The sequence below is a fragment of the Eleutherodactylus coqui genome, chromosome 1 (genome assembly GCF_035609145.1).
Source record: "Eleutherodactylus coqui strain aEleCoq1 chromosome 1, aEleCoq1.hap1, whole genome shotgun sequence".
Taxonomy (NCBI): Eukaryota; Metazoa; Chordata; class Amphibia; order Anura; family Eleutherodactylidae; genus Eleutherodactylus; species Eleutherodactylus coqui.
This window is the reverse complement of record NC_089837.1, coordinates 314,008,126-314,068,529: the sequence shown is the minus strand read 5'-3', so window position 1 is coordinate 314,068,529 and position 60,404 is coordinate 314,008,126. Positions and strand designations below refer to the sequence as shown.

At 44.9% G+C, this 60,404-nt stretch overlaps 1 protein-coding gene across 1 annotated transcript; it reads right to left on the bottom strand.

The window, feature by feature from the left end:
• Nucleotides 1-12,833: 12,833 nt before the first annotated feature.
• On the bottom strand, nt 12,834-38,171 carry PSMB2 (proteasome 20S subunit beta 2). Its single transcript, XM_066574994.1, has 6 exons — nt 37,982-38,171; nt 27,179-27,301; nt 24,307-24,377; nt 17,363-17,525; nt 14,153-14,202; nt 12,834-13,035 (listed from the first exon to the last, which is right to left on the bottom strand). Exons 1-6 carry the CDS (start codon nt 38,070-38,072, stop codon nt 12,934-12,936), a joined length of 600 nt encoding a protein of 199 aa, XP_066431091.1. The 5' UTR covers nt 38,073-38,171; the 3' UTR covers nt 12,834-12,933.
• Nucleotides 38,172-60,404: the final 22,233 nt, after the last annotated feature.

Genomic DNA, 60,404 nt, shown 5'->3' with positions numbered 1-60,404 from the left:
CGAGATAGGACCACGGCTCTGCGCAGGCAAAAGGAAAACCAAGCTTCAGTCTCTCGCTGACATTTCATCCACCATCGCCTACATCTCTGCACACTCCTCTCTCTCTCTCTAGACTCCGCCCCCCCAACTACTCCTAAACTCCTACAAGACCACACACAACACACAAGTTAGGTAAGACAAGAGTTGCCACAACACAGCTTCTTAGCACTTACACAGAACGCAAGTACACACAAGACAGTTACAAAACAAACTTACAGCTACTCCAAAGACATCCCTACTCTGGACCACGACACAGGCAAAGCCTACCTAAAAGACAGACAGTCCGGCCCACCCACAGGACCGTGCTTCCTAATATACATGGTGCTCAGGAGCATTTTAAACAGCGATTAGACTGGCTTTGTAAATAGACACGGGACAATGGGTTTTCTAAATGGGCAAAAGTGACTATTCTAGTGTTGTGCTTGCTTTACTGTCTTAAAGAGTACTTTCATAAAACATTTGACATGTCAAAAGTATTGATCACTGGGGGTCCCGCTGCTGAGATTCCCTGCTGATCACTAGAATGACGTGGCTGCAGCTCTCACCCTCAGCTATGTTCACTAATTTTCAGCTGCTTCCGCCATTAGAAGACGGCCCCATAGAGGTGTATAGGAAGCTCCCTCTGATGAAGGGGCTGTGTCTCCGAAATGCGTCAAATGCGGTGGTTGTTGATAAAGAAGAATCTGGTTAATTCCCTTGCCTTAATGAGCCTTCTGTTCTAAGGGCTACACCTACAACCCATTATTTTCTGTTTCCTACAGTTTGCACCATTACGCCCCATCACACGGTAGCGACTTTTGGGCTGGCAGCACCTTTCTAGCCTTTCCAATCTATTTTCTACCATTTGGACCACATTCCTGGTAGTTGCTCTACTTCATAAGAATAATGTACCCTGCCATACTGCAAACATTGTTCACAAATGGTTTGAGGAATATGACAGTTTACTGTTGATTTGGCTTCTGAATTAACCAAATCTCAACCTGATAAAACTATGCCAAGATGTGCTGAAAAAAAAAACAACAAGTTGAGCCATTGAGGCTTCAGCTTGCAACTTACAAGACCAGTCATGTCGTCATGTTTGCAGGGCCATCTGTATAGTTTTGCAGCTGCAGTCCCGCTGACTTCAAAAGTATTTCCTTTAATAGCTACATGAAAGGATGGAGACTAAAATGTAATAAAAATAGATTAATAAATATTATCGAGGACAATTCAAAAATATGTGCAACATCAGTAATGGATATTCTCTGATACACATGTAAAATATTAACCCATGTATAGTGATTGTTACATACTTGGCACTTATGCACTGGGACCTTTAAGACTACATTAAGATGTTTGTTGGTTATCACAATTACCATCTGTTCTGAAGCATGTTATTGTTATAGATTTGTATCAGGTCTCATTTATGGACTTGCATCTTATATGTAAGCGAGTGAGATGGAGCCCCATTATTGCTGCATGATTGTCCTAGATATTAATAAAAGTATTCTGTTTTTATTATATTTTGTTTGGCCTCCTTTAGTGTAGGTATTCTTGGTTGTTCTTTGGTGCAGTTGAACAATGCTATGTGCTAATGCATAGGGGCACAGTTCTCCATTTTTGTATATTTTTTGGCTTTTTCCTTTTGGTTAGGCCGCCTGCACACAACCAGGTCAGATCCCGTAGCGGAATCCAACCCTGTGGCCGGCCGGTGACTCCCGCATACCTGTCCGGATTCTTCTATTCTGTGCTGTGGATGTGCCAGCGCAGTATAGAGAAGGCCGCACCCTCGCTAGGAGATGACGCAGATCCTGCGGCCTTTCCGCAATGATAATTGCAGAAGGGCTGCGGGTTGGACAGCTTCCATTGACTTACATGGAAGCAATCTGCACGGAATCCGCCTCCAAATAGAGCATGCTGTGATTCTTTCCCCCGCGAGCGGAAAATCGCAAATGATTTCCGGTCGTGGGCAGAAAAAAAATGCTTTTCCATAGCATGCTACTGTTGGTATTTGCTGCGGAATCCGGAGGCGGATGCCTGCTCCAAATTCCGCACTGCAAATCCGACCGTGTGCAGGCGGCCTTAATCTGATGTCTTTTATTTAGACAACCGCCAGTTGAGGGCAAGGGGGATGGGGGTACTCGGATACTTTAATACAAAAGAAAGACATCATTGAAGTCAGCAGGGCCACCGCTGTAAAGCTATACTGCAAGTCCCAGTATTATGAGTACATGACAGGTTCTTTTCAACAGATCTCTGGTTACCATCAGGACACTTTCAGAGGTCTTGTGAAATCCATGCTTTATTGGGTTAAAGTATTTTAATTCAAGGGATTTATCAGAAATATTGTATTAAATGGTTTAGGAAAAAAATTATATGCATATAGTCCCTGTATTGCCACTGGCATAAATGGAACCTGTCACTGGGTTCATGCTGCCCGAACTACAAGAGCAGGCATCCGGGACAGGTATGTGTACTGCACCCATGTATGTCTTATTGTGAAATGCTGCAACAAATAAACACTTTGAATTCTGATTCCACATGGCACGTCAGTGGGGGTGTTATCGTGTCGGCCTCTTGTGCCGTCATCATCTATAGCAGTTTTTCCCAAACTTTAGTCCTCACAACAGGTCATTGAGGATATCCTATAGAAAGAACACCTGCGGTAATGCCTGTGGCAGTGATAAGAATTACATCACCTGTTTAATACTATGGAAATCTTGAAAACCGGACGTGTTGGTTGTTGTGTGGACTGGTATGGCACCACTCAAAGCACCTTTCAGAATCAGAAAACTGTTCTTTTTGTTAATCACTGTAAAATCCCTTTCTCGTCACGTTCATTGGGGACACAGCACCCACCCAGTTTATTTACTGGGCACTGACGTTTTGTCAAACAACTGGGTGGGTGCTGCGTCCTCCAATGAACGTGACGAGAAAGGGATTTTACAGTAACAAAAATACTGTTTTCTTGTCCGTGTAATTGGGTGACACAGAAGACCTTGGGACGTTCCAGAGCAGTAACTTAAGGGGTGGGTCAAGAAAAAGATTTTGTTTTTATTGTTCCCAATGATAAGCGACAGATTCATGGGCGGTTATTAAGTAATGCTTGCTATCGTTGTAGGACATAAAGAGAATGAAGGCTGAAACGGTCCCTGTAAAAGGAGGGAAGAAAATGCTGATAGTCTATAAAACACTTGCAAATGGGTAGGGGAGAGAGGCTCGACCCCTACAAGAACTAAAGAAGAAATTCAAGATGAAACTACTGTGCTTTGTAGTTTACTACCGCCAAATGAAAAGCTACTGTCCTGAGTAAGATGGCGAAGAGAAAACAAGTTATGCAATGAATCGCTCTACATAAGAGGACTCGTGGTCTGGTCTGAGATGTTCTTGCCAACTGATACTGGCGCTCCATGTGGATGCTGTTGGATGCAAAAACTAAGAGGGATGTAGGAGAGATTAAGCTCGGCCCCACATGGTGCGAGTGGCCTATAGTAGAGGACAAATGAAGAAGGTCTAGTGTTTGAAAGACAAAAGAACCAAGATGATAATTCAAAGTCAGAATTCTTGTGGTAACTGCCACGGAACCCTAGAAGCAAGAGTGCCCTGGAGGCAGAGCCATGCCGGAGAAGGAAGAGGTACGGGATGCTAGTAGTTTGTGCACTAATTGTTCTAACTAGTTGGAATGCCTCCTAGAAGAATGGCATTGTCTGAAGGCTGAATGACTCCGATTCACCTACCACATGAACAATTACAGTTTTTTTTGTTTTGTTTAATTGATTCTTGTAAAGGAGGATATAGAGCATTGTCACTCCCCACGCTGCAAGCATTAATACTGTACGGATGAAAATCCGACCCCATGTTTGTAGAAGAAAGGAATACGGAGAAATGTATTCATTAGATCTAGTAGCTCTAAAATTACTACTAATAATGGACTAATAAACTCTTTCTATATAGCTAAAGCTGGAACAGACCACCTAAGTCCTCTTTCACACGACTGTATGCGTTTTTACAGTCACCCGTACGCGCCCTGTTAAATTGCATGAATGAGGAATTTCCATGATCTTAGCCCGAACTTGAGTCGTGTATTTTCGGCCGTTCATATGGGCGACTGCTGCGTATCGGCAAAAAATACACTGCAGCACGGAAATCCCATGATCTTCTTTTCTCAGCATTGGACACAGCTAAACTTTCTTCCCTACCTTTTTTTCCCCACTTCCATTGAAGTCAATAGGACCTTCCTGCGTATCTTGGCAAAAGATAGAGCAAGACCTATCTTGACGCGGCGTATAAAATCGGCGACTGAAACTGATCACAGATGTACTATATTTCCAGCCACTTTTTATATGTGCCCAAAAATTGTTCATGTGAATGAATACATTGGAATTCAATACTTCACATGATGGTGGCATGATCAAGCACGCAGCTTTGCTTAAGCATGTCGGAGAAAGAAAAACTGAGCAGTGCTACCATTCTTAGCCTATAGAAGACAATGAGGTTCCCTTACCATTGCGTGTATGACAATAATGCCAGATACTGAAAAGCCATGTATCACCTCAGACACGGAGTCTATTAGCACAATATTTGCACCTCAGGAGGGGATAAAGGATCTGCCTCACACTACCATGCATTGCATGAAAAGCAAAGAAGTTATGTTTTGTTTTTTTTTCTTTTTCTGAAAAGACAATAAGATGCCGGCCGATCATGGCCAACCGCCCAGTTTACATTCTATAACTCTGCCCCAGAAAATAATTAATGAATGGACTAGAGATCTGCCATAAGTATATATGATTGAGATAGCATTGCACAGCACCGCCATAATGTCTCCTAGTAAAGAGGAATAATGCAGTAGCTGCTGTTCTTCATGAAAGTATAGACATGAGTGTCATCGGACTAAGGCAGAAATAAAATGACCTCACCTAGATGGGAGTAATGAGGAGAATAATGGTTGTAACTTTAGGTAGTCATGAGGTCTACAATGTCTTACAGAAATACCATCACTTCCCCATACAAGGGTTGCATAAGTTGGATGACCTTCATAGCCATGGCCACAAAGGGACTGAGACTCCCGCCCCAACCATTCCTAGGTAATGAGATTGACAATGCTCCAAGACCTAGACATGAGAGACACAGAGCCACACGGCACTAAAATTACTCCTCCATGGAAGGATGGAATGTGAGGGATGATGGTAGTCATGAATGACTAGTTAAAGGGGTCCTAAAAATCACGGTCCTACCATTAGTTCTCAATACGAGAGGTGGATTAGACCTGTGCGATACCAATATAGTCGCAAAGCTTACTATTACTCCTCCTATGTAAGGTGGTAATGTGCTGAATGACAGTAGTCATCATTAAGCAATCATACAGAATACCGAGACCCACAGTCCTACCGGTACTCCTCCTGTAAAAGGGGATAAGGAAATAAGAGGATGGTTGCCATGGTTGACTGGTAATTACTTCTCCCCTGAAGTAGTGGAAGATATGATTGTTGCCATAATTGCGTAGTCATGAAGGATCTGGAGTTTCACCGTAAGCCAATTACTTCTCCTATGGAGGAGAATAACGAGGCGGATTGATGCTTGCCGTAATAATGCATTCCTGTTCTGCGTTTACAGGCTGTACAACTATTACTCCGATTAGTAAAGAGGGTAAAGTCTATGTGTAGTAGTCCACGCCAATTACAGTGTACAGGGACACCTTCCTGCCAGGCCATGGGCTTGTGTGACAATTAGTGATGAGTGAGCATACTCGCTAAGGGCAATTGCTCGAGCGAGCATTGCCCTTAGCGAGTACCTGCCTGCTCGAGAGAAAAGGTTCGGCTGCCGGTGGCGGGCAGGGATCGGCGGGGGAGAGCAGGGAGGAACGGAGGGGAGATCTGTCTCTCCCTCTCTCCCCCCCCGCTCACTGCCGCAACTCACCTGTCACGCACGCCGGCAGCCGAACCTTTTCTCTCGAGCGGGCAGGTACTCGCTAAGGGCAATGCTCGCTCGAGCAATTGCCCTTAGCTAGTATGCTCGCTTATCACTAGTGACGATGCTTCGTCTTCAATTGACCAAACCAAGAGAGGACTGTTGCATCACTTGGGGTACAAGCGCTAGTCCTGTGCTTCAGCATCTTGGATAGATGTGTGCAGTAATTAGAGGAGCCCGACCTCTGCTGACAAAGGTTGGCTGGAAAAGCGGCAGGTTCGCTCTACGATCGTCCACTAGAGCGACTAACGTGCTGCCACTTGAAATGAGGAATCTTGCTTGTTCCCCCATGAAGCTGCCATCACTTTCACAGGAGGTACCTGTAACTGTTGGAAGTCACGGACTGCATAGTCAGCCTATATCTAAGGGCGTCTACCCACTAGCGATATGTATTCTTGCGATGCGAGAGCAAGTGAAAGCGTAAGCCTCGCAGCGCTAAGAAAACTCTGCGATATCACTCATAATTCAATGAATGGCTGAGCGCTGCCTGCAATTGGCTGAGCGCTGTAACCAATCACAGGCAGCGCTCAGGTGTGCGTTCAATGGCTGAGCGCTGCCTGCGATTCACTGAGCGCTCAGCCAAATCAGACCAGCGCTTTTTGGGGGTGGGGATTTTCAATCCCCGGCCTCCAGAAGACGACTGACCGAGCCAGAGAGAAGAGCCGGATGGCTCTTCTACACAAGTAAAAAATTGTTTTTACATTTTTTTTCAGCTAGGGATGATTTTCAGGGAAGAGCTCATATTTCAAGCCCTTCCCCAAAAGTCATCGCTGCATGGGTTGCCTGCAACCCACTGCTTTCAATGGGACGCCGGCTCCATTGAAAGCAATGGGATAGCATTGCGGATTTCTGCCACAGCTGTGACAACTATGGCAGAAGTCCGCGATGTACTCTCTAGGTTTTCAATGGGGCTAGTGCTGCTGCCACTGGCCTTATTGAGAATAATGAGTGATATCACAGATTTTTCTCTGCGCTGCGAGGCTCGAGTGTAAAAATCGCAAAGGAGGATGAAACCATTGAAAATCATTGCACTCACTCTCGCATCGTAAGAAAACATATTGCTAGTGGGTAGGTACCCTAAGGCTGATTCAAGGAGGCGAACTGGATTACGGCACCCCGACTACCTACGTGTTGGGTGTGGTTTATAGACTCCGTGGCCTATAAAAATATTGTGCAGGGAAGGAGGGAATGTCCTGACTGCGCAACAGGAAGTCCCACCTCCAGTCACAGTCTATACAGGTGTAGACATTGGGGGCTTAGAGGGCAGCCTGGCCGGAGGCTTAAATGTAAGCGACCGCGTGGGAGGAAGGCCAGCGCAAGGAGCCATAAGAACGACTTATGGACACTAAGCTAAAACATATTTAGCTCAGTGCCTGCATGAGGGATATAGCTGGTAGGAGGGACAAACTTTTTATTTGCTTAGTGTTGCTTCCTAGTGGCAGCAGCTATACCTAAGGTCTTCTGTGCCCCTTAAAAGATCCAGACGAGAAATTCAAAAGTATGTTTTATTTTTTTATTTCTGAAATGCTGCAGCGTTTCAGAAATAGTTATATGGGTGCAGTGTACATATCTGTTCCCGGTTCATGCTGCCCTTGGCAGTAAAGGCCTATCAAACAATCTCAAAGGAGGAAACTCAGGGGACAGATTTATGATGACTGCCTAAAATAAATAGTCTTTTTGCCCAGAGCTACTTATACCGCAGCTTTAATTTCGTATTCTGCCTCTAAAGGAATAAAAGCTGCTCTGTGATTGGTTGCGATGGGTAGTATCAAATCTGTCCCATTTTTTCTGATGTCCATGTGTTCAAAATTTTAGGCAGTCATTGACTGCCCAGTATTTGCTTTTAAAAATAATCCTTACTAATTGCATTAGTTGGCCAATTACTTTTGAGCCTATGAAGGAAACACATAAAAAATGGCTGCAATTCCTCCCAAAAATCTCAGTAAGGGTGCCTACCCACTGGCGTTTTTTTTTCCCTGCGAAATTCGCAGCATTTTTTTTCTGCAGGGGTCTATGGGACTTGTAATGTTAAAATCGCGATCACGCAAAATCGCGATTTTGCGCGATCGCGATTTTAACATTACAAGTCCCATAGACCCCTGTAGAAAAAAATGCTGCGAATTTCGCAGGGAAAAAAAACGCCAGTGGGTAGGCACCCTTACTCTGTTAATTATAGAACTTTTTCCTTTTCTTAGGTTTCTGTATTGTTCCTTGCACAGTTTGATTAGTGAGCTTCTACCTGGTGTGATGTGTGCCGTTATTTGATGTAACATGGTATGTTAGATTGAACTATTATGGAGATTTTTGAGTCTATTACCCCCCCACCCCACAATGTTGATCCTGAGGAAGGCAAAAAAAAAAAAACCTAATGGAGGTAGAGACCAATTTTCCTCATTTAAAAAGGAAAAAAATTCCTTCCCAGCTACAAGTTTGGCAATCGGAATTACCCCTGGAGCAACACCCTTCTGAAGTAATTAGTAACTATAACCTGTAATATTTTAACGCTCAAGAAAGGCGCCCAGGCCCCTCAAACTGTTAATTACTCTACTTAGCTTTGTATCATCTGCAGATAAATATTTTTCTGTGCAATCCTTCTACCAGGTCATTAATAAATATATTAAAAAGAATCAGGCCCAAAACTGACCCCTGTGGTACCCCAGTAGTAACGGTGATCCAAACAGAGTATGTACCATTTATAACCCCCCTATGCTTTCTATCACTGAGCCAGTTACTTACCCACTTACACACACATTCTCACCCAGACCAAGTATTCTCATTTTATTTACAAACCTTTTATGCAGCACAGTATTAAGGCTGGTTTCACACAGGGCGGATTCCCGTCGGAAATCTCGCGGTTTGGCCGCAGCAAAAAACGCAAGATTTCCGCTGGGAGAACCGCCGCGGTTTAAGCCGCGGCGGCTTTGAGTGGCTCGGCCGCATGCTTTTCCGTTGCGGACGGTGCTCCCATAGAGGAGAGCGCGGCAGCGACGTAAATAAACAAAACAAAAAGTCAAAACAGACATGCTGCTTCTTTTGAAACCACGGCTGCGGCAGCCACAGCCGCGGTTTCAGACGGATTTACCGCAGCGGATTAGCCGTCCCGTGTGGACGAGGTTTTTTTGAGAAATCTCGTCCACATGGCTGGCTAATCCCGAGATTAGTGGCCGCAGGCGGATCTGCCGTGGCAAATCCGCCCTGTGTGAACCCAGCCTAAATGTTTTGGAAAAGTCCAGATAGACAAGATCCAATGATTCTCCCCGGTCCAGTTTAGAAGCTGATCAAGTTGGTTTGACATGAGCGACCCCTCATAAGCCCATGTTGATATGGAGTTACACAGCTATTTTCCTTGAGCTACTCCAGGATAGCATTACTTGGAAACCCTTCATTTTACCCACAATAGAAGTAAGATTTACCAGTCTTTAGTTTCCAGGTTTACTTTTTCACCCCTTTTTGAATATTGTCACCATACTGGCTATGTGCCAATCCAGTGGAACAGACCCTGTCACTATAGAACCCTTAAATATAAGGAACAACTGTCTGATGACCTCATTGTTTAATTCCCTTAGAACCCGGGGGTGTATGCCATTGGGGCCTGGCAATTTCTCCATTATCTTTTTAAGGTGGTTCTGCACTTCTTCCTCGGTTAACTAGTGACATTTAGTGGAGTTTACTTTAGCACTCTGCATCTCATCTCACATTTCCTTTTCCTCTGTGACTACACTGGAGAAAAACTATTTAATAAATTTGCTTTCATCTAAATCACCCTCTAAAATCTTTCCTACATTATTTATTAGTTTTAGTCTTCTTGGTAATTAATGTCTCTGTCTCCAACTTTGCTGATTTTATCTGCTTTGTACACAATTTATTTTTTTGCTTACAGGTTTTTAGTACTTCTTCCCCGCCTTCATGTTTTCATAGTTTTAGGCCCCCTGTCCACGGCCGGCGAATCACACCGTCTGAAGCTTTCCATAGCATTGCTATGGAAAGAGTCGGTCCCTGCCCATGAGCGGAGAATCATTGCGATTCTCAGCTCGCAGACAGCCTATCAGATTAGGCTGACTGGCGGAGATTCGTCTGCGGCTCCTGCTCTCGGGCGGCGGCTCCCACGGCGGAGCTCCACCGCGGGATACCGCAATGCCCGTGGACAGGGGGCCTAAATGCTTTCTTTTTGCTGTTTATTATCCAATTCACTTCTTTATTGAGCCACATTGTTTTTCTCCTATTCCTAACCCTTTTATTCCTGTAAGGAATTTTTTTTTAATTTCCCATTTATTCTCTGTACTCCTATTTTTGAAGACATTGTCCAAGTCAATAAAGGTAAGGGCCTCTCTGGGCTGATCAAACTTTGCTTTCCTAAAGTTTAATATTTCCGAAGCTCCCCAATAAAAACCCAATTTTGAAAGACAAGTGTTAAAGGGGTTGTCCCGCGCCGAAACGTTTTTTTTTTTTTTTTTAACCCCCCCCGTTCGGCGCGAGACAACCCCGATGCAGGGGTTAAAAAAACAAACCGGAGAGTGCTTACCTGAATCCCGGCGGTCCAGCGTCTTCATACTCACCTGCTGAAGATGGCCGCCGGGGTCTGCTCCCTCCGTGGACCGCAGCTCTTCTGTGCGGTCCATTGCCGATTCCAGCCTCCTGATTGGCTGGAATCGGCACGTGACGGGGCGGAGCTACACGGAGACGGCATTCTGCACGAGCGGCCCCATTGAAGACAGCAGAAGACCCGGACTGCGCAAGCGCGGCTAATTTGGCCATTAGAGGCCGAAAATTAGTCGGCACCATGGAGACGAGGACGCTAGCAACGGAGCAGGTAAGTATAAAACTTTTGATATGGCTGTATGGCTCATAATTAATGCACAATGTACATTACAAAGTGCATTAATATGGCCATACAGAAGTGTATAGACCCACTTGCTGCCGCGGGACAACCCCTTTAATTATATTATGGTCACCATTTTCCAGGTTCCCCTCAACTTGCACCCCTATTATTCTGTCAGGATTGTTGGTTAATACGAGGGCTGTACAGAAAGTAATGCAAAAGTGGTCATAACTTCTTTATTAACCGATGTAGATTGTTCAAATTGCACATGTAGTTGGAGTGACTCTTCCTCTATACGGGTGTTTCAGAATCTTTTTCTTTCTTGCTGGTGAATAATAGATTCCAAGCAGAAGCAACATGCTGTCATTGAGTTCCTGAGGAAGAAGAGGTGTATGCTGTCCGACAACCAGAGAAGGCTACAGAATGTGTACAGAGATGAAACCATTGACAAGAGCAATGTTCACAGGTTAATGAAGATGTTTACAGAAGGGGAAACCAGCTTGGAAGACAAACCACGCAGTGGGAGACCATCAATGACACGAATCGTCAGCGAGTGGACGAGTTGATTCGCGCGGACAGACGTGAGCTTGTTAAACAACTGAGCTGTGATCACAATTCCATACGGAAGATGGTGAAAAGCTTGGGGTATCGGAAAGTTTGTGCAAAGTGGGTACCTCGGCAGTTGACACCCGATTTGAAGAAGAGAAGGGTGAAGTCTGCTCTGATCTGTTGAAAGCCAATGAAAATATGTTTTTTTCCGATCTGGTGACAAGGGATGAAACTTGGGCGTATTTTTATGATCCGGAAACAAAGAATCAGTCCATGCAATGGCGGAACACCTCTTCTCCTGCCCTACGAAATTCAAGAGCCAGCGACCAGCACAGAAAGTCACGGTGACTGGTTTTTGGGATAATAAGAGCGTCGTTCTCCTTGACTTTCTGAAACAAGGCCATACCATCAAAAGTGAGCGGTATACAGAGACACTCTAGGAGCTTAAAGAAGCCATTAAGAAGAAGAGACAGCACAAGAATCTGAAAGCGATCCACTTTCACCGTGACAATTTGGCAACAAATCAGGTGGTCGGCAAATTGGGCTGGTCCATGGTCACCCATCCACCATACAGCCCGGATCTGGCGCCCTCCGACTTCTACCTCTTCAGTCCTATGAAGGGCAGTCTTTGGGGACAACAATTTGATGACAACGACGAGGTGGCTGTAAAGAAATGGATACGACAGTGCACACCTGACTTTTTTCAAAGAGGATTCGATAGCTGGATTCAATGATAGCGCAAATGCATTACTTTTAATGGAGACTATATTGATTAATCTAGAGAAAGAGCCACTCCAACTACATGTGCAATTTGAACGATCTACATCAGTTAAGAAGTTATGATTACTTTAGCATTACTTTCAGAATGACCCCCGTATTAAGTCCCTTTCCCTGTAACCACATATCATATAGCACTGTGCACAGCCCAACCCAGGTGATTGCTTTACGCAATTTTAATAGAAGGCTACTGCACTCTGAAGTCATGCAAAAAGTCAGGTATTTTTTGTCTTACAGGGGTAGAATACAAGCTCACAGCAGTATGTCCTCAATAACAGAAAAGGTCCTGCTAGTTTTTTTCTGGGTGTCTGGATGATTGCAGGCTAACAGCCAAACGGTGTTCACTACGCTCATGTGACACTTTTTATGGACATTACGCATTAATAAATAAGAAGCTTTATGAGGATTTAACGGATTTCATTCTTCACTTTTTCAAGATAGGAAAAAAAAATAAAAGTCTGATAGTCATGATTATGGAAAAAATGAATTTCTCTAACTCCCATAGAAGTGAACAGGAATCATGGAAACACAGCTCACTAGGATACAAAGTTCCACAACTCCTATTCACTTTTATGAGAGTTACGGAAACAGCATAGAACAGTCAGTACAACAGTTTCTGCAATCCTGGCCACCGGTGGCTGCGGCATACAAATGTGTATTCTCATCTTAGCCACAATAGGCTTTAAGCATAACACTCACAACATTTTTGTTGCAGTCCCGTAATTTATTGCGAAACTTTCATACTATTTTCAAAAGTGAAAAAATTCAAAGTAAAATTTAAAAGGACATGGGAAAATGGATTATTATACACATGATGCAGGAATGGACTCTAAGTCATGGATCCCATCCTTGTCAATGACCCTCACAGTGAACGAAGGAAGACTCAGAATAAACCGCTTTTGGATCTGAAAGACAATAAAAAAAAGGTGTGCATAAGCAAGCTGCTCCTTCTAAAACGTGTGAATGCCTGCATGTAAATGAGTCAGAAACTGGGTTATAGGCTAAAATAGGCAGATTGTTAACATCGAATTATGCAGGTAAACACAAATATTATGACTAGGCAAAAAAAACTGAACTTATAAGAAAAGCTTTCAGGAGAGTAGGTGTCGTGCCCCTTAAACACAAAAGATATAGTATATATTGGTTTTTACGACTGGTTAATAAGGAGAAAAGAGAACAGTATATATGGTTGTCCTAGACTAGCAGCACTACAACATAGCCAACATTTACAATTTGAATCCCAGCCATGGGCAAACAATCTATCAAAAACATTGGATTTATTATTGGCCAGCAGCTGGTTGTGATGTTTACTTTAAGACCAGCCAATGAGAAACTAAAGTGCACCGGCAGCATATTTTCATTTTTGTACTGAACGATCTTTAGGTTTTATATGGTTTATAACGCTATTGGACAAAGTAGATTAAGATAATCAGTCCATTGTCCATCTGATGGCAAATTTCCAAATCATCTCCAAGGGATGCTACAGGAATTCTCATCAAGTTTCCTAACTTTACTATCCCCCCACTCCTCCAGCTCTTGTTGTACGAGCCCCTGCCCCTCATTTTCATATGACTAGCACTGTAGTAAACTTAGAAAAACACTATACAAATGTAGACGACCTGTTTTGCTCTTATTTCATGGGGTCGGCAGTATAGCTTTCCAATTGTGGCCCTCTGAATACAGCCTCTCTTTTCCCTCCACTTCCTCCTGTTTCCACATAAGACATCTTAGTTTCAGTTCTCAGAGCTGTGAATGTGTCAGGTGGGTGGTACCCACTGTCCACTACTAATGGGTGATGTCAGACTTGATTACCAGTGAGTTGTGGGGACCGCCCACCTGACACATTCACACCAAAACTAAGAGGAGCCTGTATGAGGGAACAGGGAGCCGGGAGACATCATTGATGACAGCAGGGTTACAGCTGGCCCCATTGACATGAGGACTAGACAAGTCCTCGAACAGATTCTGACCGGCTAGAAAATACAAAAACCATCTCCTACAGATTTCAAGCAGTTTGCTTACCTCTGCAATACATTTCTTTAGAAGCTCTACTGCCTCTTCCCGTGTAAGATCTAGAATGAAAAATAAACCAGACTGTCAAAGGAAAGAAGATGTGGGCTTGCGAGAAGAAACAAGGTGCCAACAACACAAAGCTGAAGCAAAAAATCATATACAATTGTATAACAGATAATTGACTAGGCCGAGTTAAGTCTCTTATGTGGATACACCACAAATGATGAAGATACCCAATTTTGCACTCTTAGCAAACACACATATATAATGTAAAAAAAAAAAAAAATATTACACATTTTATATACACACACACACACACACACAACATGTGCGCTGATTATATTTTCTGAAAGGAGAGACAATACATTTTGTAATGTTGAGCATCAGGTTACAGTCATGGGGGCCTTCCTTGGAAAAATTTGCACCATGGCGTAATGTTTTAGTATTGTTTTTTTTTAAACATATACCAATTCAGGTTGACCTAAATCAGAGTCAGAGGCCCAAAACTTCCTAAAAATAAAAGTACAAGTTATACATGCCATGTCTATGTGCACATATAATCACATCTCTAGAACTAAATACACCAAAAAGTCTCAGCAATCCAGACACAAAGAATTAGCAATCATCCCGAGTGAGTGCAGTCGGTGATTAGATGTGTAAATGGTCATCTTCTCAAAACTGTCCTCCCTAAATCAGACAAAGGGCACATACAAGCTTGGCAGTGTAAGGCTAAAAGAAAGCTTATTAAGGGTGGCTTCACATCTGGGTTGGAACCTTCAGTCAGCTGCAAATACTGGAAGAAAAAGTGCTAGTGTAGTTTTACTTTCATCCCAAAACTAGGCAGCCGGGTGGAAAGCGGGTAAACACCATTATAGTCAATGGGGTCTGACCACTGCTGTCTAGAGAAGGAGCTGTCCGACTACGGGGCTTCACCTTTCCTGCAGGAAAACGGAATCTTCAGCGCAGATGTGAAACCTTCATAATTTGTTAAAAAAAGAGGAAGTTAACAAAAAGAAAAGATAATGGTGGTTTAAATCCAGCCAAGTTGCAGTGATTTTTCGCCCTTCAATATGTAGTAGTCTACAATTTTAGAAGTGAGATTTAAAAGTAATGTACTTAACTGCAGACCTCAACCGTGATAGAACACCGCTCCTTCCAGGGGTGCAGACAATGCACCTCCTCGTCCTGTCCCTATTACTAGGCTCAACACGTCTAAATGGTCAGCGTCTCCTGGAGGAAATGTCAGATTATATGCTTTTTTTTCTGTAAAGAGTATATTGGTACCTACAGCTTTCATGTGCCCCGCTATATCAAAAAAAGAGCTGAAAAGAGAAGCTATCAATTCCTAATCTGGACCCATTATTCCCGTAGGATAACAGGATAAGAGTCTATGGTAACGAAAATTTAAGAGAAAGCAATTGCTTCCCTAAGTAGCAGGAACAGTCTGGGGGATTATTTTACAAAAAAAAAAAAAATGAATAACTCTTTCATAGGAAACCGCAGGTTTGTCCCCATAATGAAGAGCACACGTTTGGAACGAAAGCCATAAACTTGTTCCCCCCTCCCTCTAACTTTTATGAGAAAGAAACATGTTCCGCATGTGACAAATGCTGCCAACAAGCTACAAGCTAATGGGTTATGCTGGTGGGGAAAACATGACACTCGGCTCTAAAAAAATGAAGGTACACAATGGCAGAAGGTACAAATATATAGAACAGGGTAATACGTAACTTCAATCATCCAATGGGTGGCTGTCATTCATTACTCCTCTACATTAATAAGCTGCGCCATTTAGGCCAGTGCAGGACAATGCACCATTGACATGTAAGCGTATAAGCACAGCATCCAGCATTTAAAGGGTGCTGAAAACAAGCAATGACTGGTAGCATGACAGAGAAAGAGACCTGAGGGAGGGTGTAGGTGATGCCAAGGTCCCACCAGGGGGTACTCTGCACGCTGCGCCCCAGCAAGGTGAGGGTGTTATCACACTAACTTCTCAGCACTGCGGTAACATGTTTGGAGGGTTGCATAGCAAAGCAACTTCTCTAAACCGACTCCTCTCCACTACCTCACTAGTGATAAAGGGGAAGACAAGGAGCTTCAGAACGCAGTCAGAAGTCACTTTGAAATCATGACTCTATAACTGCACTAGAGAAGTACAAGATGTTTTGTTTAAAACAGATTTATCAACGTATTTACATCAGATTTCTGGCATTATTAAAAAATACGCCTCCCGGGCCAATCATCATAGTGGTGAAGCCCCTCTGCCGCTGTTTACAACACCGCTAATTGTGTCAGGAAAAGGCTGGCCAACGTTTCTGATTAGAAAAAACAAACCACAAGACGTTGCAGGTGCCGTCACATGTGCCGTGTTCATGAACATGGTGCCTGCTACACTGCAGGGGAGACTGAGTTTATCCATTTGTATTACAGGAACCACCCTCTTGTATTCAACCCCTTTTAGGCTGGGTTCACACAGGGGCGGAATTGCCGTGCGTAAAGTCCGCACTGCGATTCTGCCCGCAGGTCCTAATCCTGGGAATAGCCAGCAAAGTGGGCGAGATTTTGCAAAAATCTCATCCACACGGTGCGGCCAAGCCGCACGAAAACAGACATGCGGTGCGGAATTCAATTCCGTAGCATGTCAATTCTTTTATCGTTTCCATAGCGGCCTCTCTCCTCTCTATCGGGGAGAGAATGCCACACTGGAATGCCGACGGCGAAAGCACTCCAAAACCCGCGGCCCTTAGCTGCATTTTACCCACGGCTGCACTTTTCCAGCGGAATTCTCATGGTTTTTTTGGTGTGGCCATTCTGCGAGAATTCCGCCCCCTGTGACCCCAACCTTAGGGCTCCTTCCCACAGACGGATTTCCGCCTCATAATACAGCGGAAGATAGTGTGAAACCGCTTCCCCGCCTACCGCAGCCGCGGTATATGACGCGGCCGGCGCGTCATGTGACACTGTGGACGTGTCACATGACACGGCCAACGCGTCACACGCTCTATTGCGCATGCGCGCCGAAGCGTCGTACGGGACGTAGGACGCGGGATCCGGAGGTAAGTATTGGGGTCTCTGGGGTCTCTCTAGTGAAGCCGGCCTTAGAGTTAACTTATTGTGTTACAAGCTTCCATCGCCAGCAGGTGTTGGCGATCAAGATCATTTGAGGCCCGTTCTACAATCCCCCTCCGCAAGTTCAAAGCTCATTGCTCATCCTACCTGGCTTGTAGTAGCGGTCCAGGATGCTGAGAGTGAGGTAGGCTCCATAGCCGTGAGCTGCAAAAGGTGCCTTTGCCAGAGCTGCTAGATAATCCATGTAATACAGGGAAGGTCCATCATGTTCGTCGTATCCAGCCAGCAGCAAGTTAACATGGTAAGGGGTCTGCAAAGAAACGGACTCACATTAGAACATGCTATTTAGACTACTATAAATGCATCGTAAATTTATATCTCCGTTTCCAGGGCCAAGCTTTGCCATGGACGGTGGCTCGCCCTGTTCTGGAAACCACCCGCGTGCCTGTAAACTAGCAACATTGAATATTTCTGATAACGCTTGGTATACGCTTGGCTTCACAGTCTGGGTGGAGCAGTTTACACACACTTTCACTTTCAAAAAAGAATGGCAATGTTACCCATCAGATGGGTCATAGTAATAATCTTCATATAACGTCGGTATACCCCGCAGCACTTTCCAAATCAAAGGGAGAATGAACAGACAAGATCAGACATTACATACAGTAGTAAATCAACTAATAATCTGAATAGGATTGAGTGCCTGGTTTGCAAGAGCTTACAATCTACAAGGAAATAGGGGAGACATAAGAGGTACAAGTGCTTGTTCTGCACAATGCTCTATCCATCTTTTATAGAAGGTAGTATAAATAATGTATGTACAAATATGAGGTGCCTGGAGTGTGGGGGATACAGTAGAATGAAGAGGGGCAGGTTCGAAGAAAGTAGAAAAGAGACAGAAGAATTAGATTAGCGGATGTCTTTTTAGAGCACGGATAATACTGTGGATATTGGAAATTATCCAATCATATGGGGTGCAGCTTGGAAGAGTCAGAGATGGGAGATTTGGATTATGGAGGAACTTAAGACCCTTTAATACAGAACAATTATCGTTCAAAAAAAATCATTGGATCATGTGAATTTGAAAGAGAATAGTTCAGTTCAGCACGAACACAGCCGATTGAACAATGAATGAGAATTCACTATCTGCTCCTTTTGTTCATTTTATGCCGGCATAAAACTAATTGTTCGCACGTTGCTGTATGTGAAGAGCGATCGTTTAGTTGTTCACATTCACCAGTACTGTGAAGGAGACATAGGGCGGTGCGTCAGTGTGGAGGGCCGTATGGATGAGGGGGAGGAATTCAAATTGTATTTTATAGTGGATAGCAACCAATGCAGTGACAATAATACTAACACCGACACCCACAGACATAGAGAAGAATTAGATTAGGGAGCCCATCTACCTCTCTTCTACATTCTCTATTGGATCCCGAGCCCCTCACCGCACAGCATCCCCTACACCTTACATTTGTACATATATAGATACCAGGTGGTGACCAACTCATTCAGCTTTATGTATAGTACCCAATCTAAACGAAGACTGGTCCATTGTACAGGACAAGCACGTGAGCCTCTGGTGTCAGCCCTCGTTCCTCAGACTGTAAGCTCCTGTGACGAAAGGTGCTTTTACACAGAATCATCATCACTAAAAAAGATAAACACATCACAGGACCGTGCGAATCTAAGCAATCGTTCAGTATAAACACTGCCAATGATTGAATGAGGAATGATAATTCACTCGTCTATCATTTGTTCATTTCATGCAAACCTGAAAATCATGGTTCGCTCGTTCGCTAATTGTTTAAATATGGATTGTTCAGTCCTTCTCGTTCACTGGTATGGTGAACGAACAACTTCCGACCAATTTATCTGCCTGTATAAACAGACTGCACGAGCAATCTGTCATCATTTGCCTGTGCGAATGATAAATCGTTCCATTAAAGATACCCCAAGGCCCTCCTCCCTATTATTTAAATCATCTATTGGTCCAATACTGTAGGTTACACCTTATTTTGTCTGTTCATGCCCCGGTCAGACTTGTAAAGTGCTGCGGATATATGTTGGTGCCATATAAGCTATTCTAATAATATAAATGAATGGTCATCCATGTAATAGAAGTGGGCGTTTGTACCGCGCACACAAGGACGTCTTGGTATATAAATTAAATCTATGTCAAATTAAAAAAAGGGGGGGGGTTTAATGTACATATCACGGGGCCTTTCCCCATTACACATAGCTAATACACTATGGATCAACTTGGCAATCAAGCCATTAGTTTAAGTTTGTTAGCTAAAAGAATAAATGTGAAAAAAAACAAGCAACCAAGAAGATCTGCATTTGAGAAGGAAATAACAGCACATGGCTGCGGGTGTTAGTAGAAAATGCCCGCGACAGCCAGGCCGGCCGTGGATTGTGCACTGGGCAGAAGATGTTGCAGTTCTAGCCACCGCTCCCCAGATACTTTAATTTAATTAGCCGCTCTAACATTTATTTATGCCTACACATCCGAGACGCAGTCACAATTAACAGGAGGAGGAATGGGGAGGGGGGGATCTCAGTGTTTAAAGAGCGGCGCAGGAGATGTCTCGCTAAAGGTTTGTGCGACTCTCGAGATGCCAGCTTTCTGCATGTGTGAGAAGCTCAGGCATAAATAAAAGGGTGTGAGGCAGTTTTAATTAAACCAATACATCTGTGCCAGTTACCCTGTCAGATTTCCTCTTGACACACAAGGGATGAACGGTCGGAGTTTTACCCATTCAAAACCGGAAACAGCGGAGTGATACTGACCGCATACGGTTCTGCATCTAACTACAGACGCACGATCAACACTCCAGTCTCCTCCTACATTATAGAAGAACTCACAAATGGAAACCTTCCCATTTTCTTTATCAATTTCTTTCTAACTTACTGGGAAAGCTGGGTGACTGGCAAGATTTCCATTACAGCTCCTCCAACAGTGGTCACACAAGACACCTGAATGGTAAACCTAGCTACTGATGCATTCTGGGTGGTCCATACAGAACTACACCTAGGCAGGTTAACTAATATGGGCCCTGTAATCACGGTCGTACCGGGGGCTTCCCAGCTTTCCGAAAACTAGATCGATCTCACTGCCATTTGCAGACTTTGCAAAACCTGACACAAGAACATCATTTCATTGCACTGATAAGGCCAATAATGGTTTGTAAATACATCGACGGTGAAGAATAGGTAGTTCGCACACACTCGGCCCCCCCAACTAAACAAGAGATATGTCTGGTACCAACAGGTCGCATTTAACAGGCCGATGGAAAGCTCTATGAGACAAAAAGAAAATGTGCTATTTATATAGAATCTAACCTAAAACAAGCTTCTGCATCCCATTATTTGCTCTACAGCACTAAAGTGCGTTTCTGATTTAGCAAAGCGTGAAATTCCAGCGACTTCTCAGTTCCAGGGGTGTGGTGGTGACAAAAGACAAGCCGTACGGCGAGACGGCATCGGGGTGGTGACTGACAGCGGTGAGACATCTGGCGGAAGGCAAAATAACAGTAACAAACGTGGGGAAAGAGAGAACAGGAAGGAGACAACACAGCAGGAAGCCAGGGCAAGTGCCACACACAAGGGCGGGGGCACAATGTTATTCAACCTAGGTCAAAAGTTGGCACATCCCTGCCTCATTGCTAATACAATGTAAAATGCATGGCGTTTCAGGGCGCTCGCTACATATGCAGATAGGGAAGAGGCAATAAACAAAAAGGGCGCATATCATTACTACAAAGGAGAAGGTTACTTTCAATACATTCATTTTACCAAGTTTCAGAAATTAGGAGACATTAATAAGTACTATATCCAGCAAAGGTGTTAAGAGTAAAAAAGAATGATGAGGAGACAGCTGGGGCTATTACTTTATCTAAGTGTGTTATAGGACCATAACCCAAGAGACAACTAATGACATACTCCTTAGTCTAGTGTCTGACCGTAACGTCAGTACCCCCACAGGTCACTGGTATACATGGCTCCGAGAGCTACATGTACGGCCGCCTGCAAATGGCCGGGTCGGATCCGGCTGCGAGAATTCTCGCAGTGGGACCCGACCCGAGCATCTGCAGAGAGCAGCGTGACACTCGCCTGCTCCCGCGGCCCCGGCTCTTTCATGTGCCGACTGCCTGCACATGTGCAGAGCGGAGCCGGCGAGTGACGTTTCTGAAAAAGAACATGCCGCGATTTATTTGCTGTGCGTCCGTCTGCATAGGATTACGTTTGTTAACGCAATCCTATGGCAGCTTCCAGGGGCGGAAATTCCGCGGGAAATCCCGCCGTGGAATTTTCGCCATCTGCAGGCGGCCTACCCCTGAGAGGACAATGTCCAGGAACCTCCACAGTGTGGCTGCAATAAGAAACACAACATCCTCCTGCTTGCCCGTTGGTATAGTATACCCATCATCATTTATGTCTAGTCTACATTTCAATAGACTTAAAAAGTACAAATGTTTTATTTCCTACAGGCAGAATTCATTGACCTCTTCTGTCCATGCATGAAATAATGCCATTGTTCCCCATCACTCCCAGTATGCGATGCTTCCTATGGTTATCTAGGAGGGCTCAACTTTATATAGATACCCCTGCCAAAAGTCTGAACTTGAGCGCCTTTTGCTGATCCTACAACTCCTCTGCACTCAGCAGGTACTTGCTGTTTAGCACATCTCTGTTCAGGAGTGAGACAGCAACGCTGTCTCAGTCTCAGATCCCCGAGAGAGACACGTAGGGCTGGGAAATTTACACCTGTCATACTGCAACTGTGTCAGCACTGGTTAAAGACAAGCATCCAAACCTGTACACTGGAGGCAGGCAATAGTGCTTAACGGGAACGCACAAGGCCAAGCTGCACAGAATAGCATTCAGGCCGCATGTACACGACCATAGAGAGGCTCTGGTTGGTACACAGGGGGGGGGGGCGAGTATGACCGGACTGTATGCCGGTAGGCCTCTGATGTCAGTAAGTGGCATAGCACACTAAATGCTGTATGTACAAAACTATTCTCCACTAGAAGTACTGCAACATGCATAGTATAGCTGCGTACAGAGCCATATGGAGACTCCATGTACTACTATACAGCCTCCTTGTCTTAAAGGTCATCAACTGTGGCGTAGCTATAGGAGTTGCAATGTCTGCAATTGGGACTGGGTCCCTAAACCTGGGGGGAGGAGGGGGGGGGGGGGTCACACTAACCTTGTCAGATACCTTCAGATCTTTACACTAATTTATCACAAAGCGCTCCTCAGCCATGCTGGTAGATGGCACTGTGTGCAGCCTACAATATCCTCCCCTCACTCGCTTTGATTCTGCTAGTATATCTCTAAGGAGGGGAGTGGAGATGGGAGGAGGATGCAGGCTGCACACAGTGCCGCGTGGAAATCTGAAGGTACAAGACAAACAGGGTACACACAAGGGGCGACTATAATCTTAAAGGGGATTAGATCAACACAGAGATGAACCCCTTATTTAGTGGTGGGGCAACACAGGTGACTGCCATTATTGTGTGCATAGGAAACAGGGGACCACTTACCTTGTTGGGGGGTGATGATCGGGGCCAACATTACTTTGTGAGGGTACAGAAGGACCACTATTACTTCGAGGAGCACTAATACCGTGTCACAAATGGGGCCAAAAGTGAGTATTATTACTGTGTGAGGGTACAGATAGGGACAACTACTGGTGTGGGGCACAGAGAGGGCATTATTACTTTGCAGGGGGTACAAATGAGGAATTTTTACTGTGTACTATTACAAAGTGGGCAGCTATCACTGTGAGGGCACAAAGGACGGGACTATTTTACTGTAAGGCACAAGTGAGGTTTATGTGGAGGAACAATGGAATTAAACTGGGCAACAAGGCCCCTGGTGATGAAAGCTTCTCTCTCCAAAGTGAAGCTACATGTAAAGATTAAGGCTACACGGCAGTGACCGCCCAATGAGATCGTACTGTGAATTATCTGCAATTTCACCAGAAACTGCATATAACCACACATCATCCTAATCTAGCAGTATGGTGCAACTGAACAGATGGAAATGACTTATCCAGTTAAATGACTCTGGACATTTTACAGGTCCTCCTTGTGTAGCACATAGATATAGACACTTTCTTTAAAAAAAAAAAAAGTCACCTGCCCATTTACCCCTACCCCCCTAGCACTTGCTTATTAGTGTTAGCCTACAAAGGTCAGCAGGCAGAGAAGGTAGATTAGTTACATTGTGAGCAGCTATACTGCGCTGTGTCAGTGATCTCTAACAATGGTTTACACATCCCACTCCCTCCCAGGCATCACCATCTGCAGTGGCACAGAGCTGCATCTCCGACATGCAAACACATCTGCCTCTGCCAGTGTCCCCCTACTGAGTTGCCCATCTGGAACAGGTGGGGCGAGTGTGGGCACATGAAGGCAGACAGGGGCAAATCAGGTCTTCTATGGAGACAGGGGGAGGGTGGCCATGACTATGAATAAAGCGGAGGAGATGGAACGTGGCACCATGTCACATCCTACTAAATGTGTTTGCCAAAACGAGTGTTCAATTACCCTCGTTAGCATTATTAACTTTTGGTGTGTATAGCAAATGGATTTCAGCACTTGGGAGACAGGATACTTAAAAATCACAGCTTTACCTGCACCATCTGTTTCTTGAGGTCATGCGAGCACCACACTAACACTACTAATACTGTGAAGAGGGCACAGGGGAGGCATGCTGTTCTCTCCATACACAGGCTGCTGCTTGCAAAGAGGAGAAAACCACCAGAGAAAACATCTTATGGCAAACCACAGAAACAGCAAAACAACAAAAGCAAAGAACTACTTTCTCTTAACTGCATGAATTGACAAAACACAAATCAATTGAAAACGCTCCAAATCGGGGATTATTCTTATAAACTGAGTGCTGGAAATTGTTGTTTAAAAGCAGATTTCCTTTCAAGCTCTGTCTTCCAGTTTTGCAGTCTACCAATGCGCCTAGGGTAAGGCCATAGATAAGCTTGGTGCAATTTTCGGCGACATGACAGACGATCCATTTAGCATTACCCTTAAACATACATGTCAAAATCCTTTGAAACTCACCCTACTTCTCAAATAGTCAGCTAGATTTCTTCGTGTGAAGTTTGCAGCTGCTGAGGGAGACAATTCATAGCCTAAAACAAAAGAACAGGTAGACTGGTAACTTTAGGATCATCATCATTATCATCTTCATCTACAGCACATGTGTCAAACACAAGGCCCGCGGGCCGAATCCGGCCCGCTGCCTCGTTTCATGTGGCCCGCGGCGTGCCGACGCTGCTCACCACTAAGCTATTACCAGCTGGGGTGCTGCAGCTCCCCGCTGGCATATTAACATTTTTCACAACACTTCTGCCCTATTCAGCAATTCCAGCAACCTGATTGGTTGTTTGGTGAATCAGCCAACCCAAACAACCAATCAGGCTGCTGGAACTGCTGAATAGGGCAGAAGTGATGTGGAAAATGTTAATATGTGAGCGGAGGGGAAGCAGCGCAGACAGCAAGGAGGAGGTAAGTATGTGGTTTAGGGGGGCTAATGGTGGCTGCTGGGGGGGGGGTTAATGGTTGCTGCTGGGGGGGGGTGTTAATGGTTGCTGCTGGGCGGGGGTTAATGGTGGCTGCTGAGAGGGGGGGTTAATGGTGGCTGCTGAGAGGGGGGGTTAATGGTGGCTGCTGAGAGGGGGGGTTAATAATGGCTGCTGAGAGGGGGGGGTTAATAATGGCTGCTGAGAGGGGGGGTTAATAATGGCTGCTGAGAGGGGGGGTTAATAATGGCTGCTGAGAGGGGGGGTTAATAATGGCTGCTGAGAGGGGGGGTTAATAATGGCTGCTGAGAGGGGGGGTTAATAATGGCTGCTGAGAGGGGGGGTTAATGGTGGCTGCTGAGAGGGGGGGGTTAATGGTGGCTGCTGAGAGGGGGGGTTAATGGTGGCTGCTGAGAGGGGGGGGGTTAATGGTGGCTGCTGAGAGGGGGGGGTTAATGGTGGCTGCTGAGAGGGGGGGGGTTAATGGTGGCTGCTGAGAGGGGGGGGGTTAATGGTGGCTGCTGAGAGGGGGGGGTTAATGGTGGCTGCTGAGAGGGGGGGGTTAATGGTGGCTGCTGAGAGGGGGGGGGGGTTAATGGTGGCTGCTGAGAGGGGGGGGTTAATGGTGGCTGCTGAGAAGGGGGGGTTAATGGTGGCTGCTGAGAAGGGGGGGTTAATGGTGGCTGCTGAGAAGGGGGGGTTAATGGTGGCTGCTGAGAAGGGGGGGTTAATGGTGGCTGCTGAGAAGGGGGGGTTAATGGTGGCTGCTGAGAAGGGGGGGTTAATGGTGGCTGCTGAGAAGGGGGGGTTAATGGTGGCTGCTGAGAAGGGGGGGTTAATGGTGGCTGCTGAGAAGGGGGGGTTAATGGTGGCTGCTGAGAAGGGGGGGTTAATGGTGGCTGCTGAGAAGGGGGGGTTAATGGTGGCTGCTGAGAAGGGGGGGTTAATGGTGGCTGCTGAGAAGGGGGGTTAATGGTGGCTGCTGAGAAGGGGGGTCAATGGTGGCTGCTGAGAGGGGGGGGTCAATGGTGGCTGCTGAGAGGGGGGGGTCAATGGTGGCTGCTGAGAGGGGGGGTCAATGGTGGCTGCTGAGAGGGGGGGTCAATGGTAGCTACGGGGGGGTTAATGGTGGCTATGGGGGGGGTTAATGGTGGCTGCTGGAGGAGGGGGGTTAATGGTGGCTGCTGGAGGAGAGGGGTTAATGGTGGCTGCTGGAGGAGAGGGGTTAATGGTGGCTGCTGGAGGAGAGGGGTTAATGGTGGCTGCTGGAGGAGAGGGGTTAATGGTGGCTGCTGGAGGAGAGGGGTTAATGGTGGCTGCTGGAGGAGAGGGGTTAATGGTGGCTGCTGGAGGAGAGGGGTTAATGGTGGCTGAGAGGGGGGGTTAATGGTGGCTGCTGAGAGGGGGGGTTAATAGTGGCTGCTGGGGGGTCACTATTAGGGCTTGTTCACATGGGTATTTCGGTAGCACAAATACGCTGTGTATTTGCGCAATCAAAAATTGCTAATGCCTGCATATTTGGGCACGGAAAAAAGAACGCTGATGGGCCCACTGAGATGGTGCCCAAATATGCAGTGAATACATAGGTTTTCTGCGCATTCACTACATATTTGCACGGCCCATTCACTTCAATGGCCTATTGGGGTGCGTAGTACGCAACAAAATAGGTCATGCTGTGTGAAAATGTACATCATGTGACTGAACTCATTGAAATCAATGGCCTCTATTCACTGCATATTATGTACGCAAATGCGCTTGTGTGAACAGGCCCTTACTATACTGTCTTACAATCGGCCCTTTGAAGGTCACCATAAGCCCGATGTGGCCCTCGGTGAAAATGAGTTTGACACCCCTGATCTACAGTGATCCTCCATCATGCATGCACAATGTTTGCAGTGAGGAGACAAACTTGTAAAAAAAAGTTAGCAAAATAAATAGAATTATTCTTCCAAATATTATACAGCTAGTGTAGCTCATAGCTGGTATAGATGTAGTTTTTCTGTCCCACAGCAAAAGATGTGCCAAATTTATTAAGGGGTGTTCATCTTAGGGCTGTTGTGTCCCAGGTATTATGCATGTAAAATATGCAGTACACAGCAAATACACATGTACATAACTTAAATCCCCACTGACTATATTGGTGGAAGAAAAACCCCGCGGGTGTGAGTGGCCCAATAGAAATCAATGGGATTTAAGCACCGTGTATTACGTGGGCAACATACGCCTGCGTGAGTGAGTCCTTACTCCCCCAGATACATTACAATACGGCCATCAGGAACACTAATATATAAAACCGGTTACATTTGCGGCTGCAGGTTACGTGTCTACAATGACACTTTGTACCTGGTGTCACATCGCATCACCTGACTGTAATTGAGATCTATTATTCCAAACATGTAAAGCCAACTCACCGTTCCTCATTTTGTACAGCTGCACGTTCTTCTGGATGTATTCTGCAAACTGCACAGTGTCCCCGGCCTCCCCCACACACAGGAGGAGGATCTTCTCACTCATCTTGAACATTTTGTCTGCATCTGTTGGGAGAAAGTAGTTTTACAGTCAGCCACTGGCATGGGGGCAGCATAGAGCATGCTGGGAAGAGGACAGCCATCAGGAATGTCCCTACAGGATGCTGCATTACAGCCTACAGTACGTCTATAGGCCTCACCCAACAGGTCCGACGCACCACTACTTAACTAGAACATCATATGGCTAGTTTCTAAATGTTTACTGAGGATATAAGTAAGATATGAAGTAGAGCTGGGCAAAATGGCCACAAATTAAAAACTCTGTTTTATTTTTTTCCAATCTTTTTTCCAACCTATTCAGGAAATACAAATATATATAAAAAAAATCTCTACTGTGAATGACCGATGGCGAGCTTCTGCGTCATCCACATGAAAGATAATTCGGGTATGCAGGGTCGTCGGTCAGGGACAGATTCCGCTGCAGAATCTGACCTGTCCGTGTGAGACCGGCCTTAGAGGAATTGTGTTGATGTACAGCAATCTTCTGTCATGCCACACATTCCCAATTAGATTGAGGTCTGGGCTTTGATTAGATGATTCCATGACATTTCAGAGTTTCCTCTTAGCCCCTCCAATATACCTTTAGGCCGCTGGATGACAAAGATCAAGCGAGAAAACACACGTATGTGAAGCTCATGGTTTGCAATGGGTTTCTTCACATTAATGCCGTTTTCCCTAGTATTGCATTATACTGTATAAGTGATCAACAGGTTCAAGTTCACTGCAGGGGCTAAAAAAACAAAACTACAAAAAGGTTTAAAAATAAATAAAATAAAAATAATCAGCATCACTGCATCCATAAATGCCCAATTTATTGCATTAATCAATCATGCACGGTGAATCTCATTAGAAAAAAAACAAAACACCAGAATTGCACTTTTTAGTTACCCTGTATCCAGGAGAAATTAAAAAGTGCTATGTACCCCAAAATGGCACCAATCAAAATCACATGTTAACCCACAAAATGGAGCCCTCACATAGCCCATTCCAGCAAAATAAAGTTACGAGGGTCAAAACAATGTGACAAAGGAATTTAAAAGAAAAATCTTTTAAAGTCGTATTACATAAACTATATAAATTTGGTTAGACTGTAATCGTATTACCCACAGAATAGGAACATGCCATTTTTACTGCACCATGAACACCATAAAAACAACCGGTCCCAAAATGATGCCAGCTTACATGTAGATGGGTCACTGGAAAAATTCAAAAGTTATGATTTTTTGAAAGTGGGAATACCAGAACTGCAGACTGTGAGCTGGACACAGTAGCATCAATCAGCCCTGGTCAGGAAAGGGTTAAGCTACTCATCCACAAAGCCCCACTCTGACCCGCAGAATAAGGTTAACGCTTCATTTATACTGTAAGGTGAACACTGGAAAAATAAAACTCGAGCAACAGAGGGAATTGCTAATCCCACCCCAAATGAAGCCCTGATGTAGTTCCCACAACTTGATACACCAACACATTACAAATTGACACTCCATGAATACACCAAGACAGTGTGGCTTCAAATAAGTGGGCTGATAGTTTGGCAAGTCAGTTGGGGGGGGGGGGGGAAATATTGGTACCGGGTACCTTAAGGGGCTCTAGAAATGTAACAAGACGTTCAAGAATTATTCCCGCAAAATCTACGCTCCAAAAGCTAAGTAAGTTGTTGCTCAGGTCCCTGCCAGTTCAGGCGCTAACATGAAAACCAAATAGTGACCAAAAGATCGGGCAAGGTCAGTTTTGTGCAGCTTCCAAAAAAAAGGCAACCCCTGAGAATGCTCAAACAATAGCATTAATATTGCATGCAAGAGAAAGGCTACTGAAGATCATACAAAAATGCATGATGGCGATAGTGGAGCAGGAACTCCCCGATTCACAGGCCAGATCTCGCAAAGGAAGAGGAACAAGAGACCAAATTGCAAATCTCCGAGGGATCATGGAAAAGGCCTGGGAATACCAGAAGGAGGTGTAATATGGTTTATCGATTACAGTGAACACGACAAGCTATGGCGATGCCTAAGAAAAATGGGGATCCCGGGACGAAGAGGCTATGGTCAGGACTTCCGAATCAAAAAAGGTGTATGCCAAGGCTGCATTTTATCCCCCGCATGCAGAGGCGATCTTGAGGCAATGCAATTCAATCCAACATCGGAGTTCAGATCGGTGGAAGAACCATCAACAATCTCTGATTTGCGGATGATACAATCTTGCTGGCAGAAAGTCAGAGAGATCTTGAACAACTGATACTAGAAGTTAAAGGAGGAAGTGAAAAAGCAGGCCTGTACTTGAATATCAAGAAAACCAACATCATGACAACAGCTGCTAACGGTACAGGAGAAACGTCTATGAATTCCTTAGACCGCCAAGATCACAAACAAAATAGTCCTAGACCGCATCAAACCAAAGATTTCATTGGAGGGCAAAATTACAAAACAGAGACTCTCATAATTCGGCCACATAATGTGAGCCAATTCATTAGAAACATCTATATGATTGAAGTGGTCAGCGGCAAAACAACACGTTGGCTGGATACCATCAAAGCCGACACCAACATGCAAATGATCGAACTGATAGAACCCGTACAAAACAGAACAGCGTTGGGAGGGCTGATCCCTAAAGTGTCAAGAGTCGCCCCGACTAAACGGATAGATAGATCTCTCTGTGGAACATCTGCAGCAATACAAGAAGATAAAAAGGTATTCTGTTTGCTGTCAGGTTGTCCTTCAGGTTGTATTGCCGGGCAGCTCGGTGTGGCTGAGACACTACTCCGATGGACCACTCTGCTCTGCAACTACCACCCATTATGTCGCCGTCCTGTGTTCAGAGATCATTAAGCTCCGCCATGAGCACTCCAACCTGCAAGCTTCACGCTACCTGGGAACTTCACCATGGATTTTACCTTTCACATCGTAAGGGCTAAAATCTGAGGTGTGAATTCTTGCTCAAGCTTTATGTGCTGCAGGTCAAATTTAAAAGGAGGTTTTCTGGGCATAAAGCGAAAATTCTATTTATTAGAAGAATATACTGCACATGTACACTGTGTGAATAGGATGCAAAATGCTGATGGCTGTGTGCAGTCATATCCCTAGCTCAAGATACTGACGATCAAAGCAGGACCCCTGGGCTTATTTTGGCTGGACCCAGCACGGCTGTCATGGGTTGCAAAGGTATACAATGCACTCCCTATGAATGCATAGGCATTGTGCATGGAGATCAAGAGTCAGTCATATACAACCATGTGCACATGGACTGCTTCCACTATAGGCCTGATGTATGGCTGATGGCCTGCACTTTACAGCTTATTGCTTACAGACAAGAGACAATTAAAGTGATTATGCAAAATCAGAGAAGTTCGGGGACTTTGCAGATGACGGATATGAAGAGAAAGCAGGAAGACTAGACTGGTTTGTTTTCTTCACTTCAGCTTTATCGAGCGAGTCACAGCTCCAGCTTATCCGCATGTGTACTACGTTCTGTACTCAAATGTGGATCTACTCCGTAGATGTGCTCGGGGCTGCCGGGTACCATCATCCGCCTAGTGCTCGGCTCTTACATGGCAGATAGGCGCTGGACTACAGCTACACGACACCCAACTGCAATTTCAGTGAAGCAGTCGTGCCGATGAAATCACACAGCTTAGCCTTCACACAATTCTATCCGGACAACAAATCCCAAACAAGAAGCATAACCCAGCATGAACCCATAGTGTGAACCGGGCCGCAGTCTGATGGTGCCAACCGCACTGTTAGTAGGGTATTCCAGGACCTTTACTACTTGGCTCATTAACGTCTGGCCCAATGCTGCAGCAACTTTACAATACACAATGACCACCTGCTCTGCAAGGAATGGCGTCTTTCTTGTCCGGTCGCAGGGTGCTGCCCCCATTTGTTTTTTCACTCTTCGGCCGGCATCATGTTCATTGGCCTAGTGAGCTTCCTTCCGGTCACGTCCATGTGTGGGGACGTCAACAGTGATCCTACTAACAGGAGGGCAGGGATGGGACCAGATATTGCTGAGCAGTAGAGGCGGCACACCTGATCATATTGAGTAGATGCCCTGGGACTGTACATGTGAACAGAGCAGCTGACGCTCTCCCAAACCTTCGAGAGTGCAAGATGGATCTCAAGGTATCTGGGGGTGTGGGGTAGTTAGTGAGTGGGGGACACTTTTTAAATAATAATTATGGTGTGGGAAAACCCCTTTGAACCTTTCCACGGTAGTACACAAGAATAAATACCCCCTTCACAGAACAGTGGTGCAGAAAAAGCATATAAGCAATGCTGCATGTAGAAAAGCATGCCATGTCAGCCAGGCAATCAAACAGGGTCTCTAAAATTAGGTAGTCTAGAACAGGGGTCCCCAACTCCAGTCCTCAGGGACCACCAACAGGTCATACTTTCAGGATATCCTATAGTAAGAATACCTGAGGCAATGTCTGAGGAACCGACAATAATTACATCACCTGTGCAATACTGAGGAAATCCTGAAAACATGACCTGTTGGTGGTCCCTGAGGACTGGAGTTGGGGAACACTGGTCTAGAAGAAAGGAAAGAAGTCCCACCCACAGCACACATCTACAATGTAGTTACACCAGCTTCCCTTTGCAGAAGGCCCAATAGTGTATCAGCTGGAGTTCCTCTAGGGCCATGGTGCACAAACCGAAACGTATATTCACTGCATATTTGGTTCCTTCTTGCATTTTTTTTTTTTGCCCACGAATTAATTACATTTTGGTCCCGTGAATTTCTCCTGCCTCCATGTGTAAGTATGCAATGAATACGCTCATATCATGCGCAGTCACTACATATTTACACAATTCCATTGACTTTAATGGGCATTTTCGGTTCAAAGTATAGACCAAAAAGGGAAAGGCTGAAATTTTTCTTCATGCATGCAAAATATACATGTGAAAAATGCAGGTCTAAATACCCCAATGCAAATCAATCAGGTTTAACCCATTAAGGACCAAGCAAAGTAAATTTACAGTGCTTGGTCCTGGGCTTTAATCCCAGCTGATCGGATTAAAAAATAAAAATACGACGTGGGATTAAAAGCCCCTTCTTCTGCAATCAATTAGAAGCAGGTTGGGTTGTCAGTTGTTAGACACAGCTGATAACCTCGAGGAGAAGGCAAGAGGGGTTTCTAACCACTTCTGCCTTCTCCTTTCCCGAGTACACAGCGCTCAATGAGCGCTATGTACTAACAAGTGAAAGTGTAACTTCCACTACGTGAGCCGGTGATCACGTGATCGCCAGGATCCTCTGTCACAGCAGAGCTGCAGGGTCATAGCAGACCCTGATCACCTCTGCCAGTGACTATTATCACTACAGGAGATGTTTTACTCTGTAACTGGGGCTCCTATGGATGCTCAGCTACAGTGGAAAAGCGTCAAATAAAAAAAAAGAAAAAACGACCATGTGAACGTCACCTAGAGGTCTTATATGATGTCATGAGGGACATACATAGTAAAAAATATAATAACATAAGTAAAAAAATTGCAGAATAAAATAAAAATATATACATGAGGGCTTATTCAGATGACCGTATATCGGCCGAGTTTTCACGCCCAGCCTATATACGGCGGAGGAGGCTGGAAGAGCCAGGAGCAGTGTTCTGAGCTTCCGCACCCTCTCTGCCTCCTCTCTCTGCCCCTCTGCACTATTTGCAATGAGAGGAGGCGGGGCAGGGGCGGGGCTAAGTTTCCACCCCCCCCATTCCACCTCCTCTCATTGCAAATAGTGCAGAGGGGTGGAGAGAGAGTGGAGAGGGGGTGGGAGCTCAGAGCACTGCTCCTGGCTCTTCCAGCCTTCTCCCGCTGCAGAGAGGGACTCCGTATATCGGCCGGCGTGAGTACGCGCCCGATATATGGTCGTCTGAATAAGCCCTCAAAAATAAAACCCAAAGCCGATGCCAACCAAAACCATACATAGTATATATCAAAACATGCAAAACAAGATAAGGAACCCATTCCCATACTTTATTTTAGCGTAAATATACTAATTAAAAAAAAAAAAAACCTTACTATAAATGTTAAAAAATCATTTTTTAAGCTTTTTACCCCCAATAAAGCAGCTAAAAGTGTCAGTAAAAAAGAAACTAAAAATATACTCCTATGTGTCACGGAAAAATAAACGCAGCAAAAATTATTTTGGTAGCTGAAGGAAAAAAAATAGGGCAGTAAAACCACCACATGGGTAAAATCCCTAAAAAGTGCCTGGTCCTTAAGGGGTTAAAGAGGTCTGTGTTACGAGTGTTAAAACCATGGAGCACAAATATGCCTGTTTGAATGGGCCCTTCTAAAAGGCCCTTTTGAAGGCTACCATAATGCTGATGCGGCCCTTGGTGAAAAGGAGTTTGACACTCCTGCCCTATGGCATATGTCATGCCCGCAGCTCCAGCACAAAACACAGGGCGTCCTTTTATCCTTTTTTTCCCCCAAAAAAACTCTTTTAAAGTAATTCCATCCATAGATGTCTGCCAGGTCCCATCTCTTAAGCCCAATACAATGGGTGCTCTGGGTGGCATCAGAGAGGAGAGATACCCCTGAATAGTAAATGGCTCTGGTGTTTACACAACTCCTACAAACTACATTCTTGGGGGGAAAAAAAAATAAAACCTACCACCTACAATTTCTGGTTCAGTGGATGAGAGCACACAAGGTGATCGGACATAGGACACCCCCGATAGACCGCCAGTAGAGAGGATGGTCCAACAAGCATGAGCAGCTCCAACTGTCACGTGGTCCACCATCCAGAGACAGGTGGCACCATTGTTACACCCCAGGGACAATGACAGCTCAGCGATATGTTCAGGACTTCCTGCAGCCACGTGTTCCTCTCATGGCGGCTTCCAAGAGGCAGCATGATAATGCTCGGCCGCACACACAGGGGGGTCACAGGAATGTCTCCACAACATTATCACACTTCTGCGGCTGCCCGATCGCCAGATTTATCACCAATAGAACATATATGGGACCATCTGGAAAGCCAATGTAGGACAGCCTACAATTCTGCACGATCTAGAGGCTCAGTTACAGCAAATGTGGACTGATATGCTGCAGGACACCATACAGAACTTGTATGCATCACATCTTACATCCAAGCCAGAGGCGGTACAACAGGGTACTAGAGCCTCCATGCCCACCTGTATCACATCTTACATCCAAGCTAGAGGCGGTACAACAGGGTACTAGAGCCTCCATGCCCACCTGTATCACATCTTACATCCAAGCTAGAGGCGGTACAATAGGGTACTAGAGCCTCCATGCCCACCTGTATCACATCTTACATCCAAGCCAGAGGCGGTACAACAGGGTACTAGAGCCTCCATGCCCACCTGTATCACATCTTGTATCTACGCTAGAGGCGGTACAACAGGGTACTAGAGCCTCCATGCCCACCCGTATCACATCTTACACCCAAGCTAGAGGTGGTACAGCAGGGTACTACAGCCTCCATGCCCGCATGTATCACATCTTATATCCAAGCTAGAGGCGGTACAACAGGTTACTAGATCCTCCATGCCCACCAGTATCACATCTTACATCCAAGCTAGAGGCGGTACAACAGGGTACTACTAGAGCCTCCATGCTCACCTGTATCACATCTTACATCCAAGCTAGAGGCGGTACAACAGGGTACTAGAGCCTCCATGCCTGTCCATATCACATCTTGTATCCAAGCTAGAGGCGGTACAACAGGGTACTAGAGCCTCCGTGCAGAGGGTCAGTTTTTCAGAATAAATTATCCTTTTGCTCTGATATAGGAATTTCTTAGGCCTGCACATCTGTGCTGTAGGAGTGTATATTTTACTGTATTTTTTTGTACATGTATGTCCTGAGTATTTGCATAAAAAACATGCAAGCATGAGCCCTTTGATTTCAATGGCCAATTATGTTTAATACGGGCTAATTGTTGGGTAATTCGCACCAAAATAGGGCATGTTGCCTCTTTTTTCACGACCGATTCTATTTACTATGTGTTGTCCCTGCCAACTGTACACACACAATATGTAACACAAATGTGTTTGTATGAATTAGGCCACTCTCTAGCATGGTGTTTTGTTTTGGTATTTTTACACATCCCATCCTGATTGGTGATGAGCTTCGCTAAAAAGTGCAAAAATGTGCCAAAATACAGCAGACAGCGCTTGAAAATTGTGGCGTTAGAAAACGTTGTGTTCAAGTGCAGGTCTGTGAGGCCCTATTGAAATCAATGGGAGCGTTGTACCGTGATTGGAGAGTGGCATAAGCCCCTACACGTATCAATGCTACAATTAGAGCTCCTGCACACTGGCATGATCCGTATAGGGCTGTGATTCATTGCAATCCCTCTAAAAACCCCTGAATATGAGGCGTTTTAACAAGGAAACAGCCTCGCATCCCTGCGGGGGTTCCTTCCATTCCAGGAGCGGTAGGAGATCACGATCTTCTCCCAGTGTTTTCAATAGGGCCGCTGCTGCTGCTGCCGCTGGTCCTGTGGAAATCATGCGGAAACCTGTAAATGCGAAAGCCTTGCCCCCCCCCCCCCCCCCATCGCAATTGAATTTGCAGTTGATATGTCTCAGGTGGCAGAAACCAACAATCTCTGTTATGCTGATGACACAACTCTGCAGAAACAGAAGCAGGTCTGAAGCAGCTGATATATAAGATTAAAACTGAAAGTGAAAGAATGGGCCTCTACCTGAATTTAAAGAAAACTAAAATTATGACAACTGCAAAAAATGGCCAAATTTAAATCAAAATTGACAACAAAGCCGTAGAATGCGTGCAAGACTTCATCTTCCTTGGCTCTAGAATCTATCCCAGAGATTAAACGCAGGATACCATTGGGGCAAAGCGCAATGCTAAACATGGACGAAATCTGGAAAAGTAGGGATATCAGTATAGTAACTAAACGCAGGATAGTGCAAACCACCGTTTTCCCCATTGCCATGTATGGATGTGAAAGCTGAACTGCGAAAACCGCTGCTAGGAGGATTGATGCGTTTGAGCTGTGGTGCTGGCGAAAGCTGCTGCGTATGTCCTGGACAGCGAGAGTAACAAACAAACAGAGAAGTCCTGAATCATATAAGACCCGATATATCACTGGAGGGGAAGATGACCGGGCTCAGACTCACGGATTTTGGCCATGTAATGCGAGCAGAATCACTAGAAAAATCTATAATGCTTGGACAGATCAGTGGCAAAAGAAGACCCGGCCGCCAAAGACACGATGGCTGATACTGTCAGAGCTGATACTGGCATGGATATCACACAACTGAAAGAAGCAAAACTGAAAGGGAGGGGAGCCTTTAGGATGGTGAACGACTAAATGTCTGACAAATGTCTCAGATGGATACACAGTATTATAGCGCCTTTGGAATTGCGCAATCTTATAAAGCAGCCATCAGGTCAGACGAATCTGTGCCCGCCGGTGTAAGTGCAGCCCGGATATATTCTTACATGAGTTGTATCATGGTGTGAAAACTACTCCTAAACTCTGTCCTCCAGTAATCCCACCACCACGTAACCGTCCAGAGACCTCCGTGATGTTACTAAGGGGCGCAGGAAGGGCGGTGGCGGCAGCGCAAACTGGCACTGAAGGCTTGCGGAATTTTTATTTTCCAATCTTCCTACATATTTCTTACCAAGAACATCCTGGTACGTCTCCTTAAAGGGAACTTGTCATCGGGTTGACAATCTCCAAAACACGAGCAGCATGGCCCGGGACAGATCTGCTCTCCCCCTATGTAAGTGCGGCCGTGTTTCAGAACAAATGTGCCTTGAAGTTTAACTCCAACGCAGCGCTGAGTCCAGGCGGGCCGCGCCGCTTCTATCTGCCCGCAGCATCAGGAGTGGCCGCTCTCCTTGATTGTGTACAGCCTGTGGCAGCCATGGCCCACCTCTGACTCGGAGCTCTGCTGGAGTCATTCTGAAGTACGACAGCGGTTCCCAGTAACACATCCACAGGCGTGATGGGCATATCAGCCCCGGGCTCACCAATGCTGGAAGGAGGGGGCGACACTTCACCCGTGATGACACAGCAATGGAGGAACCACTGTGGCAGGGACCTTGTGTTACAGAGAATCAGCCTGGTATGAGATCACACGGGCAGCGGGCACAGACTTGGCACGCATAGGCATCTTATTTCCCTTTGGCCGGGCTCACACGAACAGGGCAGATTCTGCACGCAGATTTGCGCAGCGGAAGACCTGCGAGACTTTGTGGAAAATAATCGCAAAAGATTATGCGTGCGGTTTTCCGCAAGGATGCACAGCGTATCGTCCGCGCGGAAGATCTCTCCTCCACCCAGCCGGCATTCTATCTACATTCCCATCAAGTTACACCCGGGCTGCGGATCGCTCGCATGCGCACACATCTATTAAGGCCGTCCGCGCAGAAACCGCGCTAAAATGGAGCATGCTGCGGCTTTCCTTCTGCTCGTGGAATCCACAATTCGCACCCGCAGGTGGGAAGGAAAATTTGAAACAACATGCCTTTCAATGGCGCGCTTTACAGTGGACCTTCCGTGCGGATGGCGATCGCGGGAACCGCAACCAAACCCGTTCACGTGAGCCCAGCCTTATACAGAACATTTCTTAATGCCGGACAGTAGTGGTACCTGCTGGCACAAGGGTGCAGCTGCACACTGGCAGTGCCAGGCTGGTATCATGGAGAGCACTCCACTGTTCTCCTCACAGCAGGCCGCACTCACCGTGCTTCATCTGGATGATGCTATTGGCGCACACGGTGTCCGCCGCCACCAGCACGTAGTCGTGACCCCGGATGCCGATTAGATACTCCATCCTCGTACAGCTCTCGGTGTGCTGCTACTGCTGCTCAGCCCGCCTCTGGACGTTACACAGCAAATTACCTCAAGGCCCACACAACGACGCGGTAAGCTACGTCATCACCAGGCGCCGCTGCACGCAGAGGATGCCGGGAAGTGTAGTTGTGCGTGGAGCACCGCAGACCGGAAGTACACGAGGTTTGCAGGCTGTGAATGGCATTGATACAGTTAGAGATAGCTGGGCCCATATAGAAAGCTTGACTGGGGCGTCCTCTACACTTTCATGCAAATGCACTTTAACCTCTTAAGGGTGCATTCACACGGGTGACTTTAACACCTGAGCTCTGCCCAATAGCTATATGGACAGAACTCGCGTGTGAAAATAACATATTGATTTCATCAATGTTTGTCCTATTTTTGGGATCTTTACATTTTTTTTCACCATTGAAACTATTGGAAACACTTGCAATCTTTTCACGCAAAACATAAGTACGTAGATGTGATGTAACGTGCTTCTAAACAAAAATCCATCGCGCATCCAGAATTGCATGTTTTTTGGACCCATATTGTGTTTGCAAATGTGAATGCAGATAAAGAGTTGTCCATCAGCCATTTTCGGGCCCCTGCGGCAGCTGAAGATGGTCCCATATAGCGTAGCACTAAGCCGGCGGAGTAGGAAGGTGAAAGTGCAGGTACTCTTAAGTTCCAGAAAACCCATTCAATTGATCCTGGCAGTGCATAGCAATATTCCCGAAGGCTTTACTGAGCCCATAATACAGGTTCTCTCAAGGTAGTGGTCTGGAACCACCCCAGTACTCCAGGGGCAACTCCAGTTAAGCAGTCTCCCAAGACCCTGTAGACCCATCCAAGGGAAAACAAAGCCACCCTACACAATCTCCAATCGTTCTTTCACCCTACCCTAAGGCCGGCTGCACACAACCGGATATTTGCTGTGGTCAGCGTCCACACAGAGGGTCCGCAGCAAATACCATTCAAAACATGCTATGGAAAATAGCTTTTTCCTTCACACTCACGGAAACTAATTGCAATTTCTGTGAGCGGAGGAAAAATCGCAGCATGTTCTTTTTTTGGTGTGGGCAGCTTCCATTGAAGTCAATGGAAGCCGTCCGACCCGCTGGCCATCCGCAATTGACATTGTGGATAGGCCGCAAGTACCCATGTGATCGCCTAGCGACAGCGCAGGAAGAACAGATATTTAAAAAAAAAAAAATCAGTACTGCACATAACCGACGGCGAGCGCCAGCGGTCATCCGCATTACAGAAAAGACAAGGTACTCAGGGTTGCCGGCCAGGGTCAGAGCCGGATTCCGCTTGGGGCTTCCGTAAATGGAATCTGGATCGCCCGTGTTCAGCCGGCCTGTGTGGTGCCATGCCACTGCATCTGTACCTGTGACTAGAGAACAATGTAACTCCACTGCTCGCCTGTGATTATACTGTGCGCCGTTAGCATAACCATTAGTGAACTGTTAATGAGGCGCAATCCACAAAGAATAGTAGTTATAGCTCACAGTGGCAAACAGTGTTCTTGAGCCGCCGGATCTTCTTTTGCCACTGATCTGTCCAAGCATTATAGATTTTTCTAGCGACTCTGCGTGCATTACATGGCCAAAATCCGTGAGACTGAGCCCAGTCATCTTGGCCTCCAGTGATATATTGGGTCTTATACAATTCAGGACCTCTCTGTTTGTTACTCTCGCCGTCCAGGACATACGCAGCAGCTTTCACCAGCATCACAGCTCAAACGCATCAATCCTCCTTCTATCAGCTTTTTTCGCAGTCCAGCTTTCACATCCATACATGGCTATGGGGAAAATGGTGGTTTGCACTATCCTGCGTTTAGTTGCTATACCAATATCCCTACTTTTCCAGATTTTGTCCATGTTTAGCATCGCGCTTCACCCCAATGGTATCCTGCGTTTTATCTCTGGCATAGATTCTCCAGCCTGGTCTATATTTGAACCAAATAAGATGAAGTCTCGCACGCATTCTATGGCCTCGTTGTCGATTTTGATTTGAATTTGGCCATTTTTGCAATTGTTATAATTTAAGTCTTCTTTGAATTCAAGAACCTTTTTTTCACTTTCAGTTTTCATTTTCCATATCAGCTGGTTCAGACCTACTTCTGTTTCTGCAAGTGGAGTTGTGTCATCTGCGTAAGCAAGATTGTTGATGTTTCTGCCACCTATTTTTACCCCGGTTTCCAATTTGTCTAGGTCCATTTTCCGCATGATCACATCCGCATATAGGTTAAACAAGAAGGGTGAGAGGATGCAGCCCTGTCGGACGCCTTTGCCGATCTCAAACCAATCTGTGTCCCCGTACTGTGTTCTCACAGTGGCTTCTTGATTGATATAAACTGATTTTATCAGTTTGATTAGATGTGCCGATACACCTAGCTCTTGTAGGGCCTGCCATAGCTTGTCATGGTCGACGCTGTCAATAGCCTTGATGTAGTTGATGAAGCACATGTAGATATTTTTCCATGGTCTATTGTGGTATTGCAATATGGTTGGGGTGCCGCGTCCTCGACGGAATCCTGCCTGTTCATCAGAAAGTGTCACTTCAACTACTGATTTCAGTCTTTCTTGTATGATTTTGAGAAGGATCTTGCTTGCATGCAGAATGAGGCATATTGTTCGGTAGTTGGAGCAATTCTGTGAGTCACCTTTCTTTGGTAGAGGGAAGAAGACAGATCTCTTCAAGTCCTATGGCCATTGCGTGAATACCCATACTGCCTGTCACAGTGCCGTGATGATTTTCACTGGTACTGGCAGCAATAGCTCTGCCGGTGTGTTATTTATGCCTGGCGCTTTATTTTTGACTAGTTGTTTCATGGCCCTAATGGAGGGCTCCAAGTCCACAGGCTTCGCCTCACACAATGGTCCAGGTATGTGGTTGCAGGCATATAGTTCCTCTATATATTCCCTCCACCTATCCTTGATTCTCTGTTGGTCATTCATTTTGTGCAATCTTTGATTGTGCCGTTGCGTGCCGGGAAAGGTTTTCAGTCCATCTTGACCTGTGAGAATAGGTCTCAGATACATGGCTTCTGCTTCAAGTTGTCTGCAACACTCATTCCAGTCTATTTCCTTATCTTTCTTTGCCTCTCACCGAAAATCAGCATTTAGTTGCCGAACTTCGTCTTTGTTGCCATCCGCCTTCGCTGCTTTTTTTTATCCTCTATTCTGCGGGATTGTTCGGACAACCAATAGCGTTGTTTTTCCTGCTTCTTGTAGGTGATATGCTTACTGGCTGTTTCCATAACTGTGGACTGTATTTCGTGTCATAGTTCCTCTAGATACTTTTCTGATGTGTCAAGCAGTTTGAATCTGTTTGCTACCTCAATATTGTATGATAGGGGGATATTAGACGTGTTGGATTTTCTCAGTGGAGCACCTTTCTTAAAGGGGTTGTCCCGCGCCGAAACGGTTTTTTTTTTTTTTCAATAGCCCCCCCGTTCGGTGCGAGACAAACCCGATGCATGTGTTGAAAAAAAAAAACGGATAGTACTTACCCGAATCCCCGCGCTCCGGTGACTTCTTACTTACCTTGCGAAGATGTCCGCCGGGATCTTCACCCTCAGTGGACCGCAGGTCTTCTGTGCGGTCCATTGCCGATTCCAGCCTCCTGATTGGCTGGAATCGGCACACGTGATGGGGCGGAGCTACGAGGAGCAGCTCTCCAGCACGAGCAGCCCCATTCAACACGGAGAAGACCGGACTGCGCAAGCGCGTCTAATTGGGCGATTAGACGCTGAAAATTAGACGGCACCATGGAGACGGGGACGCTAGCAACGGAACAGGTAAGTGAATAACTTCTGTATGGCTCATAATTTATGCACAATGTACATTACAAAGTGCATTAATATGGCCATACAGAAGTGTATACCCCAACTTTGTTTTGCGGGACAACCCCTTTAATGCTATGGAATTTGATCTTGATCTTAGCTGTAAGGAGTTCGTGATCAGTGCCGCAGTTGGCGCCAGGAAAGGTTTTTATTGCAACAACTGAACTTCGCCAATGATGATTACACAGGATGTAATTAATCTGATTTCGATGGAGGTCATTTGGAGATGCCCACGTGTACAGCCAGTGTTTGGGTTGCATCAACCATGTGTTTGTTATCCTGAGCCAATTTTCTTGGCAGAACTGTGCCAGCCGATCACCAGCTTCAATTCTTTCACCAAGCCCAAGTCTTCCTATGATGGTTGCTTCTGGTTGGCTGCCGACTTTGGAATTGAAATCGCCCATAAAAATCTTAAATGTTTTCCTCATCATCATCCATCTGTAATGATGTGGATCAGGGTTGGAGTCGCTTTGTCGTAACCAGTGCAGATCGGTAGCGGGATCAGGGAAGCCAGAGGTTTGTACACAGGTAAATATCAGTTATGGTACAAAAGGAGCGGGTAGGTAGTGTAGTCAGGGAATCCAGAAGTCAGTACACAGATAGGTATGTCAGGTCGCAGTATGGAGGAGCAGCTGGTCGGAAAGCTTGACTACTGTCTGGAAGTACAGTAATCACATACTGAGGGAGAGACAGGGCCAGGTTTATGTTATGTGGCTAATCAGTGGAGGGTGGAGCAGGGTTTCAGGAGCAAGAACTGGACAAGGTTAGGCAGGGGAGCTGCCCAGCAGACTGAATAGCTCACAAGGGAGAGATACCGCTTGGCACCGTCGTAGGGGAATAGCCCTGTAAGATTGGGATGTTCACTGGTTTACTACATATCTGGATAGCAATGATACGGTCGCTGATTGTTCTGCCTTTGTGGTCCGCCTCTTGATTTAGTGAATTCACTAATCCCAAGAATATCAATGTCAACTTTTGTCATTCGCTTTCCGCAATGTCCAATTTCCCTAGACTCATGCCACGCACATTTCATATTGGTAGTATGTGCGCTTTGGTACAGCATACAGATGAGCGAGTATACTCGCTAAGGCACATTACTCGAGCGAGTAGTGCCTTAGCCGAGTATCTCCCCGCTCGTCTCTAAAGATTCGTGGGGCGGGGAGAGCGGGGAGAGCGGGGAGATCTCTGTCTCCCTCTCCCCTCCCCCCCCACTCCCCGACGCAACTCACCTGTCACCTGCGCCGGCCCCCGAATCTTTAGAGATGAGCGGGGAGATACTCGGCTAAGGCACTACTCGCTCGAGTAATGTGCCTTAGCGAGTATACTCGCTCATCTCTAGTACAGCGCAGTCCTTTCCTTTCATGAGGCGCATCAGTAGCTGGGCTTCCCGAGGGCTTTTCCAAAGTTGTGTCATGAGGAAAACCCTGACTACTTGTACTTAGACCTTGCTCTTCCCCAGTCGCATTTAGAGAATTCTTTGGCCTACCATCGGATACCATATCTGAATCATTTGAGGGCTCTTCCAAGGCAAAGTTTTTACAGGGTAGGTTGCCAGGTCTTTCCCTAACCCTTCCCATTTTTCCAGGCTTGGGACCAGCGTATAGGGATGACTCCTACATGACTGGGTTACTTGCTGCATACCCTGATGGTATTGTGCTATTTATTTTTCATAGTCATCAACCACAGCTACAATGTAGTTTTCACTAAAAAAAGGGCATATCTGTAACAATGACAGCTGGATGTTATCCTTTCCCGGTGATAACAATGTGTTCCAGTACTCAGATACCTCTAGGACTTATAGTAGGTCCAAATTTTATAGCAACTGGGCCATTAAATGAACAAATATATGAGGAACATAACAACACTAGTAGGTAATGCAAAAATAGGAACTCGTCAATAGATGACAGGAACAGGGTGGTGATGGTATCAGATGATGGCACAAATGGACGGTGGTGATGAAAATGGAGCAGATGGTGATGGAAACAGAAATCACAACCTGACAATGCCTAACCCCGATGGCTCGCTCTTCCTAAATCTTTCCCTAATTTATTACACTGACCCTAACAACACGCTGTGCAGCCTTTTGTGTACTGTAGTGCTGCAGCACATTTTCTAGATTTTGGTTTGGTGCAAAGACTGGATATTAACCCTTTGCATCTAGAATTGACCCTTCATAACCCAGTTATTGACTGGGATTTTGGAGAAGTAATCCAGTAGGGAAAGGCATGTATAGGAAGGTGCATTAATTGCCCTATTGTTTTCACTGTCACAAGTCTTTGAGGTCTGCCTGCTGACTACAATGTATCACAAATTTGCAGATGTTTTTGTCAAAAGTCTGCTAAGGTTCTTCCCCTTCATAGACAATACGACTGCGCCATTGCGTTAATGCCCTGTTTTAAGATTCCCAAGGGGAGAACTTAGCCCTTGTCTACTCTGGAGACCTGAGAGATGGAGCAATATATCAAGTTGAACTTGGAGAAGGGATTTATTTGACCTTTTAGGTCCCTAGCAAGTGCTAGATTCTTTTTAGTGGCCAAAGAAGGCAGTGACCTTTGTCCCTGCATAGACTACGGGGGAGTGAATATGAGCACCATATGTAACCGCTTCCCCCTATCTCTCATCTCAGATATATTGATCAGCTCAAGAAAGTCATATTCTCTAAGATCGACCTTAGCGGAACCTATAACCTTGTCAAGATTCGGGAAGGTAAGAATGGCAGACGGACTTTAAAACTCATATAGGACATTATGAGTAACTATAAATTCCTTTGTTCTCTGTAACGCCTTGGGGCCTTTCCAGGATTTAACAAATTAGTGTTGATTTACTTGGATGATATTTTGATTTTTTTCCTTTGTTGAACAACATTGTTCTCATTTTAAGAGAGTTCTGCTTAAAGGGAACCTGTCCCCACTGTACAGTCAGTTATGGTGCTGTTTGGGAATGTGACAGGGAGCTGGGGGATGTATTTGTTATACTCTTCCGCTCCCTGTTCCCATATTGCCCACTATATAGCAAATAGCTGAATATCTCAGCAACTCAACTGTAATGTGACCAGCTAAGCCTGTTAGATAAATCAATCAAATCACTATAACACATATCCTAAAGTAAAAAATAATTTAGTAGGCTGGGAGACCTTCTTGTTTCACAGTCCTTAATGGCCATTTTGTACAAGAAGACAGCTCTCTAGAATCATATGAAGCATATTCTAATAGGTTTCAGGATGAATAAGAAAACTTCTTTCTGCCACAGAAGAAAGTATTCATTGAAGAGAGCTGATGAGCATAAACATCTCTGGCACATCAAATAGTGAAGTGGCCTTTTTTGAGAGGCCAGTACATATATATAATACTAGCTGATATACCCGGCCTCGCCCGAGTTATTTTTGATACAGGTATTTACGTGTTGTTTGCACGGAAAATTTTATGAAGTCAAGGTTACTTAAGAGTAACCGAGGAATAAAATATGTATACACATAGAGGAGCGTTAGATTCTCCTCAGGCTGCATGTACAGATGCCCCTCTGCAGAATGTGCCTACCCTCCCACTCTCCTCATTTAGGACTTAAAGAATGCTCGTGCCAATTTCACGCTGGTACGACACCGAGAAGTTACATTACATAGGGGTGCACTTACTTTTGCAATTAACATTGAATAATAGAGTTGTGACCCCTTTGCTTTTCCTACTTAGGATCTAAAGAATGGGCATGTCAAATTTCATGTTTGTATGACACCAGGAAGTTAAAGAATTGGATTAGGTACATTACATAGGGGTGCCAATACTTTTGCACTTAGCATAAAATAATCAGGTTGTGACTCCTTTACTTTTCCTATTTAGGACCTAAAGAATGCTCCTGCCAAATTTAATTTTTGAACGACATTGGGAAGTTAGAGAATTAGATTTGGTACATTACACAGGGCTGCTAATACTTTTGCATTTAGCAGTGAATTTTCAAGTTGTGACCCCTTTATTTTTCCTATCTAGGATCTAAAGAATGGTCATGCCAAATTTCATGTTTGTATAATACCAGGAAGTTACATTACATAGGGGTGCCAATACTTTTGCACTTAGCATTGAATTTTCTAGTTGTGACACCTTTACATTTCCTATTTAGGACCTAAAGAATGATCATCCCAAATTTCATGTTTGTATGATATCGAGAAGTTAGAGAATTAGAGTTGGCACATTACATGGGGGCGCCAATACGGATGCAGCAATACTAAACATGTATTTTTAATTTATGATTTTGATTCTTTTATTTAGTTCAACCAATGACCTGTAAAAACACACTTCATTAATTACCACTTACTGGTGAATGATCTGTTACAAAAATTGTGTTACACAGTGTTATTGTTCAATAAATTATTTAAATGAGCGAAAATGGAACCACAATCATTCACTATAAACACAGCAATGGAGAAACGATAATTTGTTTGTTCATTTCATTCAAGCATGAAAATCACTGTTGGCTCATTCACTAATCGTTCTGTTCAAATACCGATCGTTTAGTTGTTCTCACTCACTTTTGTTTCTCCCTGCATTGTGGATGTTTACCCAATGTACAACTTTTTGTGTGTTATTAGTTAAGTTAGGTTGTCTTATTTGACTCATGCCGAATGCGCACGCCAGAAATTCCCGGGGCGAGATTCCACACAGAATTTCGCCATTGCACGCTGCCATAGGATTGCATTGGTTTATGCAATTTTATACAGACAGCCGTGATTAGGATCGTGGAAAACTCACGCGATAACAAAATCGTTGCATGTCCTATTTCAGTCAGAGGCTTGCACTGTCGCATCATCGCTGACGCAGAGCGGAGACAACGAACAGGTAAGTTGGTGGTCATTGCAGGGGCACGGGTCGCATCCTGCTGCGAGAATCTCGCAGTCGGAATCCGACCCGACTGTCTGCATTCGGCCTTAGATAGCCACATTTTATTAGTAATCAATGCAGAAATCCAAGTTGTTCCAAAGGGTTCACTTACTTTTCCTTGCAACTGTAATTGATTAAACTGAAGATAAGATATTGATCATTTAACACCGTGATAAATATTTATATTCAAATGTTGTGCACCCCCACATCTACTCCAGCAAGTCTCTGTTCATTTAGCATTAAACTCCTTTCCATGGTATCAATGGACCTCAGTGTTGCAAGCTGTGCATTTAGATTTGGGCATCCACATGTACAACGTGCTCACATCTCATACAGCAGTAGGCACCCGCGAATGGCTGTTTAAGGACTGCATTCATGGGACAAGATATACAATGGACAGCACTGTCAATCATGGAGCCCTTTTGTAAATGGGGATGGTACAGATAAAATTCAAATAATCAAGTAATTTAAACAAGTAAAAAATAACAGTAAATAGATATAAGTGACTCACTTCTAAAGTCCTGACGATTTATGTAACATCCACACTTTACATCAAACACACATCGCAACGCTCTGCTATTTGCTTTAAGTAGCTATCAGCAGCAGTAACTCCTGCAATGAATCCTCTGATTGTTGACATTCAACAGCCAAAAGTATATGAAAAGCTAGAGGAACTCTCCACTTTTACTCACCTTACAGATGCTTGATGTGGGAACCGTTGGTGACATAAGACGACCTAAAATAAAGCATGTCCACTGTGCTGAAATTGATAACAGAGGTTATGCTAGGCAGAACTGGACCACTAACTTGACATCTGCCATGTCACCATTGGTGCCCACATATCAAAAATCCATATGTTTTCATGTCATTCTGGCTGTTGTATGTCAATTCATGTATGAATAAATAAGCTTTAGGCCTCATATCCACGGGGTTAAAATCTGCAGCGTTTTTCCCGCACGCGGATCCGCACCCCATAGGGATGCATTGGACACCCGCAGGTAGTTAAATACCTGCGGATGCCATTTTTCCCTTCAGGCGCAGATCCGTGTGCGGGAAAAAATCCGGACATGCTTCATTTTAGTGCGGGTCTCCTGCGGGGACGGCTCCCGCAGGCTTCTATTGAAGCCTATGGAAGTCGTCCAGATCCGCGGAACACCCATACCAGAATTAAAACTTACCTGTCCGGATGCTGCGGATCTTCCCTCCGTCTCGGCCAGATCTTCTTTCTTCAGCCTGGCGAATGTGCCCGGCACATGCGCGGCATGCTGCCGGCGTGCCGAGCACATCCACCAGGCCGAAGAAAGAAGATCCGGCCGGGAAGGAAGAAAGAACCGCAGCGTCTGGAGAGGTGAGTTTATTCTTATTTTTTGGCCTTATGTCCGCAGGGCAGGAGGGACTCGCTACGGATTCTCCATAAAGAATCCGCGGCGGGCCTGATTTTCCCCTTGGACATTAGGCCTTACTCTTGCACCCTTCTGTTTGAATCACCTTGTATGTAGGATTTCAATAGAAGTTCCATTAAAGCTTTCTACAAAATGTACTTTAAGATGTGGGTCTTGGCATATAAATGTGGATTCACCTTAGGTTCATCAGTGTACACTTTTCATATAAAATTTGCAGTCAAGCAAAACATAATTCTGTAAACTGGTGCATAAACAACGGGAGGTAGATCCTCCTTAGTATCCATATTCATTGTTAAGCAGCTACTGATTCTAATAAATTACATAGTATGTTAGCCTGAAGGGAGTCAGTATCCATCTAGTTCAGCCTGTTTCTACCCCCCTTGTTGATCCAGAGGAAGAAAAAAAAAACAATGAGGCAGAAGCCAATTTAGCCCATTTGGTGGAAAAAAATCCTTCCCGACTCAATAATGGCAGTCAGAATAATTCCTGGATCAACGTTTGAAAGTTCCTACCTGGCTCCAAGACTCAGATCAACAACCCCACTGGTTATTTAATGTCTATATCCTGTAATATCATGGCTCTCTAAAAAGACGTCTAGTCACCTCTTAAACTCCTCTATCGATTTTGCCAACACCACGAGCTCAGTCTCACTGCTCTTACAGTAAAGAACCCCCTTCTATGTTGGTTATGAAACCTTCTTTCCTCTAGACCAGTGACCAGCGAACCTTTTAGAGACTGAGTGCCCAAACTGCAACCCAAAACCCACTTATTTACCGCAAAGTACCAACACGTCAGGGGGCGGGGCTTATCACAACGTATGATTTTACCCCCGTCATTCTAAAAAGGAACCGGGCCGCTTCAAAATAAACAGGGTGCAGATTTTAACTGCTTTTTGGATGCAGAAATACTGCAGAATGTCCTCAGCAGAAAATTCTGTGGAAAATTCTGCAGCATTCCTGCATCCAAAAAGCAGTCAAAATCTGCATGTTGTCTATTTTGAAAGAGCCCTGTCAATTTCTGCTGCATGTAAACATACACCAGCAATAATAGCGACCCTCCCCACAGCGATAATAGTGACCCCCTCCAGCAATAATAGTGACATCCCACAGTGGCCCCCAGTATAATAGTGACACCCCCCCCAGCAGTAACAGTGACACCCCCCAAAGCGGCCCTCCAGCAGTAAAAATAGTGACACGCCCCTGAGCGGCCCCCAGCAGTAATACTAATGACACCCCCCCATTGGCCCCCTAGCAGAAATAATAGTGACAGCCCCCAGGAGTAATAATAGTGACATCCCCCAGCGGTCCCCCAGCAGTAATAATGCCCCCCCCCCAACGGTCCCCCAGCAATAATAGGGCCCCCTGCCAGGGGTCCCATAGCAGTAGTAATGCCCCCCCCAAGGGTCCCCCAGCTGTTCCCCCAGCAGTGCCCCAGCAGTAATAATGCCCCCCCCCCCAGCGGTCCCCCAGCAGTAATACTGTCCCCCTTCCCCAGCGGTTCCCACAGCAGTAATAATGCCCCCTCTCTCCAGCGGTTCCGCCAGCAGTAATAATGCCCCCCCAGGGGTCCCACAGCAGTAATAATGCTCCCCAGCGGTTCCCCCAGCAGTCCCCCTCAGCAGTAATAATGCCCCCCCAGCGGTCCTCCCAGCAGTCATAATACCACCCCTCAGCGGTCCCCCTGCACTCATAATGCCCCCCTCCTCCCCAGCGGTCATAATGCCCCCCCCAGCGCCACATACTTACACCTCATCCTCATGGAAGCGCCGCTCCTCTTCTGCCTGATCGCTGGTGCACACTGACATCAGTGTGCTGTCGGATGCCTCCTCCCCCTGCTCTCGCGGAACCAAGTAGGAGATGTCGGGGGACGGCTGAGGAGGATCCCGGCTGCACACTGACGTCACAGTGTACGCCGGGATCAGCGCAGATGGCAGCGCTGAGTGAATGCAGGGGAGCCACGGTACCTGCAGGCATTCACTAATGTGGTGAGTGGCCGACGGCGTTGCGTGCCAGCAGGGAGGGCTCTGCGTGCCGCCTCTGGCATGCGTGCCATAGGTTCGCCACCACTGCTCTAGACGTAGAGGATGCCCTCTTGTTACAGTCACAGTCCCGGTATAAACAGAACATGGGAGAAATCCTTGTATTATCCCCTAATGTATTTATACATAGTTATTTGGTCACCCTTTAACCATCTTTTTTCCAGGATGAATAATCACAATTTTGATAGGCTCGGCCCTATGCCTCTTTTAATGCATCCCAATACTTTATTTGTGTTATGTTTGTGTGGGCAAGTGAGCATTGGGCCCAAACGAATGTTACCAAAGATAGGGAACACCAGGTAGAACTTTCTCCCATTAATCCCTGTCCGTATCTTCTTGAAAGGTAAGTGACCAAGGATCTAACAGAGACTGACAATAACGAACAGTACCAGACAAACACCAGATACAAACAGGGAACAAACCCAAACACAGGAGCACTGCGCAAGCTGACTGCACAGGGAACATTGAAAATCATACAACACTCACCTGCACACCTAGCCAGATGGAATAACTAAAGAATGCACAAGGTACTGGTTCATATATTGGCCAGGATACTTAAGCACACAAGCCACTTCAAAGCTCCTCATTGTCTTGCAGGTCCCTACACTACTAAGACAACTAAAGCCAGACTTGTACACACATGATACAACAAGATGCCAATTACACAGAAAGCTCCACCAAAAAGGCAACAAGACACAATTCACACAGTAAGCTGCACTGCAAAGGCAACAAGACACAAATCACAGAGCAAGCTGCACAGACAAGGAAACATGACTGCTCACCCTGGAAACCCAGCAGACACTGAAAGGAGCTGGTGTATACATATGAGCACAGACCCTGGGGATTGGCTGACCTGAGCAAACCATACCCAGCCAGCTAAATCAACTACCTGTGGAGCTGTGCTGCTAGAAACACTGCAGGAAACAGATTTCAGCACAGCATAACCCTAATAATTTGCTTTTGCAGCAGCTAACTGGAATTGATTGCTCCAGTTAAGTCTACAGTCAACTAGTACCCCCAGGTTTTTTTCCATATCACTTTTTTCTAGCAGTACCCCATTTAGTGTATATTGGTGACATCTGTTTCTCCTGCCCATGTGCATAATGTTACATTTATTAAAGGAGATGTCCCGCGCCGAAACGGGTTTTTTTTTTTTTAAACCCCCCCCCCGTTCGGCGCGAGACAACCCCGATGCAGGGGTTAAAAAAACCACCCGCACAGCGCTTACCTGAATCCCGGCGCTCCGGTGACTTCTCTACTCACCGCTGAAGATGGCCTCTTCCTCCGTGGACCGCAGCTCTTCTGTGCGGTCCACTGCCGATTCCAGCCTCCTGATTGGCTGGAATCGGCACGTGACGGGGCGGAGCTACACGGAGCTACACGGAGCCCCATAGAGAACAGCAGAAGACCCGGACTGCGCAAGCGCGGCTAATTTGGCCATCGGAGGCCAAAAATTAGTCGGCACCATGGAGACCAGGACGCTAGCAACGGAGCAGGTAAGTAAAAAACTTTTTATAACTTCTGTATGGCTCATAATTAATGCACAATGTACATTACAAAGTGCATTATTATGGCCATACAGAAGTGTATAACCCCACTTGCTGCCTCGGGACATCTCCTTTAATATTAAAATTCATTTGCCAATTTTCTACCTAAGACCCCAATTTAACTAGGTCCACTTGCAACCATACATTGTCCTCCGTTGCATTAATTCTCTTGTATAATTTTGTATCATCTGCAAATATTGATATTTTACTGTGTAGCCCCTCTATCACGTCATTGATAAATGTATTGAACAGAATGGGGCATAATACTGAACCCTGTGGCACCCCGCTAGCAACTGTGGCCCAATCAAAGTACAAACCATTTATTACCACCCTCTTCTTTTTATCTCCGAGCTAGTTCTTTACCCAGCTACGCATGTTTTCGCCTAGACTGAGCATTTTTTATATATCAACCTATTATGTAGCATGTTGTCAAATTCTTTAGAAAAATCCAGATATACGACATTCATAGACTCTCCCAGGTCCAGCCTAGAACTTACTTTATTTTAGAAGCTGATCAAATTGGTCTGATATGATCGATGCCTCATGAACCTACGCTGAGGAGGAATTATACCATTGTTTTCATTGAGGCATTCCAGGATGGCATCTCTCAGAAACCTCTTGAATATTTTTCCAATGATTGAAATGAGACTTACCGGCCTGTAGTTACCAGGCTCTCTTCTTGACCCCTTTTTGTGTAATGGAACCACATTTGCAATACACCAATCAATTGGTACAACCTCCGATCTCAATAGAGTAACTAAATATAAGAAATAGTGGTCAATCTATTACGTCACTTAGTTCCCTTAGAACTCTTGTATTACATCTGGGCCTGGCGATTTGTTGATTTTAATCCTTTTTAACTGGCTCTGCACTTCCTCCTGCATTAGGCAGGTGATATTTAGCAGGAGGTTCATTTTATCCCCCTGAATCTCGTGTGACATTTCTTTTTCCTTCATGAATACACTTCAGAAAAGACTATTTAATAGATCCACCTTCCCCTCATCATCTTCTATGTTTTCTCCTGCATTATTTGTTAGCGGGCCATCGTTTTCAGCGCAAATTATTTTACTATTTATATAATTGAAAAATAGTTTAGGGTTATTTTTGCTCTCTTTGGCAATCAGTCTCTCTGCCTCCTCCTTGGCAGTTTTGATCTTTTCCTTCCATAATTTGTTTTTTTCTTTGTATGTTTTAGCGCTTCTTCACTGTCCTCTTGTTTTAATTTTTTAAACACCTTCTTTTTTTCGCTTATTGCCCTCCTTACAGTCTGGTCAAGCCACATCGGTTGCCTTCTACTTGTAGTTGTTTTATTTTTAAAGGGTATAAACTGCTCTCATGAGGTAATTAGGATGTTTTTATACTTCTCCCATTTGTCACCTGTACTGTTACCAGCAACCGGATCAACAACCCCGCTGGTTATTTAATGTCTTTATCATGTAATATCATAGCCCTCTAAAAGGACGTCTAGTCCCCTCTTAAACTTCTCTATTGATTTTGCCATCACCACGTCCTCAGGCAGAGAGTTCCATAGTCTCACTGCTCTCACTGCTCTTTGATGATGATTTCCCAATTACTGTTGCCAAGAGTAATTCTGAGCTGATCAAATTTTGCTTTACTAAAGTTTAGTTTCTTTGTCGCTCCCTGATAGGGCTTCCTATTGAATGACAGCTGGAAATTAATTTTATTGTGGTCACTATTTCCTAAGTGTCCCTCAACCTGCACCCCCATTATTCTGTCCGGTTTGTTAGTTATTAATAGGTCCAGAGTGGACCTCCCTTTAGTTCGCTCTTGCACAAGTTGGGTAAGACAGTTATCTTAAATTGTTCTCAAGAACTTATTGCCTTTGTGAGATTCACAGGTTTCGTCTCCCCATATTATATCCAGATAATTAAAGTCTCCCATAATAATTACTTCATTGCAGTTTGACACCTTTTCTATCTGCCTTATTAATAAGTTTTCTGTTTTTTCTGTTGCTTTTGGTGACCTATAGAAAACCCCTATCAAGATTTTGTTATTTTTCCCTCCCTTTATTTCTACCCACAGAGATTCCATGTGTTCATCTCCTAGACCTATATCTTCTAGTAGTTTTGGCATTAAGTAAGATTTAACATACGGACACCACTCCTCTTTTCTGGGTACCACTTTCTCTTCTGAAGTGATTATAACCCTGTAAATTAACCGCTTAATCGCACTTATCATCAAGCCATGTTTCTGTTATTCCGAATATATTGTAATTTTCATCAGACATTCTTACTTCAACCTCACCCACTTTACTGATCAGACTTCTTGCATTCATTGACATACAATTGTTATTATTTTTTATATTCATTATGCTATTTATGGTTCTATTAGCTGTTCTGTCAGTTGTAACTGTACTAACCCCACCCTCCGCTTGACCCCCACTCCCATTACCTGGTGCCAGGTCACTGTCTACACTGTCTTTCCCCCTATTGCTCTTGCTGCCCTCCCCCCAGTCCCTATTTTAAACGCTCCTCCAAACTTCTAGCTATCCTCTACCCCAACACAGCTGCACCCTCCCCATTAAAAAAGCAGTCCATCCCTACGGTAGAGCCTGTAGCCGACAGCAAAGTCAGCTCAGTTCTACAGGAACCCAAACCCCTCCTTCCTACATCAACTCTGCAGCCACTTGTTTACCTTCCTTATCTCCTGATGTCTTTCTGGTGTGGCTCGTGGTACAGGTAGTACCTTGGAGGTCGTCACCCTAAACTTAGATCCTAGATCCCTGAAATCATTTTTGAGGGTCCTCTGTTGACCTCTAACTTTGTCATTCGTGCCAATGTGCACCATAACTGCTGGATCCCCACCAGCCTCTCCCAGTAATCTCTCATCCCTATTCGCGATGTGTCAAACTTGAGCGCCAGGAAGACAATGCACCATTCGACGATACCGGTCTTTGTGGCAGATTGCCCTATCTGTCCCCCTTATAATTGAGTCCCTCACCACTAGGACCTGTCTAGCCAGCCCTGCGCTCCCCTTCCCTTTCTTCCTGAAGCAGTCATCTCCCTGGCATTCAGAGGGCATGTTGTGCTGCAGTGGTGTTAACCCTGTAATCACATCCCCCTTATCTGTCAGTCATAAAGAACGGTAAAAGTGAATATGGATGTTAAATAGATAGATTTACAGAGACAGATCTGCCAGTTCACTAGACAATGTTAATAAAGTTTTTGGCAGATACACTGCTATTTCTGATTGCTTATACATTTCCTCTGTAATAGGAGGCATACTTTAAATACAGAACACACCTACCAAGGATACTAAATATGGCATCTTAACCCTTGATGTAATGCTTTACAAATCCTACATTACGTCTGTTTCCAACAAGTCTATCCAATGCAATGGAAGACTATTTCTTTAGCATCTAGGCTGCACGGGACTGGCACTGACTGTAAGATAGTGGGTGTCAGGTGGTAGAGATGACCCAGTGCTGGCACCAAAGTGCAGACTTGAAACAGATTCCTTATGACAGATTTTTTTTTTCAGTCTTTCCCTTTCCAGCACAATTCTCTGTCCACTGTCACCAAGCCTAAAATGATTGAGACAGACAGACATTTTGGTGACAGCAATGTCCCTGAAGCAGAAGATCCCGTCCTGTATTGTGAAGGTCACAGCACATGGTATATGCAATATCTAGACACATGTATATACTTTTGGACAACATGTGGATACTGCTCTCAAATATAGTACTACCAAGAAAAAGAGGTATAAATGTAACTTTTTCTCATATGTATTCATTTTATGGGTTATTGTGCAAAAACGACAGACATTGAATGCAGTATTGAACAGCCACTTTGCAAATGGGAATATTCAAAGGTTCTAACAAATATAACAGCAGGAGTTGAACCTAACTATTAAGCTGCCTAAGGCAGCAAATATAATATTACCCATTCATCCTTTACACAACAAACACTGGTTGTGCTCATTATAAATGACAGATATTATCACTTTATTCATTATAAGATCATTTATCAAGATAGCAGCAAGAAATTGTTAATATAACTAACAAACTAAAAACCAACCCCAACAACAATGTGAAACATAATTGTAGTAATGCAAGTGGATCCAGCTTTCATTTTTAAGAGTGTACTTTATTGTACTAGATGAGATCTGTCCCTCTACTGATATATCTATTTTAGTAAATACTTGTATTTTCTATTAAATACCAATTCTAGAGCATCTCTTCTTAGAAATCTGCACTGTGCCGTTCTCCAGTTCACTTTCTTTACCAGGAAGAGTAAGAGAGGAACAGCACAAAACAGAGTTCTAAGAAAAGATGTTACAGTATTGTAATTTGGGGGGTAATACAAGTATTTACTAAAACTGACATCATGAGCTGGTAGATCCTCACTAAATGTCAGTATTATAACTCATTTATAAAGGTTTCCATTTATCACATTAGTATGCAAATATACATTTGGTTTTAGCAGTAAACTATTGTTAAAAATGGATATCTCCAGAGCTTTACAATACCAAATACACTGTAGATAATGGGTTGCTGGAGGTATCACCTGCAAGACCAAATGCCTTAACTCTTGGGAAAACTTAAGGTGTACATAAACCTTAGACAAGACAGCTATTGCCAAATTCACATCTGTGCTAGGGATTCCATTTTCCTGTTACGTTATGGAAGCAGGAAAACAGATACCCCTGAATGAATGCATCCATCTTATAACGGAACCAAATTGTGCCAAACGGACCCCATTAACTATAATGGGGTCCGTTTGGTTCTTGCACCTGGCCAGCATTTTTACCTGACGCAAAAAGCCCTGCATGCATGACTTTTTCGTCCAGCACCTCATGCCAGATCTGTGCCGGAGGCTGTGAACAGAGTCTCCGATGCAGATGTGAATAGAGCCTAATCCTCTCGACTCCTCTATATGCATGCATGCACACCATTTGCTTTTAACAAGGTAGAGAGGGAAATAATCCATACTAGACTCCCCTGGCAGTGGCTTATGTCCCGTGGGAACAAAGGATTGGGCATGACTAAATCTATTAGATTCTTCTGCTCTTGATGAAATCGGCAGGTTGAACAGACCTTCATCGATGGGCACCATTAGTCTTCCTTATTGCACGTATAGGAACAGGATTGGCACAATTTTGTGGGGTAATTTGCTATGTGTCTCTATGATGTGTGACCATTTTGCTTTAAGACATTTGTTGTGTGCTAAACATTTTGATTGGACAGAAATTGTATGTGGCTATCCATATGGGTAATAAGCTTTAGGTATTGATTCTATATAGGCCTGATGGCATCAACCATTCTGATCTGTGAGAATAGAGTTGGGTTCTTCCAGCAAGCATGCTAGAACTGTTGATCCTGTGATCCTGTTGGGTAGTGACTTGTCACCCTGTCATCTTGACCTGAGCCGCCTGTGGCCTTGCTTGGGACTGCCTGGGCTGATGAAACAGGCTGGAGGGTTGTAGCAGTTCCCAACCACTGCCTGGACTGAGAGACTGTACTGTGAATTCAGCAAAAGTCCTGGGGAATACTACTGTTGTGCTTAGAGACTTGAGATTACCAACCCACAGTGTCCCTCTGAGTTCAGTTAGGCCGATCTCACAGGAACGGATTTGAATTATGAATTCCACGATGTCCGCACTGAAGACTCGTGGTAAAACGCGGACATTGAAAGGAATGTATTATTGAATTTTCGAAAATGTGAATTGTGTTTTCTCTGAGTGGAAGAAAAATCACAGTATGCTCTATTTTAGGTCTGATTCTACAATAAAAAATTGCATTCGTATGAGTGGCGGAATCTCTCGAAACATATGGAAAAGCCTGTCTGGCTGGCTGGATGAGAGAAAGAGAAAATTTTCAGCGCAGATGTTGTGCATACACGTACATCTGAACGGAAAATTACATGCATCTGCGATCTTCTGCAATTACTTTCTGTGGTGGATAGCAGGTCTTCCGCTGTTGATATCCGCATGCAGAATCCGACCCGTTCATGTGAGCCCGGCCTTAAAGTGAGTTGTCCTGTGAGATTAACAGAGGTTGTAACCATTACGCTGAGACCCCTTTTAAGAGAGACTATAACCAATATGCTGAGTGCCTTCTAAGAGATTATAACCAATATGCTGTGTGCCCTCTTTGAGAAGCTGTTCTATTGTCAGCATTAACCACCAAGCTCTGCACATTAAAGGGGCTCTGTCATTAGAAAGAAATTCTATACTTACCTATTCCTGCCCCGTCAGTCTTCTTACCACATCTTCTCCTGTCTCCTGAAGTCCCCCAAGTCACTTCACCTCCAGCCAGACGATTTTTCGTCTTCAGGTGACGAAGTGTACATTGCTGGCATTCTCCTTCCTGTAGGGCAATGTACGCTACATCACTAGGAACATAGTATTTACAGCCTAGCAGGGAGTGCCGAGCTATTGTCGAGACTGCGCATGCCCTCTGTCTCTTTGCGATAGTATATGAACACAGTCTCGGCAATAGCTTGGCATTCCTTGCTAGGCAATGAACATTACATCACTAGTGACGTAACCTACACTGACCTGCAGGAAGAAGAATGCCGAGAAGGGATATCCATAACAAGAAGAAGAGGATCCGGTCCACTTGCGGTGAGGTGACCCCGGGGGACTCTAGAAGATCAGCGAGGAAGAGATGCGGTAAGAAGACGGACAGGGGAGGAATAGGTGAGTATTGTTTTTATTTTCTAATGACAGAACCCCTTTAAGACACTCTGTAACTGCCAAGCTTTCTGTTTATTTTTTTCTGTAACCATTAAGCATTGTATCTCCTGTGGAGTAAAAGTAATCTGAGTTTACTAATGATTACCTGATTCTTCACTGCACCATCCTCGAGTAGAGTCCCCTTATAAGGCTCAAGGGCCACAGAAGGAACTGATCCTGTTTTATGCATATGAAACCAATGTGGAAACTGTAAGTTTGGGACATAGTGCAAATCAATTACCAACTCCTCTTGCTGTTGACCAAGAGGGCTTAACTTGAATGTTACATTTCAAAGCTTGCAAGCCCCTCCTATTTGGAAAACTATGGGCTGTTAAGTGGGGACATCTGTATTTGTGACTCCACCTTCTATTTAGGCATTTTATAGATTTGGCATTAGAACTAGTCAGTATATAAGGGTTACTAATTTGTGATCTATAATATTACAAGAGGGGCCTGGACGTCTTTCTTGAGCAATACAATATTATATGTTATAATCATTAATAACTTCAAAAGGGTTGTTGATCCAGGGATTATTCTGATTGGCAGATTGGAGCCAGGGAGATTTTTTCCCCCTTTAATGAGGAAAATTGGCTTCTACCTCATTGTTTGTTTTTTTTTGCCTTCCTCTGGATCAACATTGGGGGTTAATATGCTGAACTGGATGAACATGTTTTTTTTTTGGGCCTTACGTACTACTTCTACTATGATACCTGTAGACGCAGGCCTCCAATTACTGATCATTCTCATTTTTTGCATATTTTTAATGAGCCAGAACAAAGCAATTGCTCTTCATATAATGACAGTTTGCTGAAGGAGTGAAAGTGTCCTCTAGTGATCCTGCATTCACATCTACAGCCGTGCTGCTGGATGACACTGTGTTAATATGAGTGACTTACTTAGTATCAGACACTGCCTTCCAGTGACCTCCTCTTAACAAGCAGCAGTTCATCCAGTCATTAGCACTCATGCTTGATAACTGCTTTTATCTATGAAAACATTGTTGACGCTACTCTTCCATGGCAGACAAAAATATGCCACAAATGAACTAGGCCTATAAAATTATATTTGAAGAGTTCCCTTATATTTAGGTTTTTGTATCTCCAAACCAATGGAATACTTTAATCTAGCACACATGAATTTCTGTGTGAACTGATGGACACTGGATACACAAAGGGATGTCATCACAATTACTTTGATACTGTAACTGTGTATGTAATATAAACTCAGTAGAGATCAGGTTTTAAATCTAAGGAGGTCTCAGCTCTGTAGTCTATCTAGTGCAGGGGTCCCCAACTCCAGTCCTCAGGGACCACCAACAGGTCCTGTTTTCAGGATATCCTATGGTAAGAACACCCGTGGCAATGTCTGAGGCACCGACAATAATTACATCACCTGTGCAATTCTGAGGAAATCCTGAAAACATGACTTGTTGGAGGTCCCTGAGGACTGGAGTTGGGAAACACTGATCTAGTGGGTTCTATACTGCCTCACAATAAAATGCAAAAATTGTAAATTTTTTGACTGCATGTTCTTCCCTAATTTATGACAGAATTAACTCATAAGGTCATCAGATGGCAGGACTATGTTTATTGCTGCACATGTGGCATTTTTTGTTTTTGTACTGGGGGCTTGTACTGCTGTAAGGTGCAACAATAGTGTTTTGACATGTATATCACTAACTTGGAACATACTTAGTGCTTTAACCCCTTCAGTGGCAGGTTGTAATTACCATGTCATGCCTCGCAGGAGAGTTTAAAAAAAAAAATAAGTCAATAATGCAATAAAAACCCCAGAAGATTTCAGATGACAACTCAGTGCTCTGCACATTTCAGCACTAGAGCTGTCATCGGAAATCTTCCGGAGTTTAACTGCATGTTCAGTGCAGCAAGCCCCAGAGATTTTCCCGGGCGTGCCACTAAAGGGGTTAA

Coding starts and splice junctions, on each gene's coding strand:
- PSMB2 (XM_066574994.1), bottom strand. CDS start 38,072: ATGGAGTATCTAATCGGCATCCGGGGTCACGACTACGTGCTGGTGGCG. Junction 14,203..17,362: donor GGACCGCTACTACAAGCCAG/GTAGGATGAGCA, acceptor TTTTCATTCTAG/ATCTTACACGGGAAGAGGCA. Junction 13,036..14,152: donor TAAAGAAATGTATTGCAGAG/GTAAGCAAACTG, acceptor ATTGTCTTTCAG/ATCCAAAAGCGGTTTATTCT.